The sequence below is a fragment of the Gorilla gorilla genome, chromosome 5 (assembly GCF_029281585.2).
Source record: "Gorilla gorilla gorilla isolate KB3781 chromosome 5, NHGRI_mGorGor1-v2.1_pri, whole genome shotgun sequence".
Taxonomy (NCBI): Eukaryota; Metazoa; Chordata; class Mammalia; order Primates; family Hominidae; genus Gorilla; species Gorilla gorilla.
This window is the reverse complement of record NC_073229.2, coordinates 31784521-31856609: the sequence shown is the minus strand read 5'-3', so window position 1 is coordinate 31856609 and position 72089 is coordinate 31784521. Positions and strand designations below refer to the sequence as shown.

The 72089-nt window shown below is 44.3% G+C and overlaps 1 protein-coding gene and 1 non-coding gene across 5 annotated transcripts; both read right to left on the bottom strand.

The window, feature by feature from the left end:
- Positions 1–9305: 9305 nt before the first annotated feature.
- On the bottom strand, positions 9306–9370 carry LOC115935140 (U7 small nuclear RNA). Its single transcript, XR_004070841.1, has one exon. It is a non-coding gene; the product is annotated as a U7 small nuclear RNA (small nuclear RNA).
- A 20325-nt stretch (positions 9371–29695) lies between these two features.
- On the bottom strand, positions 29696–55772 carry CD83 (CD83 molecule). Of its 4 annotated transcripts, none has more exons than XM_019030030.3 (5): positions 55754–55772; positions 47847–47962; positions 34189–34417; positions 32176–32282; positions 29696–30820 (listed from the first exon to the last, which is right to left on the bottom strand). In XM_019030030.3, the coding sequence occupies exons 3-5, from the start codon at positions 34391–34393 to the stop codon at positions 30692–30694; spliced, it is 441 nt and encodes a 146-aa protein (XP_018885575.1). In that variant the 5' UTR covers positions 34394–34417; positions 47847–47962; positions 55754–55772; the 3' UTR covers positions 29696–30691. The 4 variants fall into 4 exon arrangements, with proteins under 4 accessions (XP_018885575.1, XP_018885576.1, XP_018885573.1 ...); XM_019030031.3 differs by lacking the exon at positions 55754–55772 and adding an exon at positions 48350–48415; XM_019030028.4 differs by lacking the exon at positions 55754–55772 and adding an exon at positions 48054–48285 and having other exon boundaries at positions 29696–30817.
- Between the last annotated feature and the right edge of the window lie 16317 nt (positions 55773–72089).

Genomic DNA, 72089 nt, shown 5'->3' with positions numbered 1-72089 from the left:
GAAAACAGCTGGCTGACCTTCCACCCAGAAACTCCTCCAAGTAGCTGAGCAACACAGACTGCCCGTGAAGGCTGCATTTGGCAGTAAGGGCAGTCAGCAGTCACGGCTGGGGCAACCAGAAGGATTCCAAAAAGGAGCAAATAGAGAATTTGAGCAAGGATGGAAAGTGGAAGGACAGCAAACAGGTGGGGATAACTCCTTAAAGGATGAAGCTGGGTTTATTTTATATGAAAGATGAAGTGTGAAATCCTGGGCAGGCATCTTCCACGAAATGACTTAGGGTAAGCCAGAGAAAAAATGAGGGAAGAAGACAGCCCTGATGATAACTAAAGCCTCTCTCTACCTTGGTTGCTAATGTTTTTACCCTGGGGTCAGGAACAGGGTGGTTATGATGGTGTAGAATATGGTCCTTTCTCCAGTGTTTGGGCCACTCTGGCCCCCTTGCTGTCCATCATCACTATGCCCAGAGATGGGCATGGGAAAATGAGAAGCTACATGGAGGGTTGCTCAGTGGCTTTTTACTAAGCAGGGCCTTGTACAGAGAAAACTGAAGCTTCTGTGCTGGCAGAGATGAGTGTAACCCTTGCTCCCTCCTTTGAGTGATTCACACTCAAATCTCATGCCAAGCCTGTGGTTTCACAGTAACAATGATTTTAGACTCCAGGATCCCTTTATAGACCAGCCACCAGGATTCCTTGTCCCCAAGCTCCACTGCCTTTTCTTTCTGGGCACTAGCTAGCTCACCCACTCATAGCAAAAACCTCCGAAGTTTTCCACCCACTTTCGTCATGACCTCTGAGACACCTCTACTCTCCCTTATTGCCTCACCTCTCTTACTTCCCATCCTTCCTTGAAATTTTGCTTTATTCTTTGGATCGAGACATGAGGTTGCTTCTTCAGAAGCTCCAGAGGTCCCTTTATGAAGTCCTCCCCACTAGTTTCTTCTCTGTGTAGTCTATAAGCATATATGGATCACCTAGACTTTAGCCAGGGGCCAGGCCCTGGTTTCTCCCTTGTGTCATGAATCTCAGTTCATTCGTACGCAGAAAGTCTAATGCCAACAGCCTAAAGTGGAGGTCAAGCCCCTGTAACTCCAACAGAGGCAAGAAAGTCACAAAGGTGGGGTTACCAGTGGTATCAGTCGGTTACAGCTGCCATAACAAAACACCATATACTGAATGGCTTAAAACAGTGAAGCTCATTTCTTCACAGTTCTGGAGGCTGGAAATCCAAGATCAAAGTGCCAATAGGTTTGGTTTCTCCTGATGCCTCTCTCCTTGGCTTGCAAATGACCCCCTTCTCCCTGACCTCACATGACATTTTTTATGTGTGTGCACATCCTTGGGTCTCTTCCTCTTCTTATAAGGACACCACTGCTATTGGATTAGGACCCAGCCTTATGACCGCATTTAATTTTAATTACCTCTTTAAAGGCTTTATCTGCAAATACAGCCACATTGGGAATTAGGACTTCAACCTATGAATTTTGGGGAGAATAATTCAGTACGTCACACCAGTGAAGAAGCTTTTGTCTGCAAGTAGCAGAAACTTGACTCTCGTGTTCAGGTGTCCAGAGGAAGAGAGTATCCACTGTTAGTTCAGGGACCCCACAGGTTTATCAAGAACCAGACTCAAAAGAGACCACTGAAAGCATGTTCAGTTATGTGTATAGATCCAAAGACAATGATTCTCAAGTCTAGAAATTGTTTTAAGATTTTGTACATCTATTCTGCACCTGTCACTTATTTGTGAGAACCACCAGCAAAACATTCAACCAGGCTATATGATTGCAGGATACGCAAGGGTGTTTTCACTTTATCATCACTGGAAATGACACTGACATCACTTTCTTAGTTCATTTATTCAGAACACAGTTAATAAACGGGTCCCCTGCATTTTCAAGTCCTTGAGTTAGGGGCTTTCAAGGCCATTGGTATGAATCAGAAATTAGAGTGCCTCCACCTTGTTTTGTGAACTTCAGAGCAAGATTTAGCCACTTATGCCCACAGTGAGAAGAGAATTCTGAAAGTTCAGATGTTCAAGAAAATACATGTAAGCAATAAATAAATAAACAAATAAATAAATAAACTGTGACACTCCTTAGAATCAGGCAATAATCAACTGCACAATTACTTATAGTGAAGATTCACACTTCAGGGGACACCAGAAAAAGTAGTTTCTGGCCAGGCGTGGTGGTGTCTCACTCCTGTAATCCCAGCACTTTGGGAGGACGAGGAGGGCGGATCATGAGGTCAAGAGATCGAGACCAGCCTGGCCAACATGGTGAAACCCCATCTCTACTAAAAATATAAAAATTAGCCGGGCATGGTGGCTCCTGCCTGTAGTCCCAACTACTTGGGAGGCTGAGGCAGGAGAATCGCTTGAACCTGGGAGGTGAGCAAAGATCGTGCCACTGCACTCCAGCCTGGTGACAGAGTGAGACTCCGTCTCAAAAAAAAAAAAAGTAGTTCCTACTCCTTTTTACTGTTTAGTGCTTTTTTTTTCCCCCTTGGTCTCCCTATTTTGTTGATTTGTACAGCTTCCAGCAGTTCTCTCTCCACTTTTCTCTAAGATTTTCCATCTTGCTTTTAATGGAGCTTGATGTCTCTCTCTCTTTCCCTTTTTTCCCCATTAGTCTTTGCTTTTAGTTCCTGGCTCCTGCATGTAATTCTCCCCCCCTCCCACCATGTCTCCACCTTTCCCCACTAAGGCCTTCAGACACATAGATTTCTTCCAGAGAACCTGAGTGAATGTTTTAAACTTGCCTTAGGAAGTTACTTCTTTCACATATAGCTGCTTCAAGTGAGAACCAAAAGCACTCTTTATAGCCTGGATCTGGGAGGCTGCAGAGCAGAAGGCTGCTCCTGAAAGTGGAGCAGGAGCGCTGGGCATTCTCTTTGAAGAAAGCAGAATTCTTTTATCTCAGAGCAGAGTCCAATTTTATGAGCACATGGAAAGTTAGATTGAAGCAGGTCAAACCTCAGCCAATGCCTTTAATGACTGCATCTTCCCTCACAAGGGCCATATGCTTGGGATGGATCTGATTATGTATATAATATATAAAATAGACAAAGGTACACTCTTGTACTCTCACTTGCCAATTTCATGTTTTTGAACCATGAGATCCCTTGCTGTTGAAGTTGGGTCCCTGTGGGCCCTGTAACACCTTCTACCCATAGGGGCAGAATTCATGGAGTTCCATTGCGGAATTAAATTAACTCTGCCATCCATAAAAGCCAACAATCCAATGCATCCTCAAACCTCTGCGTTTTTTGAAGAGTATAAAATGCGAACACGTGGAGGAAGATTTGAGACCAAATAGACAAGAGATAAGTGGTCAGCCACTTATTTTAAGTTAAAGTTTTTCCCCAGCGATGATTGATTGTTATGCTATTTTGACAAGGAGGTTTTTAATAAATTCTGGCAATTAAAGAAATGTAGCAGTCTTGGAACCAGAAGCCTTTGAGAATGAACATAGTCTTTACATAAGAAGCTCAGTGAACTAAGGGAAATACCAGGCAATATTGCCATCAGCAGAGTGAGGGATTTCTTTAATAGTAAATAACAATGGTTTGTAAAATTTGCGTATCAAGCAAACACACAATCACCTAGCTAAAAAGCTGTGCTTAAGTATGAGGCAGATATAGAGCTGCCTGTGGCTGACAAGCAGTTTCCAGGAATTCTTTAAGAACAAATGTGACCTGGTAAACAAGTGTGGCTAATAGTCCCAATATCACAACTATTTATAGGGCCAGGGTCCAGAACAAATCCATGAAGAGCTATAGTTCAGCCCAACCCAAAACCCAAGGAGTAGGATGTTGAGGAAATTAAGCTGTTTGGGGACATGCAGGGCACACACGTGTTTGCCTTCCTGTGGATTAGTTATGCTATAAATGCAAGCTATTTTGCTAGAGAGAAAAGCACGTGGGGGACAGTCTCCTAAATTCTGGCTGGCTGGAAAGGACAGAGTTCCTAGATGTAATGGCCAAGAAGATTGCAGAAAGCAGCAGGAGGAAAAATAACTCTAAGAAGCTAGAATCACAAAGAATGTCAAGAAACCAGTGAATGGAAAACACAAGGCACAAGGAAAGAAGGCACCCAAGACCTAGCATCATGTCTGGTACATAACACTTACTCGGCCAGGCACAGTGGCTCATGCCTGTAATCCCAGCACTTTGGGAGGCCAAGGTGGGCAGATCACGAAGTTAGGAGTTTAAGACCAGTCTGGCCAACATAGTGAAACCCCGTCTAGTAAAAATACAAAAAATTACCCAGGTATGGTGGTGTGCACCTTTCCCCACTAAGGCCTTGAGTGACATAGATTTCCCAGCTACTTGGGAGGCTGAGACAGGAGAATTGCATGAACCTAGGAGGCAGAGGTTGCAGTGAGCCAAGATAGCAAGATCGTGCCACTGCACTCCAGCCCAGGCAACAGTGTGAGACTGTCTCAAAAAAACAAAAAACAACAACAAAAAACAAACAAACAAACAAAAAGCCATTTACTCCATGCATGTTATTAAAGAAATGAAAGAATAAAACACTAAATGAATAAATGGAAAAGGTTTAATCCACTGTATGTATTAGGAATTGCCTTTTTCCATAGATGGTGGATCTGGAGCTTTGAAACTAGATGGAAGCAAACATTTCATAATCCGTGGGCAACTAAAGCTTCATGCTGTCCCTAGAAGGGAGATCCTCATTGTGGTGACTGATGTCTCCCCTCTGCGGGGGTAGAGGTGGCTGTGAGTATACTTGGCATGGCCAATTGGGAGGTAAAAGAAACATGATGGACACATTTTCAGCGTTTTCCAAACTTGGCTTATGTGATTCAAGTGTAAATAGATGCCATCCACATGAGAAGCAAACTTGAGTTGTGGGCAGAAGTAGTGTTTTCAGCTCTTCTTCCATTGAAACTCATGACTTTGAAAGTCAAGGCACCTTTATGAAGTAGGCAATGGAAGTTAATTTTCTAAAGCATACCCATAGCTTTTCAGTCAAGGTTGGGCACTGCCTTTATTTTGGGAGGGACAATATTTTATTTTGTAGGCCAATAGTACAGCCCTGCCTGCTGCCCACGAAATGCCAGTTAACACACCCCAGTCATTGTGACAACCAAAAAATGCCCCAAAACAGTTCCAGTTGCCCTCTAGGGGAATGTTTTCCAAGTGAGCAACACTGGATGCTTTCAAAGAACTGGATTTAGTCTTCTGAATCACAGTACACTACGCAAAAATAAATGGCTTAGGAAAGGATAGAGTTTGTCTTGTAAATATTGGACTAACATGCTTGGCAGAATGATGATGTGTTCAGGACAACGTTGAATGATATTCAAGTGTGGAACAGAGACAAACTCAAACATGCACTATACCCTTGCCTATCTCAGTGGGCCCCCTTCAAGTGTCTACTCTAGTATAGAACACCTACTGGGTGTTCAGAGTTAAGCAATCTTAACTCCTACTTGCTTATGCTCTGCTCCAGGCCTCAAAGGCCTCATTTTCAACCTTGCCTGCTCATCATTTCACCCTCTGGCTTGCTTTTCTACTTTCATCCGGTGATAGGCTAACTTCCAGCTCCTGGCCATGACTTAGTTTCCTGGATGCTGCTTTTGTGGTGTTCCTGCATCATGGCAACCCAGATAGATGACTTTGTGATGATCATGTCATCCAATCTAGCCCAGGGAGCACCCACCGTTGGGCAGAGTGCCTCCATGCAGCCCTCACCCAATCTTAGTTCAGCTTCAGTGTCACAGCCAAAACAAACACCACATAGCATAAACAAACAACAGTAAGGAAGGTTCCCAGTCCCTCTCAGGAAAGAATAATAGGGAAGAGGGTTAAAAACAATGCTGACATATTCACAACTTCATATGCAAATTCCCAGAGTATAAGTAATAAACCAAGTGAACTTGAAATTCTAAGAATAGAAAATAAATTGGCCTCATGGGTCCAAATGAGAGTTAGGAGCTCATGGAACTAAAAAGTCCAGAGATAGAGCTAGTTTTAAGCATGGGTAGTGTATTAGTCCATTCACCCACTATTATAAAGAAATACTCGACACTGGGTAATTTATCAAGAAAAGAAGTTTCATTGGCTCCTGGTTCTGCAGGCTGTGCAGGAAGCATGGAAGTATCTGTTGCAGGAAGTCAGGGACCCCAAATGGAGGGACCAGCTGAAGCCACAGCAGAAGAACATAAATTGTGAAGATTTCATGGACATTTATCACTTCCCCAATCAATACTCTTATAATTTCCTATGCCTGTCTTTACTTTAATCTCTTAATCCCATCATCTTCATAATCTGAGGATGTATGTAGCCTCAGGATCCTGTGATGATTGCATTATCTGCACAAATTATTTGTAGAGCATGTGTGTTTGAACAATATGAAATCTGGGCATGTAGAAAAGGAACAGGATAACAGCAATTTTCAGGGAACAAGTGAGATAACCATAAAGTCTGACTGCCTGCAGGACCGGGCAGAACAGAGTCCATATTTCTCTTCTCGCAAAAGCGAATAAGAGAAATATACCTGAATTCTTTTTCGCAGTAAGGAACAGCCGTGGGAAAAGAATGCACTCCCAGGGGCAGGCCTCTAAAATGGTCTCTCTGGGAGTGTCTCTCTTATGCACTTGAAGATAAGGGATAAAATACGCCCTGGTCTCCTGCAGCACCCCCAGGCTTGCTAGGATTAGGAAATTCCAGACTGGCGAATTCTAGTCAGACCAGTTCTCTGCCCTTGAACCTTGTTTCCTGTTAAGATGTTTATCAATGACAACATGTGCACAGTGGGACATGGAACCTCATTAGTAATTCTAATTTCACCCTGGCCTTGTGATCTTTCTCTGCCCCCATTTGCCTTGTGATATTTTATTGCCTTTGAAGTATGTGATCTCTGTGACCCACACCCTATTCGTACACTCCCTCCCCTTTGAAAATCGCTAATAAAAACTTGCTGGTTTTGTGACTCAGGGGGCATCATGGAACCTGCCGTCATGTGTTGTCTCCCCTGGACACCCAGCTTTACAGTTTCTCTCCTTTGTACTCTTTCCCTTTATTTCTCAGACTGGCCAACACTTAGGGAAAATAGAAAAGAACCTATGTTGAAATATTAGGGGCTGGTTCCCCTGATAAGTATCTGCCTTTAGGAAGGTCTCAGTAAACAGGAAACAGTCATGGCAGAAGGAGAAGAGGAGCAGGCACATCACATGGCCAGAGCAGGAGCAAGAAGGGCAGCAGGGGCGGGAGGCCACACACTTTTAGACAACCAGATCTCACGAGAACTCTATCACCAGAACAGCATCAAAAAGGGAAATCTGCTCCCATGAGCCAATCACCTCCCACCAGGCCCCACCTCAACATTGGGGATCACAATTTGGCATGAGATTTGGATGAGGACACAAATCCAAACCACATCAGGTAGATTGAGGAGCTCAAATTATGTCAGTAAAATAGAAGTAAAATCTCCTGGTCTTGCTTTCTCTTGTGTTGACTTTATCCTCAATAAACTTTTTACACTTGAACTATGTCTGAGATGGTCACTAGAGAGTATAGTTTACCTTCTATCAGCTTAGTAAACCCAGTGTGAAAAATTCCTTTTCCTAAATTATTCCAGAAAGAGTCCTGGGGTCTCCTTCTGGCTTAACAAAGCACATAATTATTGTCCAATCACAAAGAGCAAGGGTGTGAAGTACTATCATTGAGCCTCCTCATCCCCAGAGGTGGGAAAGATAGTTCCCCAAAGGAAAGTCAGAGGAAGAGGAAAGAATGCTGAGCAGCCAAGAATGACAGATATCTATGATGTTGGCCTGCAGCTCTTGACTTGGTTTTGGCAAAGGAAGAGTACAGCTTTATTTTTAAATACATATACACAAAATATATACACATAAAAATAATATAAATATATACATAACATATATGTGTGCATGCAAATATATATATATACTATATATATATATATTTTATAGCAAATTCTATCAGCTACCTAAAAAGTGAGCTCCACAAAGGCAGAGAATATTTTTTATCTGTTTTGTTCGCTGTTGCATCACCATTACTTATAACAGTGCCTGGCACATAGTGGGTTTCCCCAAAATAGCTGATGAATAAATGAGTATGGAAATCCATACATATGGAGAGGAAAGCCCAGGGGACAGTGTGTGAGTGGAGACTGAGTATATACCATAGGCTGCCCCACCAGACGGAGGGTATTACTGGTGCTCTCCTAACATCTGCCCATTACTAGTGATGGATTTAAAGTCTCCAGGCAGTGATAAAGACTGTGTACCCCAAATACATGGCTTCTTTGACTTATCTTGCTAATAATTTCACCTTCAGGGAGTAATAGGAGTTGTATCCCTTAGAATCGTCTCTCACCAACCAGTGAGAACCATTTAGGATTAAATGTGAAAGAGATAAAAACCTTTGGAAGAAAGTGGCCAGGCCAGTCATGGTGGCTCACACCTGTAATCCCAGCACTTTGGGAGGCTGAGTTGGGAGGACTGCTTGAGCCCAGGAGTTGGAGACAAGCCTGGACAACATCATGACACCCTGTTTCTACAAAAAATTAGCCAGGTATGGTGGCATGCACCTGTGGTTCCAGCTACTTGAGGGGCCGAAGTGGGAGGATCACTTGAGCCCTGGTGACTGAGGGTGCAATGAGCCAAGGTTGCACCACTGCACTCCAGCTTGAGGGACAGAGCAAGACCCTTTCAGAAAGAAGAAAGAAGGAGAGAGAGAGGGAGAGAGAGAGAAGGAAGGAAGGAAGGAAGGAAGGAAGGAAGGAAGGAAGGAGCCACAGGATCCAAGCTTTAAAGGTATTGGTAAACATGTACCTCAGATGTGCATTTCTAAAAATGCAGACGTAGTGATTCAAAATTTCATACTGGCCAATAAACAAGATTTATTTCAGAAAATGTGAATAAGAAGAACAATGAATGGGGAATATATATACCAGATATTAAAATACAGCAGTCCCTCAGTGTCCATGGGGGATTGGTTCCAGGACTCCCATAGATATTAAAATCCACAGATGCTCAGGTCCTGATATAAAATGGTGCCATATTTACATATAACCTATGCACATCCTCCTATATACTTTAAATCATCTCTAGCTTACTTATAATACTAATACAATGTAAATGTTACGTAATTAGTTGTTATATTGTATTGTTTTTTAAATTTGTATATTTTTCATCATTGTATTGTTATTTTTATTGTGTTTTTTTCCTGAATGTTTTCAATGAGGTTGGTTGAATCTGCAGATGCAGAATCTGTGGATACAGAGGGCCCACCATACATACTCTTTTTGAGGGGCAAGGATGGTATACAGTGAATACTGGAAACCCTGTTAGATAAATTCTAAAAGAGCTATCACACTCAACTCTATATTCTACAATGGCAGTAACTAAACAGTATGGTACTGCCTCAGAACAGACAGACACATCTATGGAACAAAATAAAGAATCCAGAAATAAACTGAAACACATCTGGGAATGTAATACATTATATAGATGCCATCCCAATTGAGTAAAGAGAAAGTGGATTATTTGATCGGTGGTGTTGAATCAACACAGAAGAAGCCATCTTGAAAAGATAAAGTTGGATCCATGCCTCACACCTTACACCTGGATAAATTCCAAATGTAAGAAATCAAAACCCCAAAATAGTAGAAGAAAGCATGAGAGGATATTTAATAAGTTGAGATGGGAACAACTTATCCAACATAAGATTCAGACATTATAAAAGAATAGGTTAATAAAATTCTATCATGAAAACATAAAATGAAAATTCTCTGTGCAATAAACATTACAAGCAAAGTCAAAAAGACAAATGACAAATCAGGAAAAAATCTACTTCCTCCATCACAGACAAAGACCTAATTTCCCCACCATACATGTTTTCATGCAAATTAATTTTTTAAGATGGTCAATCCATTTAAAAATGAGTAAAGGATATAAACAGTTCATACAAAAGTAAATATAATAAGGCTCTTTAAAATATGAAAAATGTTCACAGCACTCACAAAAAAATACAAGTTAAAACTACCCTGAAATACAATTATTTGCTGCTGAAATTGGCAAAGATCCAAAACCCCGATAACATACTCAGTTGGTGAGGCTTGGAGTAAAGGGAACTCATTTATCACTGGAGGGGAAATAAATTGGATGGCCGCAAAGGTCAATATGGCAATATCTATTAAAATTACAAATGTGCCTACCCTTTGACCTGGCAATTCATTTCACAGTCTTTATCCTACAGTTGTACCCACACATATGCAAAATGATGTATGTACAAGATTATCTGTTGCAACAACGTAAGAGGGAAAGATTGGAAACTACCTAAATGTCCATTAAAAAGGGACCTGGACAAGGAAATATTATTAAGGTGTAAAAAAGAACAAAAGATCTCCAATATATGCTGCTAGCTGAAAAAAAAAGATATGAAACAATGAGTGAAAAGGAGAGAAAAGAATATATATCTTTTTCAAGTGCATAAAAATCTCTGGATGGATACTCAAGAAACTGGGTCACTAAGAGCAAGCCATATTCAAGGGGAGAGAAATTAGACCCTGTCTTTGATGGGAAGAGGGTCAAAGAATTTGCAGACATATTTAAAACCAGTTTTTATACTCCTAAAATTCTGAACCCCATGAATATACCACCTATTCAATATTTAATCCATCAATTTTTTAAAAACAAGGGAATGAGTACCACTGGGTTTCCAAGTTGTGGCAGTTTACTTCTGTCAAAAGAAAAGAAAACATTCAACTTTCATCAGAATTTTCTGCAAGTTAGACTTGATTTCAGCATTCCAGGAGGTCCTAGGAGAGATTCCTCCTGGTTTCTTGTGGGGATTCAAACCCAACCAGAAAGAGAGGGATAGAGGCAGACAGGGAGGGAGGGAGAGAGAGAGAGAGAGAAAGAGAGAAACATGTTATATGTTATGCCAGTGGTAGTTAGCAATGTGGTAATTGTTATAATCCCCTTTATATTTCTGTGTGATTTCTAAAATTTTTTCATTGAGCAGAAATTATTGTAACCAAAAAAACTGTTATTTAAAAATGTATATATTCTTCAAAGTTCACTTATTAGTTAAAATTCACGTATTATTTCAGATTCACCTTGCCTTCCAACAAAGACACATCCCTGGAGAAATGTTGCTTCTGCTAATGGAGTGCTAAGCTGAAGGATGCTGGTAGAAAAATTCAAAAGAAAACTATACTTTTAAAAAGAAAATCTAGGGTGGACAAAGAAATACAAGAGAAGGGAAAGGCTGGACAGCGTTGCTGACGAGGTTGCAGGGTAAAGGTCACTGGAGTATAAAGGAGCCATGAAGAGACCATCAGACGAACGCTGGGCACCTTAGACAGTGAACACTAGATAAATTCCATAAATTAGGTATCTTCGAAGGGGGTTTTATGCTTGGCCATATGGTCTGTGATGTACAATTCTTCCTCATTTCTTTATGAAAGCATCAGTAACTTTGTATATATGTATATAGCTTTCCAAAACACCCCCACCTCCAAAGGAATTCAGCTGAACAGGAACTTGAAAACTTCCACCTGGAGAAGGATATCCCCAGCAGAGTCTTGGGACAGGAAATAGGATGGTCTGGGCCGGAAATGTGAGAAGGTCAGTTGGCTGGAGCCATAAAGCGTCAGGTAGGGAGAGACAGGAGATGGGGCCTGATGGACAATAAGCAGGAGACAGGTCTTGGAGGTCCCTATGTTTTACAGGACTTGTGGACTGTATCTCATAGATTACTTGGAACTACCAAAGAGCCTTAAATGGGAGTGTCTTAGATTTGTAACTTAAACTGACCATGTGGCTGCAGCTGGAAGACAGATTGGAGTGGTCAAGATTGGAGACAGGGAGACTAATTAGGGTTTTATTTTGCAACAAACCTCATCCAGGTGATGGATGAGGATGGTGGAATAAGGATCGTGGTAGTGGGGAGAAAGAAACACACAGGTATGAGAACTCTCCAAAGGATAGAACAGGCAAAACGGAGTGATTGATTGGACTGAGGTTAGGTGAGGGAAGGGTTTCTGTGATGTTTCTTAGGTTTCTTGGAATGGATACTGTTGACAAAACAAACAAACAAACACACAAAGCATGTATAGAGAAGACCCATTGTGTGAGCCTTTTTAAATTGTTGCTTATTTCTTTTGTTGTCTGTAAGGAAGCTATGAGTTCAGTTTCAAACATGTTGCATTTACGTTATTTATGGGACAGCCAAGTAGAGATGTTCAGCTGGTGGTTGGATACTTGAGTCCAAGGTTTGGGGAGCATTCTGGGCTAGAGGTATAGAAATCATTAGGATACAGGCAAATAAATGATACAGAGGGATGGGTTCACCCCAGAATATCAGCACAGTAAGAAGGGTCATGGGGCAAGCACAGAGCTTTGGAAAGTGATGTCTGGAGTTAGAGATAGGACTCCAGGGTTTAGGACTCCAATGACTGAGTAGATGTTGACCTGATTATTTCAGGCAGGCACCTTTAGCTGCAGTAACTGGGACTCGTTCAATTTATCTCAAGAGAAGAGAGGTTTTGTGGGAGGGTCTGGATCAGACCCGGAGACCTCAGCAAATGAGGCAGGTCTGGGGGTATCCATCTCTCTCCAACCCTATTTATTTCTGTATATCCTCTTCATTTTCACAGTATTGACTTTATTATCTCTTCTCTAGGGCCAATTTCTCCAAAATTTGGAAGGTCTATAAACATCTTAAAACTGTAAGCAAATTGTTCATTTATGCATTTCTCTGCAAGGGGAGTCTGTAGCTTTTGTAAGATTCTCAGGGTAATCTAAGATACAAAAGAAGCCCAAAACCCCTCCTTATCTCTGTCTGTCTCTCTCCAGAAAGAAAGAAGCCTTGGCTTGCCTCAGCCCCACCTTAACCCCACAATATCCATTCACTTCCCGATCACTTGCAAATTACAAAATTCTTTTTATTTTCCTAGTTCAGATTTTAAAATTAGAGGATATGATTGATCCAGTTTTTTTACATTAGGCCAAAGTTAATAGGATTATTGCTGTGGAGTCAGGGTTAGCTAGCAAGGGGGTGTGATGACAGAATATAAACCCAGGCTGCCTGAGAAGGAGGTTAGGTAAAGAAGCTTCTCTTGGAAGGGATGTGGTGCAGACAGGATGGAAGGTAAAGGCTTGGCCTACGCAGCATGCCCATTACCATTAAAGAGGAGTAGATTGTGTATCCCACACATTGTGTGAGATGATCAATAGCTGGCTGGTTGCAATTACCCAAAGAGATTGGATTACAGGATTGATATTAAACTGGAAGATATCTAATGGAATGCTACAGATTTTGTAGAAGATCCCAACCTTATCTTTTCAACATTTATGTTAATTAAAGTTTATCAAACATGAATATCAAATTTGAAGCAGGGGGTGACATAATATATTGGAAGACAGAGGTGAGTCTCAAAACGATCTTGGCACGTTGGAACAAGAGACCAAAACAAACAAGATTAAATTTAGTGGGGCTGAATATAAAATACTGTATTTAGAATTATTAAATTCAAACACACAACTACCACATCAGGAAGAAGTGGCCAATTATATGTTCATATATAGCTTTAAATAATCTCTAACCAATTTGATCCCAAAGAATAAGGCAATTGCTGAAGAAAAAGAAGAAAAAAAAGAAAGAAGACAGAGAGAAGCAGCAGAAGCAGGAGGAAAAGGAGGAGGAATAGGAAGAAGGAAGAGGAAGAAGGAAGAGGAAGAAGGAAGGAGGAGGAAGAAGGAGGAGGAGGAAGAGCAGGAGGAGGAGGAAGAGCAGGAGGAGGAGGAAGAGGAGAAGGGGGGAGGGGAGGAGAGGGGAGGGGAGGAGAGGGAGGGGGGAGGGGAGGAGAGGGAGAGGGGAGGGGCGAAGGGGAGGGGGAATGTCCTGTATTAATAAATGTTTAAATGCCCAGATCCAAGTGTGGTGCTCCATTATTCATTGCTCAGAGGGCATCTGCATTCAGTGTCTAGCTGCTGGGGCCCTATTTGGAAAGATCCAGTAAACACAATATACTCTGCTCCTTAAGAGAGCCTGCCTGGGCTGGGCATGGTGGCTTGTGCCTGTAATCCCAGCACTTTGGTAGGCCAAGGTGGGTAGACCTGAGGTCGGGAGTTCGAGACCAGCCTGACCAACAGGGAGAAACCCCGTCTCTACTAAAAATACAAAACTAGCCAGGCATGGTGGTGCATGCCTGTAATCCTAGCTACTTGGAAGGCTGAGGCAGGAGAATTGCTTGAACCCGCGAGGCGGAGGCTGTGGTGAGCCGAGATCATGCCATTGCACTCCAGCCTGGGCAACAAGAGCAAAACTCCATTTCAAAAAAAAGGAAGGAAGGAAGGAAGGAAGGAAGGAAGGAAGGAAGGAAGGAAGGAAGGAAGGAAGGAAGGAAGGAAGGAAGGAAGGAAGGGAAAGAAAAAGATAGCCTGCCTGGCTTCGACTTGGATTTCCTCCTAAGTTATTTTCTCTTAAATTACTTGCTCATGCTCTATTTGTTCCAGTCCATAGGCACATGATGCCCTTCTCCTGTGCCTGCTAAAGTCCTAGCATCTCCCCTCCAGGGACTGCAGTGAGCTCACACAACCCTGGACTCAAACTCTTGTCATCATGATCTTGCAATGATGCCCACTCCATGCCTTGAAACAGACTCCCAGAAGTGCCAGTGAGCAAACGTGAGGATGGGTTGTTTAGTCTTCATGGTGGCAACAACAGAAGAAACTGAGGTACAGAGTCATATCTCAAAGTAAGTGACCAGCACAGTTAGGATTCAGACTCCACACATTTGACCCCAAAGGCATGGCCACCCCTCATCCGCTTTTTTCAGTTCCCCTTTGAGCTATGGCAACACAAAATCCAAGAAATCGATTTTTGAATAGTCTGTTTTGACTCTTTGGAATCCTCTCTTCTCCTTTCTTATCCTTCAGGCTGTCAGTCCCCATCGGTTCTGCCCCCAAGACCCCAGCATCTCCCCCTACTTCCCCCCTTCCCTCATACAGAGTCAACATTGTGACTGACACTTTTGTTTGCATGAACCCTCGCTTGAGTAGATAACCTCTGCTCAAAGAACACCTTGAGATGCAGATAGTTTTGGTCACAGTTTGGAAAGAGCAGGGGGTTGTGCCCCCAATGGTTTGGCTTACCAAGCAAACTTGCCACATAAATCTGAGTAACCCACACATCATCAGTGATATCAACATGCTCCCAAACCTAGCTGTGGAGGTCCAAAGATTGGCACATTTCTTTCCACATGGGATGAAATTGAGCCACGTCAGAAATTAGGTTAACCTCATGCATGAGAGCTGTGCAACAAATCAGATAAAATCCTCCAGGGTCCCAGGCTTGTGAAGGAGGGCCTCAGATGGAAGAAGAAACCACAGCTGTGTCCATGTTCAATGTCCTGGTGTTGATTGTGTAGGGGTAGTAAGAGTCAGAAGGGAGGCCAAGGTCATGGGCAATGAGGCAGTCAGGTGGAGCTGGCACAGCCATGGGAGGAGCATGAACTGAATAGACCAAGTGTACCATCCAACAGAGCATAATGCTCATGCTGGGCAAATGAGATACCACCAGAGAGGACCAGCCCTTCCCCTGACAGCAAAACGACAGGGCAGGAACACCTGGTCCCAAGCAGAGATTCGGCCAGGCCTGGGCTCTATGGGGCCCATGGGCCAGGAGGCTGGCCTCGTTGGGCAGAGCATGCAAACCCTGCATAGTCCTGTTTCCTTTCCTCCAACCTACCAGCCAGGCCAAGTGTACATTTTCAGGCTAATGATCTATGAGGCTGCCAAACTAAACTTCATTTTCTGTTTGAAAGATTTTTCCAGTTTGGGGCCAGGCGCAAGGCTTGGCAATTTTACCCAGAGTTCTCCTTACACATGCAGTAATAACAATTAACCAAAAGCAACCGTGTGCCTTAGGATATCCAAGCTCCTAGAATGTGCAAATGAGTCCCAAGGCAAGCGGGGAGTCAGGCGGGGGCACATCTGCTCATTTTCCTTTCCAAAATCATTGCAGTGCTAAGATCCCTTCCCCGCTTGCCAAGAAAGCGCTGCCCAGTGACTTGTTGCTGCCAGCAGTGGCCGCACATGGCCTCCTAAGTAGCAATTTAGGGCGATGTCCCATTTGCCAAAGAACAGTTACATACATTGACTAGTAGTACAGTTCAGACTTCCGTGGTTTGTGTGTACTTAAATAAAAATTACAGTCCACTCTTGGAAAGCATAATGAAAACTTGGTCTTTTTTAAGGGTTCTAAGCTATTCAATTGGTCCAAATAATATCTGTCCCTGAACCTTACACCATTACCTACCAAGTCACGGAGGAGATGCAGGTAATGTGGTTACCGCCTCCACCAGAGGGTGACATCACTCACGCCTTGTTAAGTGGGTCCTTCTGTTCTCCAGTGTCAATCCCTGGTTGCTTCCTTTCACAAAGCTTCTTATCCAACACACTATCACTGTCATTAGCCAACTAATTAAAATGCCTATTAACATGGAGAATCATAAAAAAGATTAATACGTACAACCAACATTTGACTTTAACCTAAAAATAAATGTACCTTAATTTGCCAGTTTTTCCTTGTGCCAACAATTCCCAATCCCTCTCTGACCAAAGTCAACTAGAAAAGAGAGAAACTTAACGCAACACTTCCCCAAACCTAAGTTCCTTGACTAATCATAAAATAATCCTGGGCTTAAAAGTCACCTGAGAGATTAGCTCATTCCACTCCTTTAACAGAACTGAAAATAATGTAAAATTTTTTTATCATTTTACAGAAGAGAAAAATGAAGTCAGACCAAGGATGTTAGCAAACCTGAGAGAGTTGTGAGTGCTTGCAGCAAAGGGGTTACCGATGCTAAATAAGCTCATCTGCTCTCTAGAACCCCAGACAGATTCAGGAATTACAGGCCCCGCCAGAGTGTCATTGAAGGTGGGAGGCGGGGCATTGAATCAATCAGGAAGATTGATTAGATGTCACAAAAGAGGCAGTAAGACTTCCCAACTTGTCCAGCGGGGTAACTGGTCCCCATGCCCACTGCCACCAGGATATGCAGGGGTCTTATTTGGGGGATGACATGGACAAGCGTGGCTCCAGGCTCGAGACTACCAGGCAGGTCAGAGGGCAGGGGCTGGTGCCCCGCTGACATCAGGGCAAGGAGTAAAAAGCCCAGATGCTGGACCCTAAGGCCCCACCACCACGCTGCCTGGGCAGAGCTCAGGCAGTCACCCCCAGGCAGGAGACTGGAGCGAGACCGGAGGTATGATGTATGCAAAGCCGCAGAGGCTGAGACCGAACTGCAAACAACCAGGCAGGGAGAGCATGAGCCCTGAGCAGGGAGGTGGGCAGAATTCCAGTGAGGGTGGGAGACCAGAAGGCTCTAAAAAAGTTAAATGGCATGGCCAAACCAGCACTGGAATAGGATCGCTCTGGCAGCAGAGGGGCTCTAAATAATGAAGGAGGTAACACTGGGAATGACTGGTTGGGTCCAGGTGAGGACGACAGCTCCTGAAGAAAGGCATATGGGGGAGGGAGAATAGGTTTGAGAGGAAAAGTTAAAACTAACAGAGTCAGGCCGTCTCTCACTGACCTCTTGGTTCAAAAGGTAGGACCCCAAGCTCCCAATGTTGCCCCTTTAACCTTGCCAGTTAATAGACCCAGAAAGACCTGGGTAAGTGAATGTAAAGAAATATTGCAAGCTGAGCCATGTGGTTGCTGTGAGATTTTAAGCCAGTTGCCCATTTCTTGCCAGGAAATGTAATCTCATTTTGGGTTAGATGGATCTGCCAGGAAATACTCCAGTGTGCAGTGAAGCTGTGGAGTAGAGGTCAATTTCACAATTACGAAATAGCTAGCTTTTCCAGAAACACCAGCAGTCACCCGTCTACATCCTCAAAGGGCAGCTATGAATATCACACCTGTGCAGCCTGTCACTGGGGGACACACTGGGGATGATGATTCACGTATGGTGGGAATGTGGGGGTACGTTGGGTGCACAGCCAAGTGTGTGCTATGAGCTGGACAAGGTGGGAGACGAGGTTGAGGCTCCTCTACAAACCTCGTCAGCTAGGGCTGGGCTTCAAAATTAAACTTGTGCTTCTACCACAGCCCTCATTGTATCTTCTCATGGCCTGGGCAGTTCTTGGACCATCAAGGTCTACAAAATTGGCACTCTCCCCAAGAGAACTAAGCCTCCTTTACTTCTTCTACTTGGCACTGACGATGACTTTAGCTGTGACAGAGCAAAGGCCAAAATATGAATGCCATCTGGGCTTTAACAGTTACTAACTAGAGGAATAGTTCAACAACGCCTTTCGACTAGTGGGAAATAATGGAGCTAGTAGTGTCTTTGGCTAGTCTCAAATCAGTCCTACCCCGACTCAGGCAAGGTTCAAAGGGGGCTGGGACTAGGAAGAGGCAATTCACCTGGGATGCAAACCATGAGGGGATCCCAGAAAACTCAGCGATCAAGATATAAAATATTTCCAATATTTCTAAATATTTAGAATATTTCCATATTGCAAAAATTAAAATGAACATAGAAAAATCCATGATGAATAAAATATCAAAATGTTATATACAAAAACGTGCCCTGCCAAGCCGTATCGGAGCCTGAAGCAAAAGAAAAAAATCAGTAATGCTGGTTGTTTACTTATTTAAAATTTGCAGATTTTGCTCATCATTGCATTCACTTGGATTTTTTAAAAAATACAGCATTAAAACATTTCAAACTTGAGTACTGACTCTTTCGACACCTTCTTAAATCTCGTGCCAGAGACAAACACCCCACTCTTGGACCAGTTTCACGGGAAGGAATTTGAGTAGTTTTACATGTGCTCACTTACAGTTTTGGACACCCCACCTCACCCCAACACATACACACACACACACACACACAAACATGTATGCACATACACACAAAAGGGCTTGGAGAAATTCAAAGCCGGTCTTTGGAGCAGACATCCCGTCCATTCACAGAGGCTATGCAAACAACTTTTCTCATTTCTATCTTCAAGAGTGTTGCTGTTCACCTTTAAATACACACCTGAGATCAGCATTCGTAACAGAGCTGTGCACTTGGGTTGTGCTCACACACAGAAAGGAGGAAAATCAATTTCAATCCCCGAAGGACAGAATTACTGGTGCAGAAGGTCACTAAATGCTAGCACTTGCTCAGTGGGCTTGGAACAAGATCCTTGTTCTCATTGCTTCGCTGCACTTCTAGCAGAGTGTGGGGGAGGGAGGCCTGGAGACTGGCTCTCACCAGGGAAGAGAGCGATGTCGCTTGTACAAGCCACAGGATAAACACTTAAAACAGCAAAGGGGACACGGCAAACACATGCACGAGCAATGTGGAGTCCTAGACTGACGTTCGCACCTAACGCTCTGGAGAAATTGGCCAAGATTGGCCCAACCAACTGAAAATATTATTGCTGTAATTCTTTCAAGGTCACTTGTCAGACTGGGTTATCTACCTCCCAAGGGCTTGCTGCACAAATCGGCCTTTCCAGAGAGACAGAACTCAGGGCTGTGTCTGGGGGAACCTCTCAGGCCTGGTTGCCATTTTGCTCACGCTCTTCCCTGCCAAGAGCATCTGATTCAGGCCATCTGGGGTCTGCAGTGGACAAGGGACGAGCCTGGATCCTGTGCCAGTGGTCACGCAGCCTGAGTCCTCCCAGATGTGGGCACACTGGTGCCATCTCTGCCACCTCAGAGATGACTGCAAATACTTGGTTGGAAAGCACACCAATGGTAACATGATCAGAGGCACGGAGGGGCAGTAGTCAGGAGAAGGTGGCCAGGCTTCTTCTGCACACATGTTCCCAGAAGCACACGCGTTCTTCCCCTAGTGTGAGGAGGAGGGTTTAGCAGCAAAAGCCAGAGCATGGAAATCAAATAGATCTGCAGACGTGAGTCTGGATCCTGGCTCCACACATTAGCCATGGGACCTTGGGACATTATCTGACTTCTCTGAGGTTCAGTTATCTAATCCATAAAGTGGGGAAAAGCTAACGGATGCAAAGTGCCTGGTGAGAAGCTCACACTCCCCACGTGTGTACTGCACCCTTTCCCCAGCAAAGACCTGCCACATAGGACCTCTTCTCTTCTCTTCTCTGCACCAATCCCTTTTCTGTGCCCAGAACCGCCAGGCTGCTCTTGCTTCCTGTTCATTATGGTTGAGGCTTGACCTGGCTTTCTCTTTACTCAGCATCTGGCACTGGGGACAATGGGATTTTTATGAGAATAAAGGAGCCAGGTGAGAGCATCCCACTCCCAGGTTGCATGATTTAGGCAAGGAGGCAGGGAGGAGAAGAGGAAACTAAGGCACACCTCTTCCTCTCCTCTCTCCTCTGCTCCTACCCAGTCCTGAGGACCAGAGCAACTATGAGAGCGGGCCTACCGGGCTGCATCCCAGTCGACCTGCTGCTATTCTGAACTACCTCTTGGGAGGGCCATGAAGGACACGCAGAGACTGAAGCTGAAGGAGGTGGCTGGACACTTGTTCCCACATTCTTGTGGGGAAGGGAGGTTATAAGAGCCCGAGGGAAAGAAAACACTGCCCTAAGCGACGGGCTCATCAGGAACTCTAGTGCACATGAGCAGAAAATAGGCTGACCTTGTTATTTGAACAAAAAGATTCATGCAGTGGGAAGGGAAATTTGAAATTACAGATGCCCCCTTTCACCCCAAATCTAAGCTATATGGCCACCAACCTCCGCAGGCTTCCTAGGGAAGATTACTGGGAGACTGAACCTGGTGGGTCAAGCCTGTTCTGGGATTAAGAGTTACAAAGATGACAGAGAAAGGCTGTACAACCTGTGAAGTCCCATGTGGGCAGGGCATCTTCCTGTAGTGACAACAGTTGTGTCTGGCCCCTGCTGTGGTTTTTGGCTAATGTTGGGGGCAAGATGTTTTTGAATGGGGCACTGGGGTGGTGGAAAATGCCCCAATTCCAGGAACTGAAAGAAACGCAAGAAGTTAGCTTATTATGTAGGGAGGTTTTATTGGCAAGAGAGGCCTTTACGACTCCCAGGGACCCAGCGGCCGCAGCCTTGGGAGCAGCAAGTCAGCCTGAGCAGGAGGGATGGGGGAAGCAGTTGCTTAACCCATCCACCAGGTGGCAGCACAGACAGCAGCAGTGGCCGGACCAACAACACAACACTGACGGGGGCCAAGGGCCAAGGAGAGCCACGGAGGCCCACAAGAATGAGGCCTGTGCGCGGGACACCAGCCCTATTTGGTGGGGAAATGCAGCGCCAAGGATAATTTTATTTTTATCAGGGTTGTTACTCATGTCCTTGGTCATGAAGAGCCTGGAGAAATAAAGTTATACTCAAAACTTGTTAGCATTTGTTTTAAAAAATGAAAATATAATGAGTTATTTGGCAAAGATCATTTCTGTCTGGGTAAATTCGGGTTAAAATATAATGGGGGTTCAGAGGTCACTTCTTCTTTTTGAGACAGGGGTCTCACTCTGCCACCCAGGCTGGAGTGCAGTGGTATGATGCACTCATTATGACTGTTACTTATAGCTCACCGCAGCCCCAACCTCCCAGGCTCAACGGATCCTCCTGCCTCAGCCTCCCAAGTAGCTGGGACAACAGGGGCCCGCCACCATGTCTGGCTATTTTTTTTTATTATTATCTGTAGAGACAGGATCTCGCCATGTTGCCTGGGCTGGTCTTGAACTCCTGGCCTCAAGTGATCCTCCCACCTCGGCCTCCCAAAGTGCTGGGATTACAGGCGTGAGCCACTGTGCCCAGCCCGGAAATCACTTTCAAAGAAAGTAAGGTTGCTGATTTCACCTCCTTTGGGTTCAGCTGATGCCGATGTTTGGCCTAGTCTAAGAGGAGTGACTTCTTGCTTTCTTTATATTGCTTTGCTCTCAGCCTGTGAAGAGGATCCATTCACAACTCGAGCTGCCTCCCTGTTGCTCCACATCTCTGGTTCCCCAGGAGATGAACCCTACCTTAGAGAGAAGAGACAGAGAAGGAAGAAGCCCCACTGCCTACTGTTGGCCCACTGTGGACAGGCTGCTGCTGTTGCTGCTGCCAGGAGCTCTCGGGGGTGACCCTAGACAAGGAGAATCTTCCCAGGGAAATCCTGGGAGGGCTAACTAAAGCCATGTAGAGTAGGCAGCAACTTCTCTCCAAGCCACAGTCCAATGGCAGGCTCAATTATGCAGCCTCCTTCAATGGAGCCATCTCTCCCAGCCTCGCCTTCTGCCCCTACTCCAGCTTGCTGGGCCTATATCATCAGCTTCCATGCTCCAAAAGAAGAAAACTACTTATTGAGCAGGAGCAAATGCTACTGATAATTTAACACATACTGCACACCACACCTTTACACAAATATCAATGCATTTAGTTCTCACAACAAATCTATGAGAATATCATACCCATTTACCAGATGAGTAAATTGAGTCACCTGGATTCTAATTCACATTGACTGACTCCAAAGACTATATTTTTTTCACACCAGTGTGTAAGCCATCATCTTTTTACCTTATTATGTGTTACCCCCTCTGGGGGCTGTTTGCATTTTTTTTAAAGGAGCCTGAAAAGGGTAAGACTAAAGATAAATACCACATATAATCTCTTACCACGAAAGTCTGCAACCTCACCCATGCCAGATGAATGGTATTTCCAGACTTTGGGTCTTAATGTCTAAAGATTTTTTTCCTTTTGCTACACTTGATCTAGCACCACTGGCTTCTGGGTGCATTCTTTGATTTTCTGATTTATTGTGGGGATTAAGAAATGGAATGTGTTAAATGCATTTGCACAAGTGCAATTCAACATGTTAAGACAGGATTGACCTGCCAAAACATCTAAGTGTCTGAGAACCATCAACACCTGCCATGCCAGAGGATCGCTGTGATGTCCCTGTCACCACCATTGCACTCTGACCTCATCTCCAGCTGGAGCACACCACAGTCACAGCCCAGTCCCTCCAGGAAATCTTCCTTCAGTTATCAAGATGGTAGGGTGTGTTTTTAAATGAGTGATCATTTTAACAATCCTGCATTTGAAAGCTTTCCAATATTCAGATTATTATATTAGTTTCTAGGGCTGCCATGACAAAGTACCTGAAACTGGATGGCTTAGAACAACAGGAATGTATTCTCCCTTAGTACTAGAGGCCAGAAGTCTGAAATCAAGGAGTCAGCAAAGGCCATGCTCCCTCTGAATCTGTTCCAGGCCCCTCTCTTAGCTTCTAGTGGTTGCCAGCAATCCTCGACATTTCTTGGCTTGTAGATGTATGATTCCAGTCTCTGCCTCTGTCTTCAGAAGGCCTTCTCTTCTCTGTGTGTCTGTCTCTACATTTCACTTTTGTTATAAGGACACCCATCCTAATCCAGAATGATCTCATCCTAACTTGCCTACATTTGCAAAGACGCTGTTTCCAAATAAGCTCACATTCACAGGGACCAGGGATTAGGACTTCCACGTATCTTTTCTTGAGACACAATTTAATCTACAACAACTACCTTTTCCAGATATCAATAATCAATCATGGCCTATTCTACTGGGCACACCAGATACAGCGATCCTCCTGGCAGCCGGCCTGGCTGTACCTACCAGCAATCAGAGCTGACACCTGCGGTGAAGCCGATTTGCCATCACAATTCTCACTAAAGGAATGAGTCTGAAATGACGGCAATCTAATATGTGGTGATGAGCCTGTTGGGGAGATCGTACCAGCGTCCTTCAAGCCTGGGTGTGGGTGGCCAGTTCACTGTATGCATAAGGTGGGTCCTGCTGGGGAGGGAGTCATCACACTGTCTCTTTGGCCTGGCAGGGACTATGTACACCTGACCAGAGCCCTGGATTCACAAGGGAGACATTCCCGGTGCCTTTTCTGAGTTCGCAATCCACATGCATTGTAGTATGGCCTGGTTCCAACTTCACTCCATGCATACATTTCTCCTTCCTATACCCCCTGCAAATTGGAAATAGTGATACACAGCCATCTCACAGGGCTGTTGGGCAATTTAATTAATGTTTATAAAGCACTCTGAGGTCTTCAGATGAAAACTGCTGTGTAAGTGCAAAATTATTATTAGTTCTCAGCCTCCTGTCCCTTGACTTCTGACATAGGCTTTTGTTGTTCCTGAATGGGAGCCGTTTATGGGCTGTCCAGCTGGCTCTTTTGGGTACATACACATTTACAGATTGTTTTCCCTTTGAAAAAAGCATTCCAACTCTGTGGGATGTCTCAAAGCTTTTCAATGTCTGAATTTCTCTCTACTTGTCTTTACTAAGTACTGTAATCTACAAGAGTAGATTGTAAACAGGCTACTTTTGCAAAGAGTTGGGGCGGGGGGCAGGAAATGGTCAATTTGAAGAAATAGCTCCTCTTATAATGAAGAATAAAACAATATCTCCTTCTCATGCAGAATCTAAATGAACCAGTAAGTGAGGTCTCTCTCCCTCGCCCAGAGGGATACTGTACGTGTTTATGCATTGAAAGAAGAAAAGAATAGAAGATTTGCTTCCACTGCCCACATTTTGCCTCCTTCCTTCACCCTAACTTCTCAGGAACCATGGAAACAAATACACCCCACCTAGATGATGTTTTCCTGATAGTCCTTTGTTACCTCACTGTGCGCCGCCTGGGATCCCACGGGGAGAATGAAATAAAAAAGTGGAAAAGAAGAAAGATATGTCTGCAAGTGAAATGTCTTGTCTCTGAAGGACAGAGCGGGGCTCGTGTGTGATTTATCAAGCTCTGGGGGCAATAAACAATGTTATATTCCTTTTCCTTTTCCCTAAGACGTATTCACACCCGTCCCACATCACTCAGGCACAACCCATCACATTCCCTTGAAGGTATCTTTTGGTTGATCATTATGCTTTGTTAGCAGTGTTTGTTAGTCGGCCAACTGCTGGAAGATTTTATTTTTAAAAATTGCTCAGGAGCAATTATATAACATGTAATCCGTTGGACAAAAGTATAAAGGCACAAAATCAATGAAAGGATCAAATGTTAGTTACAGGGTTATAAACACAGGAAGAAATAAACCAGAAGAGCTCAGATGGTGCACACCGTGTTTCCTAAGTCAACCAATCACCGATTAAATAGAATATCAAATTATATAAGAGAAAAATAGGAATATTCTTCCGGGACAGGAATGCAAATTACATAAGGGAAAAACCAGGACTATTCTTCCGGGAGAGGAATGTTGAGGCTGAAGTGGGAGGAAAGAAGGATAAAACTAGCGTTAAACACGTGAAGTCTATGGCTGCAGCAGCGGTAGTGTTTTATTAGCTACGGGGATGACTGTGAAACAGGGAGAACATTTTCCATGGTCTCCAATGATTGAGCTCTGTCTTTTAGGTAGAGATAAGGATGGGAGAGATAGGTTCTTTTCTTTTGCATTCTGTTAATTTTTTTTTTTTTTTTTTTTTTTGAGACAGTCTCTCTCTGTCGTCCAGGCTGGAGTGCAGTGGCGCAATCTCGGCTCACTGCAAGCTCCGCCTCCCGGGTTCATGCCATTCTCCTGCCTCAGCCTCCCGAGTAGCTGGGACTACAGGCACCCACCACCATGCCCAGCTAATTTTTTTTTTTTTTGTATTTTCAGTAGAGACGGGGTTTCACCGTGTTAGCCAGGATGGTCTCGATCTCCTGACCTCGTGATCCTCCCGCCTCGGCCTCCCAAAGTGCTGGGGTTACAGGCGTGAGCCACGGCGCCTGGCTGCATTCTGTTATTTTTTAAAAGGAAAAGATGGCTGAGTTTTTAAAAAATAATAACAAAAACATATAAGCAGCAGCTAGGATCATAAGAAAACCCAAGGCTGGCAATTGAAAAGACACGTGCAGGAGCCGGCTGGAGTCCAGCCCTCCTCTTCTCTTCTGTTGATGCGGTGCTTCTTCAGGCTTCCCTTCAGTCTCCTACGTGGTCCTCCTGCCTCCCATCTCTTCCAGCTCTTTCATCCTTTACTTTGTTTTCCTGGTTATTATCCTAAAATTGGATCTGACAGTGTGGCTCCCCAACTCAGAATCCTTTGACACTACCACTGTACAAACTCTACAATAACTTACCCATCTTCCATTACTGCCTCCTCCCTCCTCCACCTGGGCGGAAGCCACCCCATGCCCACCTAAACTCCCATACGACCCTATCTTCAGCCTGCTCTCTCCTTTCTTGCCTTAGAGACTGTGCCCTCACCATTCTCACTGCTCTTCCCATGGCTACCATTCAAAATCAAGTCCAAGCTCACACAGAATCAGCTCTGCAAGGCCTCCTAAGGTGCTCCCAGAAGAATCCGGACATTGCCACAGTTATTTTTCTGTGTTCCCAGTAATCTTCATATTTCATATATTGCTCTCATATTTAGTAAAACAAGCAACCATGTATACGGCTCTGAGCTCACTTCTCCTTCAGTTGATTGTAAGCTCCTTGAAAGAATGTGTCCCACTAGGTTAAGTATTGCACGGTGTCTGCAACAGTATTGTATCTGGAGTACATACTCGGCCAACATAACTTATGTTTAATTTCACCCATTCAACGCATGCACACACGCACACACGCACCACAGAATGGCAGGTGGTAGAATCTTAATTTCGTACGTACTTTAAATGTACTTTAAAGGTGAAAAATAAAAACTATGCACATCTAGTCTTGAGAAGACAATAAATAACAATAGTAGACCATGACCAAATAACTGACTGACTACATTTAACCAACCAATTGGTCCCATCTGCCTCTGCAGACAATCAGTTACAAAATTATGGGGGACAATAGCTGGTGAATTAAGCACATAGCAAGTATCCTAAGATTTTTAGGTCTTCAGCTATTTTTACATAGGAAAGATGAGGTATTAAACAATGACCCAGTTAATGCTACCAAATAAAGTTGCTAGTGAGGAAAGAGCTGGGAACCAGACTGAGTTATTCCAAGACTCTCGACTCTCACTGTGCTGTTAGGTTGAACACATGGCCTCGCTCTGCTGTCTCTATGTCCAGAAGTCGCTGTTATTATCTCTTCCCTTGCAACCCCAGCAAATAATCGGGCTCTGCTGGATTCCATGAGTGTGGCTCAGTATTTTCTATGAGGAAACCTCCTAAGTATTATTATAAATACGAAAAAACCACAGTCTTTCTTTTGGAAGAATGTGGAGCTGATAGTCACATCTGTATTTGTGCCCTGGGACATCCCAAGGCAAAATTACTATAACTGTAGAACTAATTTCATAGACAAGGGACAGCCTTGAATACAAAGCTTTCCCTGGCAATGGAGATGAAGAATAAATATGGTCCATGATCATCTGCCTTCCTCTGAAACATCTTCATAGGCCTCAATCGAGGCAGTTGAGACCAGTTCACTCTCCTTGACAAATTCTGCCCTCCATTCTCTTCTACACCCCCTTCTCTCTCTCTCTCTCTGCCTCATACACACACTTTTTTTTTTTTTTTAAGATGGAGTCTCACTCTGTCGCCCAGGCTGGAGTGCAGTGGTGCGATCTCGGCTCACTGCAACCTCTGCCTCCCGGGTTCAAGCGATTCTCCTGCCTCAGCCTCCCAAGTAGCTGGGACTACAGGCATACGCCACCACGCCTGGCCAATTTTTGTGTTTTTAGTAGAGACAGGTTTCACTATACTGGCGAGGCTACTCTCAAACTCCTGACCTCATGATCCGCCTGCCTTGGCCTCCCAAAGTGCTGGGATTACAGATGTGAGCCACCGTGCCCCGCCACACACAAACTTTTTCTTATACCAAAGACTAGGTCTGAAACATTGAGTCCACCTGCTCTCAAATTTCCATCATATTTCCAGCTTAATTCAGTCCAAACTGACAAAGGGCAACCCTTCTTCCTGGTGTGTCCTATACTGTAATTCTAATGGCCACGAAGAATTTTAGTACACTGAGTATTAATCCTCTGAAAGCAGCATGACTCCTTCACCAAGCCAATTCATTCCTTTTAACAAAACCACTTTGTCAAAGATTTATGGTTACTGATACTTTCTCTGCTACCTTTTTCTCCTTTCTTGTTCTAATATCAATCGAAGGCTTACCTTTTGCTAGACACTAGGCTTACTGCTTCTATATATTATCTTATTTAATCCTCACAATAAACCTATTAGGCAGATACTATTCTTATTTTAAAGATTGGCCAGCTAAGGCTTAGAGGGGTAAGTCCTCTGCCCAAGGAAATATAACTTCCAAATCTTGAAGCTGGGCTACACACTCAGGTGACTAGGAGCTCTGTGAACTCTCAACTACCATGCCCTGGCACTTTTGGTAAAGCATTTGAGAACAGACTTGATTCCATTGAAAGTGAATCCACAGCTTTTAGAGACATTTTATGTGTATTCATCTTTATAAAGAGACTTCCACTTATGATGCTTTTTTTTTTTTTTTTTTGAGATGGAGTCTTGCTCTGTCGCCCAGGCTGCAGTGCAGTGGCACAATCACAGCTCACTGCAAGCTCTGCCTCCAGGGTTCACGCCATTCTCCTGTCTCAGCCTCCTGAGTAGCTGGGACTACAGGCACCCGCCACCGCGCCCGGCTAATTTTTTGTATTTTTAGTAGACACGGGGTTTCACCGTATCAGCCAGGATGGTCTCGATCTCCTGACCTCGTGATCCGCCTGCCTCGGCCTCCCAAAGTGCTGGGATTACAGGCATGAGCCACCGTGCCTGGCCTGATGCTTTTATAACTATTACAACTACTTAGACCACATCGTTCTTAACATTTTGGGGGGAAGGGACCTATTTGAGAATCTTGAGTGAAACCCATGAATCCAGGCACAAAGCCCCTGATGTTACACATCTTTCTGAAGCAGAAACCCTCCCTCCATCCCTCCCACCCATGACCGTGCATGTTAGTATGAGCTGCTCATGTACTGGGTAGCAACGTGGCCCCAGGATGGAAGCAGAAGCATCTCTGGGAAGGAGAGTGCTGTTTACAAAGCTCTGTCTGCCAGCATGCCCTCCCTCCGAGAAAGACTCAGCCAATCTTTCAGCTCTCATTTTGGATTCTGATTCTCAAACTGGTTTACAACATCCTAGCACTCATCCCAAAGTCGGGATTTTTTTATTTGTATATGTTTTTTATTTTTAACTTTCATTCTAAGTTCATGGGTATAAGTGCAGGTTTGTTACGTAGGTAAACTTACATCATGGGGGTTCGTTGGACAGATTATGTCATCACCCAGGTACTAAGCCTAGTAACCATTACTCATTTTTCCTATCCCAAAGTCTTATGAGTTGAATATAAAACAGAAAAACACCCTTTCTTCACATGCATACGTTTAATAACATGAAAGCCACGACAGAGGTAAAAACACTAAATCAACTTGGTATCCATTTTACTCCCTAATATTAGGGGGACAGTGAACATATAACTCAAGCAATAAAATGCCTTTGGAAACCAAGAAGGGAAGGGCCCAGGTTTGATAAGGGAAAGCCAACAATGGCTAAAACATGCATGCAACATTTCGTGAAGTCCCTTCTGCCAGCGGCTCCCGTGTGTCCATATCTTGGAGTGTGTTAGGCTACTGCTTCAAGAACAGACCATGGACCTGGCTTCCTCACTTCCCCAAAAGAATTCCTACAGAAGGCTACAGGAAGGGCTTCTTGGTAACCTTCTTTGTTTCAAACAATGGAAAACATGAGAAATGGATAGCACCCTCTCATCCCCAAAACACCACCATCATAGCAAGGATAATGACTCAATGGAGTTTCGAATTTGTATAGTGCTTTATATGTTTTCAAAGAATTTTCACATATATGATCTTCATCAGCCCATGCAACAGCCTTGTGGTTTACAATGGAGAAAGCAGACACCAGAAGGAACTTGCTCAAGATCATGCACCCAGATAGTGGGACAAGTGGGCGAGCACCCAGACTGCACCGTCAGCCCAGCATTTCCAGCTGGCCATTAAATAGCTCTCTATCTTGTCACCCTCTCTGACTTCTTCTCCCTCTCTATATCCAGGCTGCCTGTCAGTTCACAATGCTATCTCACTACAGATACAGATTTCAAAAGCAGAAAAACACAAACCTTCTTTGACAAGTACATATAGATATAAAAATAAATGTGGCACTCTTCTTTATTGCTTCTTTATGGATGTCTTTCCCAGATGAAAAGACCCTGCTGGGGAATAGTTCATCGACTTGTTATTTCTTTGTACACAGATTACTCCTTAGTAATAGCAGGACCTTCACACCAGGAAATTATTTGCTAAATATTTCCCACTGTCTCACAGCTTGATCTGTCAATTTCTCCCAGACGTAAAACATCTGGGCTGGTACAGCAAAACACAGAAAATTCAAAGAGATGTCCCCAAGATGCAGAAGAGGACAGCTGTCCTCAGGAGTCTGTCACGGGCCAGCTGGGGGCATTCATATTTCCCAAGACCCTTTTCCAGCTGCATCTCACCATAGCTTTTATATGACTGAAAAAGTGTCCAGGAGGTTGACCAGATAGCTGCATACATCGCTGAAAAGGTGGCCATGGAGAAGCAGCAGTGGCCCCATGCTATGTGGTCATGTGATGGTTTTCAAGGCCTGCCCACAGAAAATGGGGTGGGATCCACTTCCAGATGTTTTCAGTGAGGTGAAGGACTTCACAGGATGCCATCTTCAGCGTAGGCTCATTCTTCTCTCCTCCAGTGTGACAGACAGGCACACCCCTGAGCCTCAGCTTCAGGAAGAAGAACCTGCAGAAATCCTGCTCATACCAGTTCTGTCTTGTGAGGAGTCACTGGCTCTAAATGCTTATTTGGGGAGGTAACTGGGAGAAAAGCTCGTTCCATGCCAGCTTTAGAAAAATCTGGGAAGATACTCTGTAGCCGTGCAAACTTCTAAAAAGAAATGAAAGAAATGTGAAGTGAATAACTGGAAAAATTCAGCAGTTGTCACCTCCTTTTAAACTCTATTCACTAAGAGCTGGCTAGACAACCCATTCTGGAAGCTCTCATACTCACTGCCTCACTCGCTCCACAAGGGATTTGTACCAACCATTTCACTGGCGTCTCCAAACTTGGACCAGGAGATTCACTGATTGTGGCCATTTCGACCCCCTACTGTTAGGTCTCTGTATGGAAAGTCAATGCCCACAGAAGCAGGCATTTTCCAACAAGAAGCTAAAGTCATTCATGTTTAAAACATACTGCCTGGTAACTCTAATTATCTTCTTATACGCAAATAACCCTAACATCCTAACTGTAAGCTCCTTGAGGGCAGGAACAATGTCTTACACCTTTTTATGCCCTGTACAGTGCCTAGCATAATGCCTTGAACATAGTAGGTGCTCACTGGAGTCTCTGATTGACTGGTATCTAAAATAGAAACCAGAGAGATGAGTGCACAGCCAGAGAGGCAAGTAAGTGAACAGGGGGACACAGTGAGTGGCAAGAACCAGTCCTGGGGTAGCTCCTGGGTGAAGTCTGTCCTGGCCCCTAGGTAGCCAGCCCTGCCTGGTGGATGGAGACAAAGGGGGCAGATCACTTCCTAGAGGGGTCAGACACACATGTGGCCCTACTCTCCCACAACCATGGTCAACACAGGTGAGCAGCCATGCAGAAAGAATCTCTGAGGGCTTTGAGCCGGAACCTGCAAGCAACAGCTCATGGGCATGTCTAGGGTGCCCGAGCACCGGCCAGCCATCCTGCACCCCGGAAGCCTCCCACTGTGCCTCACTGCTCTGGCTTCTTGGGATTAATTCTTAAGGCATGGGCAGAAATACCAAAAATAGAAGGGGAGAACCCCCATGAGAAAATAGTTTGAAGGCAGCCAAAGGAGGCTGATCTATCCCCTGGCATCCCTGGGGCAGTGGGGCCCACTCCCTCACCCACAGGAAGAGCGGGGCCTCTGCTCTGGGATGGGGGACCCTCAGCGCTGCAACTTCTGGCACTGTGCCTACAGGGCCTCTGCTCTTGCATAGAACCCCTTGTAATTTCCCAAACGTCCTTCCTATATCTTACTTTGTTTTTTTTTTTTCCACAATGCTCTAAATGTAGCCACTAGACAAAAGCTGGAAATATTTCAGGGAGCTTCCTGTAATGATTCTCCCAGTCTAGGGGCCTCAAAAAGTCCAGGGTTCAAAGAATAATCTCTCTCGCCATTATTAAATGATTCGCACTATCTGCAAGAGATACCTGGATTGGTGCCCTGGGTAATCTTTTAATAAGAGAAGATGTTTTAAGAAGATACTTACACAAGTGAAAATGATGAGTGTTAAGTAGAAAATAACCAGAGCCAGCAGCAGGACAATCTCCGCTCTGTATTTCTTAAAAGTCTCTTCTTTACGCTGTGCAGGGCATCCTTTAAAAAAGTAAGTGACATGTGAAGCCATTTTAACAGGATTTTTCTACCATGAAAAAAAGCTAAGAATGCTTTGTTCCTTGGTCCTGGAGTCCTGCTTGTCTCCTCTTCCCACCATCAGGATGAACGACAGTAACAGTGACAGTGAAGGTGACAGCAGCAGCCGGTGCGCACTGTCGCTCTGTGTCTGGCTGCATGCGACTCTCACATGGCATCTTTCCAAATCTTCAGAGCAGGCCTGAGTAGTCCCATTTTACAGATGAAAGAGCCGAGGCTCAGAGAGGGTCAAGGACCAAGCAAGGACCAAGGCGGCTGAGCCAGGCATCTGGTCTAGGCTTATCCTGCGGCCTGTCTGCCTGCACTTCGGATGTCAAGCCTTTCCTGGCTTATTTTGTCCTCCTACCAGATGAACCACCACTTGTTAATCCAGAAATTATCTTAACTTCATCACTGTTGGGTAGACTGTGGTGTGTCCTCACCTCAGGAGGTTTCAGGGACTATGACAGGAAGCAGGGGAGCTGCCCTGATATTGCCAAATACGTCAACAGATTTTTCTAGAATCAATCAAGCTCTTTCCGCAAGGCTGCCAGCATGGTTGGGTGGAAGAACAACTCCCTCAGGGCTGTTAAAGGGTGTGGTGCAGCATGAAGGTAGGGTAAGAGCAGCGAGGCCTTTAGCCCAGGGACAGACATGAAGGGAGGTGCCTCTCCCCACTCAGGTGCAACACCCAATGTGCTGTTTGGGGAAGCAAGTTGAGCTTTGGCTATAGTGTGCTTCCAAACAGAATCTGCTTGATGCCCCAGGCAGAAGCAGGTGGAGTGCAAATGAGCGGAGGGGGTTCTGCCATTGGAGCCAATGGCTAGATCTCCAGAGAGATGTCAGCCCCTGAAAATGGATTCAACATTTTGTGCAGCAGTCGAGGGATGGATTCTCACAGCCGTGGGTAATGAGAGCCATTGTCCTCATGGCCCCTAATATGTATTGATCATTCAGTCTATCCCGGGCACTCCACTCAGCATTTTAACGCAACTTCTCATTTAACCTTCACAACAAGCCTATGTTGTAGACGTTACTTCCATTTTAGAGATTAGAGAACTGAGGCTTAGCGTCAATCCGTGATTTGCTTAAGGTCACACACTAACAAAAGGCAGAGTTAATATTTGAGCCAGATCTAAGTGACTGTGGACTCTGACCGCTTAAGTTGTAGGCAATATCGCCTTGGAAGAGGAAAAGGAGAGAAAATCAGCTATTCTCTTCATTTTCTCTCCACTCCCCGCAGGACATGCCTGCCCCCTCCACTCTCCTCTGCAAGGTTCCTCTCATTCAGGTGAATATTCATTGAGGGCCTACTATGTGCCCAGATACATCAGAGAAGAAAACACAGAGGTTCTTGTTCTCTTGGGGAGACAGACAGTAAATCAATCCATACATAACATGCCAGTTGTACTAAGTACCAGGAAACAAAGAAACCAGGATGAAGGGCTGGAGATCCAGGAGGGCCTAAGGGAGGTGTGTGCATACAACACTAAGCAAAAAGCACACACTGCCCCCTTAAACAGGGACTGTACTCTTGCAGGTGTAATAATATCACCCGAAGTCCGATTCCTTTCAGATCCCTGACAGAAGGAGAAATCAACCGTTGTATGGAATCAGGGGCTCTGTGACCACATATTTATCATTTCCAGCCTCAGCCCCTAACAAGTGTTGGGCAAAAGTCAAACAAAAGGCATCATTTAAGCCACAGAAAGAGAAAATGGTGACATGCTTGCAGCGGATTTCCACTTTCAGCCACAGATGTGATCCAAAGCTCTAGAGCTACACTCCAAAAGACAGGATCGATTTTAGGACCTAAAGGAAGTACACATGCATTGTTCAAGAAGAAAACAAGTGCAGCAGGTCACCTCACCTGTCACTCTCAAGATCACCTTGCCACTTAGGTTTCTCTGCCCATCCGGGTCCTGCAGAGTGCACCTGTATGTCCCCGAGTTGCAGCTGGTAGTGTTTCGGATCTTCAGGGAATACGGCCTTTCATTGGGGGCGTCGAAAGAACCATTTTGCCCCTTCTGATGATAGTGCTGTCCCCTGAGGTGGTCTTCCTGGGGTGTCTCCATCCTCTCTTCACCGCCCTCCAATAACTGTGAAGAAGGAATCAGAGCACATCACGGTCTACTGCAAGCACTCCAACTCGACACCAATGTTTCCATTTTGTTTTCAGAAGATCCAGCCTCAACTTATGTTTGTAAAACAAGACATGATGCTTTTGTGTGTGTGTGACCTCTGGGGGAGGAGAGATCTATGAAAATTCCCAAGGCTACATCTTCGGAATATATCAGGACTACATCTCATGATTCTATCATAAGTATCCCAATTTCCACCCTATATTAGGGAGAGAGAGTCACTGTTGATGACAGTGATATGCTGTGTGTGAATCTTGCTGGATTATATTTTGTGTCTATGTATACATGTATAGATAGGATTGTTCTGTATTAAATGTTCTCTTGTTTTCTTCAGATACCAACTCACCCACTGAATGATTCCTATTTTTGTATCCCAGCCTTTTATTTGGAAAAATTCCTAAATCTGTTATGATCCTTGCCAGACAATTCAACTAAAATCAGATAAGCAGATGAGCGACGCCTCCTGTGAACAGTCACCTTGTTCCTCAAGGGCTGTGTCTCTGTGTGGTCATGCCTGACGTCGTCGAATGTGCCACACCTTTTCTCTGTACTAGGGCAGCGAGACAGCTGAGAAGCACGCTTTATAGAGAGTGTATGTGTCAGATCATTTGCTGCTCATATCAAACTCCACATGGAAGGGCAGTAACAGCTGACTTCACTGTACTCAGGACAGACCGGCCAGACTTGGGGAGATGCCCAATTTAGCCAGACATTTTATCTGGCTGGCTTTCTTTTTTTCTTTTTTGAGACAGGGTCTCGCTCTATCACCCAGGCTGGAGAGAATTGGCTTGATCATGGCTCACTGCACCCTTGGCCTCCTGAGTCAACCTTCTGGTACTCCCACCTCAGCCTCTCCAGTAGCTAGGACTATAAGCATGTGCCACCATACCTGGCTAATTTTTATTTGTTTTTTTAGAGACAGTGTCTTGCTCTGTTGCCCAAGCTGGTCTTGAACTCCCAGACTCAAGCGATCCGCCCGCCTCGGCCTCCCAAAGTTCTGGGATTACAGGCGTGAGCCACCGTGCACGGCTTGCTTTCTGTGAATTCTTTGTGATCAAACTGGTGGAGTGTCTTCAGCATCTCCCACTGCATAGATTAGGCTCATACCACATTCACCATTAATTCTCTCTTTCCTAGACATATTTTTAATTTGCCTAATTAACTTGCTAAGTTGCTCCTCCATTGAAATACTTTAAAGCTTCTAAAATGAATGTACACATGCAGTAAAGCAAATCCTTGTTTTCAGCCTTCCTGGGCAGCCCTTCAACAATGACATCGCCTAGCAGCACCTCAGTTTCCCTTTGCTGGTTGGCTGGGGACCAGCAGGGAGCCCAGGATTAAGTGACATTCCTTACCTGTCCCTAGCATGATAACTGCACCCAAGAGCCACCTTAGGGAAGGAGACAGAGATTATCAGGGCCCACTGCCACTATCTTTGCTTGCACCTATCAATGATGAATCTCCCGTTCTGGGAGCACCCTACAACTCTTCTCTGACTTTTAGGAAGGAACTCAGTGTAGGGAAAGAGATAACCAAGGAGTTAGGGGAATACTCCGAGAAGCAACTCAGGAAAGAAAATACATACACATGGGCACGTGTGCACTCGTATACACACACACACACACACACACACACACACAGAGTCATTTCTGCTTCATTTATTAATTCAGGGCATATACCACAAGGTCACCGGAAAGCTCAGGCTCCAGCCCTGGTGTTTGTTAGCATTCCTGTAGAGTGGGCTACAGAGACATCTGGTGGCAGATTGATCGCTCCTGCAAGAAAACCTGCTCAGCTCCCTCCCAGCCCTGAGCTGAGATGAACGGCTCTTCTCAGGCCGAGTCTGCGGACATAAATCCCATTTCTTGATGGTCCTTTTTGTGTGGAAAGATTCCTTCCTAAATAATCAAGAATCTATGGGAGGAAGCTAAAAGACTGGGGCCCATGGGTGTGCAAAAATAAAGCACAAAAAGGAGGTGGGGCCAAGGAAATTTAGAGGAAACTAACAGTGTCCATGTGATTCCAGAACACATCTAATTTAGCACCATTTTTCCCTTTTCAAGCCTAAGTAAACCATAAACTGCAGCCTCGTCATGGGCTCACACTGCTTGCCTCTCCCTTCCGCTGCCTGGCAGAGCGGCTTCTTCCTACCAGGCAGCGCTTTCAACAGACCAGAGACCGAGGCCCATCCAGGGCCAATCTGTGTCTAGGATGGCCTGAAAGGCCAGTTTGAAATAATTAGCTTGGCCCAGTCCCTGCAGTCCCCATTCCGATGTCCCATCTTGCTTTTCTTTTTCTAAATTAACCTCCAAATGCGAGTGTAGCTGCAACAACCATTTTGAGATTATTCACCCATGGTTTTCTCCTGGGAAGCTCCTCTCCCATCCAGCAACCCCTCCCTCAGCTCAGAAAGGCCCATCTGAAAGTCAAGATCAAACTGTGAACCCCTCTGGAGCTGGTAGAAACATAAACTATTGTGTCTATTTACATAAAGATGGCCCCATTATTGTGTTAGCTGCTGGGAACTGTTGAAGCAAAAAGGTGCTGGTGATCAAAACTGGCTGGCAGTAACTTCTGCCTATTTGCAGGGAATTCATTTTAAAAATCAGCAGCAACACCAATAAAGTTTATTTGATGGTTAGATTTCCAAGGGCCTCTGGCAAAACCGTCAGTGGGCCGCTAGTTATTTTTAAATGGCAAAACAAAGGCAGGGTGAGCCATAAGAACAGAAGGAAGAATCAAGGGAGAAGGCAAAACAAAGAACCTCAAAGCGACCTGCAGAATTCTGATGTGCTGCCACCAGTGGGATAATGGCAAAATATGTCAACTCTCACAGGGTCATCTTCCAAACACCCCTTTTCCTAAATGACCCAGAGAACTATCCGCAAAACCTAGGAACTCTTGCCAAACTAATGAACAGCGCTGTTTGCATAATAACTAACTACAGCAGAAAGAATTCCCTGTAAATTCATACACTGCACCTGGAAATATTTCATAACCCTCCCTCTAACTTCCAGTTTTAGGTATACACATTTTCAGCTAAACTTTCTCTTGTGACCCCCAGCTGTGGAATTTGAGGGTTATCCACAGCTGCAAAAGTCGTGGTAGTTTTTATCTTAATGTTGCATGCTCAGAATGGGGGTGGGGCCCTAGCAGGATCAAGGGACCATATGCAAAAGCTCAAATCATTATCATCAGATACGTGGCCAGCCAGCTATCACCCTGCTTTATCAGACGAGCTAACTGTGGCAGAGGCACCACCAAAAACTGAAGGGAAATTTCAGTGGGAGGAAAACGGAGTAACAGCAAATGGGCCATCCCCACTTTGCTTTGTTTTATGAGTTCTCATAAACATTGGAGCTGGCTCAAAATCAACCACTGGCAAGAACAGCTCTTTAAACATTCCAAATCTAAAAGTGTTCCATCGCTTCTCTGCAAAAGCATTTTAGGAAATAGTAATTTATAACAAAAGGAACCCTCCGATTCATTCACAGCCAACCATAATTGACAGGAACTATTTAATGCACCCTTGACAATGCTAATATTGTAGTACAGTGCGCTAAAGCACAACACAATTTCAGCAAATTAATTACTCAAAACACTCATCCCAATCATGTTTTAAAAATCCACATGTTGTACATTAACTTTTATGCTGACAACTCTATCATTTTTGGTTGAGCTGGAAAAGTGCAAACGTGGGACATCTCATTTTCAGAAAGCCTGGGGACTCTGACTTGTCTCAAGGCCTCCAATTTGACTGAATTATTTAAATACCATATTCTTTCTCTCAAATGGAGATTTGACCTTAAGGAAAGCACAGGCCCTAAATTAAAACAAACTCTCTTTCATTTGCAGAATGCTAAATCAAGCAAACACAAGTACTAATTATATGGGCACGTGAATGGAGTCAGTTTTTTTTTTTTTTAATGATGAACTAATTTGAACTAAAACAAAAGACATAAAATAAATCATTAATTATGGCTGAAACTGAACCAATATTAAAACATCCTATTGTGGAAAGTGTTTTTTTTTTTTAAGTTTACATAATTTTATCCAAATATATGCCAACCTCCTACATTACCATATTTGAAGCTAAGAGGGCAATAGTTTCATTTTATAGCAAAAAAAGAGTTTTGATCACAAAATTGAAATCTAAATTTATCATATAGCAGATTTGTTAAGAATGCAGGGCCAGGCACGGTGGCTCATGCCTGTAATCCCAGCACTTTGGGAGGCTGAGGCAGGTGGATCACATGAGGTAAGGAGTTCAAGACCAGCCTTGCCAACATGGTGAAACCACATCTCCACCACAAATACAAAATATTAGCTGGGCGTGGTAGTGGACATCTGTAATTCCAGCTACTTGGGAGGCTGAGGCAGGAGAATCGCTTGAACCCAGGAGCCGAAGGTTGCAGTGAGCCAAGATTGTGCCATTGCGCTCCAGCCTGGGTGACAGAGCATGACTCCGTCTTTAAAAAAAAAAAAAAAGCGGGGTTGGGGGGAATGTGCAATAGGTGCCTACCTAAAAGAAAAAAAAACAGTATAAAAATTTCATCTAATAATTTGATAAAACATATTTAAGGGTATAGATTGTAAGGATTGAACGTTGGTATTAAATTAATCTGATGTATTCCAACCACATTGAGCAGCTTTTTTTATCGCATTTCTTGTGCACTAACATTCATGTACCTTGGTTTCTAACTCAATTAAAGTGCCAATATAATTCCCATTCATCATAAAAACAGCTCTTTATAATGTGCAAAATAGTTTGGCTCAGGGGTTGATGTCATAATGAGGGTAGAATGTATGAGCATTAATATCTTTTTTTCTATGCGTAGTTTTATTAGAAAAATGATTTTCTACTTTGAAATTTACTGGGTCTAACAGACAGAGCTGGATTTATGGCTGTTAACAGAGTTATGAGTATAGCAGAGGCAACATAATTAAGAGCACAGGCATTGGCATTGGACTGAGCTGGAACCAAACCCCAGCCCTCCCACGGTTACCTCTGCTCTTGGCCAACTGACTGAACCACTCTCAGGCTTGGATAGCTCCACTGGAATCTGGGGGTGATCACATCTCACTGAGCTGGCGTGAAGATACTTATGATGATGTATACAGACCCTAAGCATCATATCGATCACACAGAAAGCCCTGAAGATGTTACTACTCTCTCTCTCTCCTTTTTTTTATAACCAAGGTTTCATTCTGCATACTAAATAGTTCCCTGAATATAAGACGTATTGAAAAAGTATTTACTGAATGAATGCGTGAATTTTAGAAAGAGTGAGAAAGTTACAAGAGCACTAGCTTTGGAATCAAAGGTCTGAAGTCAATCCCAGTTTCTCCATGTGTTAGCTGGGTCATCTTCCATATGTCACTTCACCTCTGAGCCCCATTTCGTGATCTGGAGCTCCCTTACTTGCTCATGGGGTTATTATAAGAATCAAGTGAGAAAACAAGAAAAGTGCTGTATAATTGGTAATGCTGGTAACAGAAATTATTCTTGTCTGTGATAGCTTTCCACACCATCCACCCACTCTGTCATTTCCTTACCACTGACACTTCCCGTCTCCTCTGGGAAAGTTGTCCTAGAAGTCCCAATCTCTGCTCTAAGGAGAAACTGTTTTTTCCACATACGATGTCTTCAAAATATCCACAACATTCTGTGTTTTTTAAAGCACCATCATAATAATGTAGCAAAACCCCTTTGGAACTGAGATTTGAAGGCGATGTTGGACCCTTCATTGTTCATGCCAATCATCTCTCTTCTATTAGCATCCCGTGGGGCCTGCTGGACCTGGAAGAGGTACCATTACAAGCTCTGAGTTCACGTCCTCTGAAGAACTCCACACCTAGGTTCTAGAGGAGGCAACTTAACTCAGGCCTGGTACCCCACGATCGTGGAGACTGGCTCTGATAGGCACGTGACCCAGTCAAAGTCCCTTGAGAATAATCAGAAATAAGTTGAGATATTTGAAGAGAAACACAACCTTCTCCTTTGCACTTGCTTCTGGAGGGATATACAGGTTGAGCATCCCTAATCCAAAAATCTGAAACACTTCTGCTCCCAGGCATTTCAGATAAAGGATGTGCAACTTGTCCAACTCTGTAGTTATTGGCTGTGATCTGGCTGCTATGTAGAGGTTGGACACAGAACCAATGTAAACGAAGGCAGAGTTGACAGATGGAAAGTCACCAAGTCCTGGGGATATTCATGAACCTCTAAGCCTAGCTATATTCATTTGCCAGGGCTGCAGAGCACCACAAACTGGGTGGCTGAAACAATAGAAATGTATTCTCTCACAGTTCAGGAGGCCAGAAGTCCAAAATCAAGGTGTTGCCAGGGCCAAGCTCTCTGAAGGCTTTAGGGGAGAATCTGTTCTGTGCCTTTCTCTTAGCTTCTAGTGGTTGCCGGCAGTCCTCGGCGTTGCTTGGCTTGTAGACACATCACTCCAATCCCTGTGTCTGTCTTCAAATAGCTTTCTCCCTGTTGTCTGTGTCAGTGTGTGCTTTCTCTTATCAGGACATCATTCATACTGAAGTAGGGCCCACCCTAGTCAGGGAGCACCTCATCTCAATTTGATTACATTTGCAAAGACTCTATTTCAAAATAAAGTCACAATCACAAGCATCAGAAATTAGAACTTCTGATCTTTTGGGGGGGCACAATTCAAGCCACAACGCCATCCATAACTGAAATGTGAACTGTATTTTGATTTTTCAATTTTTTCCCATTCCAATTATATATAAGCCAATATATTTCCTTCTCTTTAGGCTAGCTTTGATTGGATTTACAATCCCTCACAACTGAAAGACTCCTAATGATAAGGCACCCCGCACCACCACGTAAATAAGGGTGGTACGTAGGGGGCTATCGGCACATGGCTCCAGCCTCGAGGCCAGTCCTGCTTTGTCCCCTGGGCTCACATGCCTCCCACTCCTTGGGGAATGAGACCTCAAGGCCTGATTTGAATCAGAACCTCTGTTCTCCAGAACTGCTGGTCCAAGGTGATTATGAACTGTTTATGGAAACCAGCATCCTTCTTTTCCTAAAGGTTTTCCCTATGTGGACCCATAATCCTAGGCAGCTACCAGCTCTTCTAGAATTGGTAACCTCAATTCTATCAGTAATACCGATTCTAATCGGTAACCCCGAGGACTGCTGGCAACCACTGGAAGCTAAGAACTGGAACACTTCTCCAAATTGTCCCAATTTGGGATACGCAGTAGACTGGTCCTCCAAGAAAGCATCAAGTGATATTAACAAGCCTTGGGCTCCCAAGTCTGTACTAGTCCCACATGACACACACGGAAATTTTACCCAAATACACCTCAGTGCAAAACAAAACAAAATGAAAAACGAAAACATGCTTATGAGTATAAAGGAATCTTAGGGAAGTATTTTCTGTCCAGCTCTATTTTGAGCTAATGATTGTTGATACAAAATTTAGGGTTATTCCAGGAGTAGCAAGGAAGGGATTACGGAAACATCTTTAAAGGGAGGAAACTTTTTTTAGGTAATCAATCTGCTTTTAGTCTTGCCCTACATAAAACTTCCCTTATGTCACTGAGACCTTCTCCAAACTTCCTCTTCTTTGTGTAGTGACATTGCCAAGTACATAGCTAAGACAATCCAGTCCTCATGTGACTCAGGTTCCCCCTTTTATTAATGGAAAACAAGTTGGTTTTTTTGTTTAGCTTTTTTTTTTTTTTTTTCAATTTAACTCTCAGCTGCTTTCTTCCTCCCTCCCCATTGTCAAGCTAAAAGATTTTGGCAACTTGTGCTCTGTTCCACTACTGTCCAAAAATCTCAGTGATCCACCATTCTCATCTAGATGAGACTTCTTCTATAGCCACTCAGAGACGGCCTCATTCTTCCTTGCCCACTCCTCCGCAGAACTACATGGACAGGACTAGTGACCAAGAGGAAAAGAAGGAAAAGAATGAAGTCTCCCCCTGAGACTCATCTTCTAAGATGAATCATATTCTATCCAACACCAGGAGAAACATGCTTTACTTTAGGCATATTTTGCATTATGCCATTGTCTTTGCTTAAAATCCTTCAGTGAGGCCGGGCGTGGTGGCTTATGCCTGTAATCCCAGCACTTTGGGAGGCTGAGGCAGGTGGATCACCTGGCCAACATGGTGAAACCCTGTCTCTACTAAAAATACAAAAAAGTAGCCGGGCATGGTGGTGGGCACCTGTAATCCCAGCTACTCAGGAGGCTAAGGCAGGGGAATCGCTTGAACCTTGGAAGAGGGGGTTGCAGTGAGCTGAGATCACACCACAGTACTCCAGCCTGGGCGACAAGAGCAAAACTCTGTCTCAAAAACAAACAAACAAACACACAAACAAACAAAAAATCCTTCAATGGCTCCTTACTGCCAAAAGGATAAAGTTCAAGTCATTGTTGTTGGGCATTCAAGGCCCCTCACAATCTGTCTCTAGCCTACTTTCTAATGTTATCTCTCAGCCATATCTGCTGTTTAAGTCTCCCTTCTACATCACTGGTTACCTCAATGGTTCCCAAAAAGTCTTAGTGGATTCCCAGGCCTTTGCTCAAGACGGTCCTCTGGCAAAAGTTCTACATTGATCCTGAGATGGCCAATGCCAGGCCCAGGATGGGGCACACATTTGGGACTTAGAAGTATTTACTAAACAATGAAAGTATAAATATGAGAGACATCTGAAAAGCAACTTTACATCTTTCATGGTTTGATCTAGGGAGGAGCCCATAAAAGTGATTCAACCAGGTCAAGTACTATAGGTGCCAATGGGGACAGTACAATTTTTTTTTTTAATTCTAACATACATTGTTTTCATAATTCAATGGTTCTACATTTAATGTAGAAATGTTTCCTTTTTGTCCTAAAACATGTTCTTAAATCCACCTTACAACAGAATCATTCTGGAATCAAGGAAGCACAGTAAGTGTTCAGTACTGGCTCCTTCCATGGGCTATGAGGGTCTGTGGCTGTATAGATTACATCTGCCCCAACCGCTTGTCAACTCTAGGCCCTCCTAAGGCACTCTGCTCTCCTCAGTATCCCTGGTTTTGTAGCTCATTATCACACAAGATGGTAGAGACAGAAAACATAACTCCACCAAAAAGAAGTTTAGCAACATACACGGAAGACAGCCTTGAACTTTTGAAGTGGCCTCACGCAAGCCATTAACCTGCTCTCCAACAGTTTCCTGAGTGTTAATGTCAGAAGCAGAACACTCCATGGATGGCCCATGATCTGCCCCAGCTGGGGCTCTTCTCAATATTATAAAGTCTATTTATAGTAGACTTTTATATGAAGTCACACTCTTACTTCCCTTTTCTCCCTTCCTTTGGAAATCATCTGAAAAGGGCACTTGTCTTGTGATGCTTCACTGTCCTCACCCCCGCAGCATCACCCAGAGACGACACCATATATCCTCTTTCGTTCTGCATCACCCATAGGCTGTCAGGGCTCCTAGCATGATACAAGAAGGCATTGCATCTCTGGGATAAATGACCACTCATTACTATCTTTAGTGAGTATCAACCAGGCCCAAAGTACTCCATCCAAAGTCGTCCTCTCTCTCCAAACCTACATTAAAGAGACTGTAGACACAGCGATGCTGTTCATGAAGTCCAGATGCAGCCCTTTAATGCATGGCTTTACTCCTCACAGACATGATATTGTGCTATGCCCTTTTATGCTGGAATTTAATCACAGGTCCTGGCCAGTGGAAGAGAAGTCATGGATCAAAGTCTATTTGCATATTTTCTCAAAATACCTCCTCAAAGAACCACATCTATTACAACTTTTTTTTTTTTTTTTTTTGGTAGAGACAGGTCTCACTACATTGCCCAGGCTGGCCTCAAACTCCTGGGCTCAAGCGATCCTCCCATCTTGGCCTCCCAAAATGCTGGGATTACAGGCATGAGCCTCAGCCACCACACCCAGTCTATTACAACTTTAAAAGATAAATTGATTGGCTCATGCCTGTAATCCTAGCACTTTGGGAGGCTGAAGTGGGAGGATGGCTTGAGCTCAGGAGTTGGAGACCAGCCTGGGCAATGTATTGAAATCTTGTCCCTACAAAAAATTAAAAACATAAAAATTAGCCAGGTGTAGTGGTATGCCCTTGTAGTCTCAGCTACTTGGGAGGGTGAGGTGGGAGGATTACTCGAGCCCAGGAAGTCGAGGCTGCAATGAGCCATCTTCATGCCACTGTACTCCAGCTTGGGAAACAGGGTGAGACTCTGTCTCAAAAAATAAAAATAAAGCTAAATTGAGCTACTATCCTAATGAATATAATGTATTAACTTTTCTATTTCTTCTCAATCACCCATTATGCCTTAAAAAGCATAAGGGAGGAAGGGATGAGAAGAGGACCCTTTCTTGGATCCCAGTTAAGAGGACATGGTCCATAGAAGAGAAGAGCTGGGCCAACAGGAATTGGGATATCTCTGTCCACTTTTGGCTTCACCTTTAGCCTCCTGCACATGTGTCTATTAAGTCCCCTCTAGCCCATCTCACTGCGTCTTTGAAACAGAGAGAACAGAATGAACACTCTTCCTTCCCAACCCTAATGTTGCAAACAGATTGGATGCTGTCTGTTTTGAGTTTTCTGGTCAAAGGCATATGATAAAAAACACATGGTTTACATGGGTCCTTTTGTTAATTACAAGTATCAGTGCCAAATGGACAAAGGCAAGATGCTACATGGTGCCGGAGGATTGAGTGGTGAATGGAATTTTAAATTGTGAGTCATTATAACCATACTTATGATATGCAGACAGCCTGCAGAATGTGCTTCAATCTGGTGGATGGTGAAAACCCACTGCAAGGGACTCTGCTTTCCTTGCCCAGTATGAAGCCCCCTCCTAAGCTGGCAAAACAGGTTTTACAAAGCCAGGGTAGTGATGATGAAGTGAGTAGGACGGGATAAGCTGGTTCTGGTTACCAAAATGAAATTCCTCCCTTTGTGGCTACCCCTTCACTTTGATGAAACATTTTACAAGAAACTTATAGAAAAATGACCAGATGCTTAATCTTCTGTAGAATGAAGTATTTTAGCATTTCTCCACTGGCCTTATGTCCAGAACACTCTATCCATTTTTGTTATATAAGCATAATCAATGAAAAAGTATAATTATTGGGCTGGAAAATAATAAGTATCTATAGAACATGCTGAGAGCTGTTTAAAAAAAATGCTTTAAGGAACAATATATGTCACTTTCGAGGCACCTGATTCCTTTATTGGTATAGCATAACTCTCCTACCCACGAATCTCAATCACCATTTACTTCTCAAAAAATAACTACGGTATGAGTTTTCATTGGCACTATTCCATGGATCAACAGGAAAAAAAGAACGCCTAGAGACTGCTGTCCCTTTTTTTCTTGACAGAGCTTTGAAAGACCTTGGGGGTAAATCTCGCAAGAATTCTGTCCAATAAACAAGCTCATGCGTTACCGAGTTACATCACCAGCTGACATCCAAGGAGAAGTCCAAGGTTAATTGCTATGGTTTAGTGGACCATTCCAAATGACCCTGTGCAAGAAGCTTTCACTCCAGAACTGTTTGAACTTTACAGTCTGAAATTTCATCTACTTGTTTCATGAGTACTTTTTAATTACTCCCCTGGGGGTATTAATGTTTTCTTTCTTTATTAAATAGTTACTCTCTGGAAGGGATAGTGGTTTCATGTTTTTCCCCGTTCTTTGAGATAACTAAGTCCCTGCCTGGTTAGCCCAGGGGCACTTTGATTTTCTTTACCGTAAGTTATTAAGGGAGAAAACAGAGATCAAGGTAGACCTCTAACAACTCAGGATTTGGAATCAGACTGCTTGGTTCAAATCCCAACTCCACCATTTAGCCAGCTGTGCAAAAGTGGACAGGTTATTTCCCTCCCTAAGGCTCAGTTTCCTCACCTGTAAAGTAGGAATAGTAACAGTACTAATCCCTAAGTCCATTCTTCCGATGGATGGAAATGGATAATGTATGTAAATATTTACCTTGGAGCTTGGCACGTGGTGAGCATTCAAAAATTGTTTTTACAATATTTTTTAAAATACTATTGTTTTGACTATGAGAACAATTTCGGAATTGTTGTGTTCTCTGATCCCACAGTAAGTAAGGTACCAATGAAGTAGGAATATTTAACACCTTACTTTTATACACAATACAATGCTCTGAGGCAGCAGCACCATCCCCGTCATGCATAACTCATGAAGTGCTGGGCTGAATTCACAGAGCACCTTTGCAATTTATAGGGCAAAAATTAGGTGCCGTGAAGAATACACAGAAGTATGGATACAGCCACTGCCCCCCAGGGAACTGACAATCCAGTTAGGAGACACACACACAAAGAGATCACCGCAATGATGCCTTGTACTGTTAAGTGGCCAAAGACATGTACAGTTTCTTATAGTATCTTTTATGGTGGGCAGAAGAACGCCCTGCATTTTGGGGAAAGCGACAAGTGCACAGATTTGCCCCCATGGTAAGACAGCAAATCAGTGAGAGCTACAGAGTAAGGTTGTAATATCATATTCATTTGGGTTAAAACGGAGGTGCTGTGGTAGCAGTGGCCTGACTTAAAGAAGGACCAGTGATATCAAACAGTAGCTGCTTGGCTTTGGAATGACACCATCATTGCCATCTTAGAATCTGAGAATGTTTCAGTCAAGAGGAAACCTTGAAAAAGCCTCCTTGTCACTCAGTCCTCTTACAGTAGGAACAGCAAGGCCTGTTCTTACACATGCGGGCTCCGGCTCATGCATCCACCTGATGCCCTCAGGGCTGCCTCTCAAGGCTGCCAGAGGAAGGAGGAGGAGGGCTAGGGGAGGAAGCCAAGGGTATCCCACAAAGGAGATGACCACTGATAACTACCATGGATGAAACGGCCTAAGTCACTTCTGTGTCTTAGCCTTTCCTTTCAAATTGCCCCCTCCCCCTCCCATGTATCATGGGCATCACAGTCACAAAACACAAGAAATCAGAAGTCTGGAGACATTCCCCCTGTCCAATGCCCAAATCTAGGTCCCTGTTGCTTTCTTCCTGACCTGCTGGCCCACAACCACAGGTGGCCTCCAGAATTAATCCAAATGAGAGAGTCTCTGCCCTTCCAAAACGTCTTAAGTGGATCATTCATCTCAGGCCACCTTCAGTGGCAGGAAGGGGATTGAGGTCTGCGGAGAGCAAAACCTAATTCGGCCCCGTACCTGGATGCGGATAGTGTGGGGGAGGCGCGACGGGAGACTGGGTACTCCAAGTTCAGCTGCGGGAGACGCCCCTCGCCCCCACCTGGCAGCCACAGAGGGTCGCCAGCCTAGGGGAGATGGTTCCTGCTGTCTTCAAATGAGCCCACCAAACCCCAGCCCGCGGGTATCGCAGCACCTACCTTGACCCAGGAGACCGTGTAGGGAACCTGCGGATCCCAGGGGGCGGTGCAGGGCAAGTCCACATCTTCGGAGCAAGCCACCTTCACCTCCGGCGTCGCGGGAGCCAGGCTGTAGGCTACAAGAAAGAGAGAGCGCGTCGTGAGCAAGCGACCGACGGGAGGGGGTGTCGTGGAGGGGCGGGGGCGACAGGCGCTCGCGAGCCCTACCGCAGCTCAGGAGCAGAAGCTGGAGGCCGCGCGACATGGCTGGAGCGCTGCGCCGCTGCCACGAGCTGCAGGCAGAGCTGTGGCGCGCTGGCGCCGGCTGCCCTTTTATGCCCGCGCGTTCGGGAACTTCCCTGCGCGCCAGCCCGGGGGATTCCCCGGCGGGCAGCGGAAGCGGGTGGCGCGCCCTCCTAGTCCCGCTTAGGCCGGGGCGCCCCCGTCCCCGCCCCCTTCGCCCCCGTCCCCGCCCCCGTCGCACCCGCCGCCCTCGCCGCGTGCGCGTCCCCGCCCCCGCGCACCCGGGCCGGGTGCCCCGAGTTCGCGTCGCTGCTGCGGCTGGCAGCGGCGACAGCAATCCCCGCGTGACGCCCAGCGCTGGGGGGCTTCGCAGACCGCGCTCGCGCGCGTGACGCTGCCGTTGACCCGCAAAAGGAAGCCGGGAACCGGGCCATCCGAGCGGGATCTGCCCATTTTACGGAGGCCAAACCAGATTCCGAGAGGGTGGGCAACTTCCTCAGAAGCCCAGCCTGTCCTTGGGAACGCACTGGCGAACCCAAGTCCTCACTCTTCTCCAGAATCTGTGATAATCAAAGGCGCGTTAGATTTCCACAGAAACATACAAGTCTGTAGTACTTGGCTCCCTGCCTTCCCCGGGAGGTTATCAGTCAGTACCGTCCTGTTTAAATTATATCACCAAAGAAGAGTGTCTCCTATTAAAATAATAATTACACACACACACATACACAACATTTTTGGAAAAGAAAATTCTAGAAGACAATGAAATCACCTGTAATTCATCCAGGAAGTAACTTCAGTTAACATTTTTTTATATTATAAAATGTTTATAACATAACAAAATATTTATAACATTTATGTCAGTGCACAGATTGGTATTTTTAATGGTTTATTCTTCCTGCTATCTGGTAACCTACTTTCTTTTAGCTTAATAATTTGCAAGCAGTTCCACATCATTAAAAACTTCCAACAGCATCATTTTGGTCCATTGTTCAGTTGCACCATAAATTAGAATCGATTAGTGTTAGACATGCAGGTTGTTTCTTTTTGTATTACTAATATTAGAAACAATGCTGTGATTGCTATGGGAAACTTCAGTGTAGATAAATCTTTGCTCTGAAATTGCTTATTTTCTTAGAATAAATACCTCAAGGAAATTGTGCTAGGTGAAGGGGAGTTTCCAATGTTGTTAAATATTGCCAAAAAATTACCTGCAAGGAGGTGTCTTCAATCTATATTCCCATCTGCAAAGAGAGTGCCTGTTTGCCAACACAAACTGTTATCCAACCTTTCTATCTTTGTCCATCCAGGAGGTTAAAAAGAGTGGCATCACTATACCACCAGTTTTAATCTGCTCTTGGAAGTAGTTATATCAATTGACAGTCCCGCCAGCTTGTGTGAGTACCTTTTCTCCAGCAGCCTCACCAAATTAATTTTTTAATTGTGAAAATGTTAAGCATACAAAATAAGTATAGAAAATATGGAATTGAACACATCTGTATACAATTTATTCTTGAGAAATAAAACTACTAACATTTTCGAGACCCTCTTTTTTTTTTTTTTTTTGAGACGCAGTCTCGATCTGTCGCCCAGGCTGGAGTGCAGTGGCCGTGATCTCAGCTTACTGCAAGCTCCGCCTCCCGGGTTCACGCCATTCTCCTGCCTCAGCCTCCCGAGTAGCTGGGACTACAGGCGCCCGCCACCGCGCCCGCCACCACGCCCGACTAATTTTTGTGTGTGTGTGTTTTTAGACGGGGTTTCACCGTGTTAGCCAGGATGGTCTTTTGAGACCCACTATGTGTCCTCTGCCAGATCTCATACCTAGGCATTTATGCTTCTTTCCAGTTTTTCCTGATTATAAACAATGTTGCAGGGGAGCTGAAAGTCTTCCAACACTCTAGCTCAGTAATTACACTGCATTGTTAAATATTACCGTCTTATTATCCAAAATGCACATGCCCATTTACACTCCCCTCAGCAGGTCTTAGCATGATCAGATTTTTTTCTTTAAAGATAGGGTCTCACTATGTTGCTCAGGCTGGTCTCAAATTCCTGGGCTCAAGAGATCCTCCTACCTTGGCCTCCCAAGGTACTGGGATTACAGGTGTGAGCCACGTGCCCAGCCAGATCTTTTTAAATTTCTGCCTATCTAATGAGCGTGAAATATTAGATCCTTTTTGCTTAATTTATGTTACATTGATAACATATGTTTCAAGAACATTGGATATTTCTGAGGATTGTCATTCATATGCTTTGGCCTTTTCCATGAGTGCTGTTTATAAAATCTGGGCCAAATCCTTTCTTGGTTATATCCATGCCAAATCTCTTCTCCAAGTTTAAGATTTGTATTTTCCATTTTGTTTATGATATCTTTAATTTACCAAAGAGTTTTTAAAAAATATTTTAATGTGGTCAAATTTACTGATCTTTTTGTTTATGATTTGTGCTTCTGGTATTGTGTTTAAGAAATCTTTTCCTGACCTGAGATCATAAAAACATTCTCCTTCATTTTCTTCCAAAACTTTTAAAGTCATGCTTTTTCATATATTGGTCTTTAATCCATTTAAATATGGTTTGATGTCATGATCTAACTTATTTTTTCCATATGGATAACCATTTTTTCCAATGCTGCTTGCTAAAAGTCCTTCTTTCCCTACTGATGTAAAATGACATCTGTGCTTTATACAAATTTCTACATATGAGTGGGCCTGTTTCTAGACTCTATTCTGCCTCTCTTTGTGCTAATATCACACTTTCTTATTACTATAATTTAATTAAGTCTTGCTGTGGTGGAAGTGAGTGAGTCCTCACATGTTGAACTTCGTCTTCAAAATTGTTCTGGTGGCTGGGTGCAGTGGCTCACGCCTGTAATCCCAGCACTTTGGAAGGCCCAGGTGGACAGATCACTTGAGATTAGGAGTTCAAGACTGGCCTGGGCAACATGGTGAAACCTGGTCTTTACTAAAAATGCAAAAAAATAACAAATACAGAAAATAGCCGGGCATGGTGGCTTGCACCTGTGGTCCCAGCTACTCAGCAGGCTGAGGCAGGAGGATCGCTTAAGCCCAGGAGGTCCATGCTGCAGTGAGCCGAGATTGTGCCACTGCACTCCAGACTGGGTGACAGAGCAAGACTGTGTATCCAAAAAAAAAAAAATGTTCTGGCATTCTTGGTTCTTTGTTCTACCTTATACATATTATATCAATTTGTGAACCTCAAAAAACTTGATTTGAATTTTAGTAGGAATATATTCAATTTATAAATTGCCTAAAATCAACATCTTTAGAAGTCAGTTCTACAAATTCATCCCATATTGTGTATCTTTCCATTTATTTAGGTCTTCAAGAATTTTTAAAATTATATATATATAGGTTTTTCACATCTTTTATAGATTTCTTCCTGGATACCTTCACATTGTGTTGCTACTTTCACATATATATTTTTTAAACTATATTTTTCTAGGTGTCCATAGCCAGTGAGTAGAAATTTCCTTTCTTATTAATGTTAACAATGTGTTCTTAGACTCTCCATTAAGTCACTTGTTGAATTATGAATTATTTAGAGGGTTTTAAAAAAAAATTTCCCAATGTATGGCTTGGTTTTCACTTTGCTACTGGTGTCTAACAGTTGAGGTTGCTCAAGAACAGTCTGTATGATTCTTTGTTGCATATCAAGGATTGCTTTGTAGCCTCATATGTGATCTTTTGGTAAGAGTGGCATGTACTCGGAAAAAAAGATCTTTTTGATCAAGTTTGCTCATGGTGTTGCTCAGATCCTCTATATCCCTTCTGTAATCATAAACTATCAATTACTGAAAGAGATGTGTTAAATTCTCTCCCGTGACTACAGAATTGTCTGTTTATCTCTGAAATTTTATCATTTTTTTGGCTTGGTATAATTTGATGCTATGTTTTAGTGTCTGGAAGTTATGTTTTTCCAATGAATTGTTCCTTTTTCTCTTCATTTATTTGACTTTTTTTCTAACACTCCTTTTTGCTTGAAATATAACTTTGTCTACTTTTTTTTTTTTTTTTTGAGATGGAGTCTTGCTCTGTCACCCAAGCGGGAGTGCAGTGGCACAATCTTGGTTCACTGCAACCTCCACCTCCCAGGTTCAAGCAATTCTCTGCCTCAGCTTCCCAAGTAGCTGGAATTACAGGCACCCATCACCATGCCTGGCTAATTCTTGTATTTTTAGTAGAGATGGGATTTCACCACGTTGGTCAGGCTGGTCTCGAACTCCTAACCTCATGATCCGCCCGCCTCAGCCTCCCAAAGTGCTGGGATTACGGGCGTGAACCATCACGCCCAGCCTGTTTACTCTTAATATTACCATCCTCTGCCTCTTCCTTTCTCTGGGTTAATTTTTTGCTGGCGTTTTCAATACTTTTACATTCAACATTTCTTTTTCCTTACATTCTATTGTGTCCTTTTTAAAGTATACTGTTAGATTTTCTTCTATCCAGTATGACTGACAATCTATCTTGCTAATTGAGGGTTTAATTTTACTTACTTTGTGAATTCTGCTACATTAGGATTTATTTTGGTCATTTTGTTTTACGCTTTATGCTTAACCAGATTTTTCGCTGCCTCTTCCTTTCTTGCATCTTTTTATTGACCATTAATAAAAATATTTTAGCCCGGGCATGGTGGCTTACGCCTGTAATCCCAGCACTTTGGGAGGCCGAGGCGGGTGGGTCACATGAGGTCAGGAGTTTGAAACTAGCCTGAACAACATAGTAAAACCCATCTCTACTATAAATAAATAAAATAAATAAATAAATAAATAAATAAATAAATAAATAAATAAAATTAGCAGGGCGTGGTGGCGCATGCCTGTAATCCCAGCTACTCGGGAGGCTGAGGCATGAGAATCACTTGAACCCAGGAGGTGGAGGTTGCAGTGAGCCGAGATTGTACCACTGCACTCCAGCCTGGGCGACAGAGCCAGACTTGGTCTCAAAAAATAAAATAAAAATAAAAATATATATTCTGTGGTGTTCTCTCTACTGGTTTGGAAGTCATGCATACTATTTCTCTTCTTATGTGATTACCTTTTTATAATTTTTAATAACCATACTCGATTTAATAAATTCTAGAGTTAATTAATATTGCCACCCTTTGCCCTAAAATGCCCAAATGCCCAAACTCTGCCCATCTCATCTACTATTATGACCAGTACCCTCGTTCCACTATGTTTTTGTACTCCCCAAGTAGTCTTTTTTTACATGTTAGATATTTGTTGAAATTTGTCTCATATTGTACATCTCACTGCTTCTTTCTTGGTTCAATTCCTTCTGAAGTATATTGTTAATTCTTTTAGCAAAGGTCTTCAAGTGGAAAATGCTCTCTGTTTTTGTGTGAAAGTGTTTATTTTGCCCATATCCTTGAATTATAGTGTAGTTGTAAGTTGACAGTTATTTCTTCTCAGCACTTGAACATATTATTCCATTGGTCTTCTGGCTTCTGTTGTTGCTGTTGCAAAGTTCCAGACAACCTGATAACTCACTCCTTTGTAGGCAATGCTTTTGTCTTTGAGAACTTCTAAGATCTTGGCCTTTCTACTTGGTCTTTTTTTTTTTTTTTTTTTTTTTTTTTGAGATGGAATCTTGCTCTGTTGCCTAGGCTGGAGTGTAGTGGTGTGATCTCAGCTCACTGCAACCTCTGCCTCCCGGGTTCAAGCGATTCTGGTGCCTCAGCCTCCTGAGTAGCTGGGACTACAGGCACGTGCCACCATGCCCAGCTAATTTTTTTGTGTGTTTTTAGTAGAGATGAGGTTTCGCCATGTTGGCCAGGCTGTTCTCGAACTCCTGACTTCAGGTGATCCGCCCGCCTCAGCCTCCCAAAGTGCTGGATTACAGCCGTGAGTCACCGCACCCGGCTGGTCTTCTTTTAGTTATACTGTGTTGTGTCCAGTAGAGGATTTCATGTTACTTAACCTGCTGTGGTTCATAACTTTCATTAGTCCTCATTTATCGTGTCTTGAACATCTAATAGATGTGGTTGGTCCTTCACAGTCCACATTCCTTGTCAGTAAGCCCTTCCTCTGCATGTTCTGTCTCTTCATCTCTCTGCACAGGCTTCTGAAGATTCCTCAGATCTTTCTTTCCATTCATTAGTTATTTATTTGGTAATATATAATCTTTGGTTTAACATAGTAAGCTTTAAATGATAATTTTTAAATTTCTGAGTTATATTTGATTTTCTATGTAGCTCAGTCTAATCTTTTTGATGTCTTATTCTGTTATGTTATTATTATTATTATTATACTTCTTTTATGACTTCTCATTTTAAACATGCTTATTTTTAATCTACCTGATAATTATATTTTATCTGAAGTTGTTGGCTGTTTCATATTGTTTTTTGTTTTGTTCACTAACTATTGGTTTTAGGGGATTTTTTTTCATGTGTATAGTAGCTGGGTTTTTTTTTTTTTTGGTTTTGCCTCCCAGACTGGAGTGTGGCAGCACGATCTCAGCTCACTGCAACCTCTGCCTCCCAGATTCAAGCAATTCTCCTGTCTCAGCCTCCCAAGTAGCTGGGCACCACCACGCCCGGCTAAGTTTTGTATTTTTAATAGAGATGGGATTTCACCACGTTGGCAAGGCTGGTCTCGAACTCCTGACCTCAGGTGATTCACCCACCTCAGCCTCCCAAAGTGCTGGGATTACAGGTATGAGCCACCACGCCGGGACTGTATGGTAGTTTTTAATTATAAGTTAATCTTTAGTTGGGACTTCATATGAGGATATGCTAGGAGGCCTAGGATGGATGTATGGCCTCCCAGAAAGGTTTTATTTTTGTTTCAGCCAGGTTCCCAAGGATATTATTGGCATTTGACAGCACTTTATATTAATTTCTTGGTGGGACATGTCTTAGACCACTCTAGTAATATAAATTTAAATATCATATCCATGAGAGGGCACATTAATTATTATAAATTAATTTTAAGGGGAGCTTTTTTCTTTTTCTCAAGCAAGCTTCCCTGTCATCTCCCTGTGTAAGCAGGCAATGGTTTTCAGTTCATCCTTACACCAGGGTCTCAGTTCCAACTCCCTACTCTTCTGGGGCCCAAGCCCCTTCTTGTGTGCCTGCTGGTCATGAAAGCCTAAGCTCCTTGATTTAATAAATTCTAAAGTGAATTAATATTCCCAAATTGGATTCCCAGCCTGGCCAACTGTCCTTCCCAACCTTACCTCCAGCAGCCCCAGGGGCAACCCAGACTGGTCATAGTTCTTCCTCCATTTTTGACCCTTCAGCATTCCCTTACTTTCTAGCAGGTGCAGCTAGGCATTTATTAGACTGGATTCAGCACTTCTAGAAATTTGCAACAGCTGTTTTTCATATTACATGGAAACCTATGTTGTTGAAAAACAGAAGTATCCAATCTGCTGCTTAATAACCTAAAAGCTTGCCGTCACAGGAACCCCTTCTTAACCCACAGAGTTGAACGCCAAGGTGTATTTTCACACGTAGCATATTCTTCCTCATGTCCTCATACTGAGTATGAAGAGATTTCTGATGAAGGCCATTCCTGAGGAAGCATTTTCAGGCTAACTACAGGCTACCTTACCATAAAAAACCAGACAGTATTTTGCAGCGTGTGTCTGGAGTGGGAGTGGGAGTGGAAATTCAGTAGCTCTGAGTCCTGACTTGTGTTCTTCCTCGAATGTATGAGAGGGGCTTACCCGTATGTTGATCTTCGCTTTCAGTGAAAAGGGAAAAGAAAGGTGAATGCAGAGGAAGAGCTTCTTGCCTTTCTGAAACCACTGGCTGTCACCTTCATGTTTTCTCTGCTGTGACTATAAAAGAGAAAAACCAAAAATCATTAGAAAACATTGTGGTTATGCATTCTCACTGCCAAGGCAAGCATTTGGTAACCTTGGGCAAGGAACAAAGCTAGCCAGGGCCCTCTCCCTTTCTTCTGACCCTCAAACCTTCCTGTCTGATTGCAATTTGCATCACGGCCAGGGCTTCATCATTTAATTTATCTCAGAGAGCGTCCTGACAGAGCATGGCAGAACATTGTGAACCTAGACATTTGAGAAGCTGGTCAGAGTTTGGGAGCCAGGGGAGAAAGCTCTAGAATGTTTTATTAGTTCTCTCACCTGCCCCTCCCAAGGCAGGGACTCATGGGGAACGGGTGTGGAGAGAGGGAAGTTTTAATTCACTATTAAACATTCACTAAGCAGCTGGTAAGTGGTGCATAAGAAAAGACCATTCTCAAGAAGTTTACACAGTAGAATACAGTTTCCTTTTTTTTCTGGAGTTGCTGGGGGAGTGTCTCACTATGTTGCCCAGGCTGGTTTCGAACTCCTGAGCTCAAGTGATCCTCCCACCTCAGCCTCCCAAAGTGCTGGGATTACAGGCATGAGCCGCCGTGCCTGGCCATTGAATACCATTTCTCACAGTGGACCTTGCTTGCCTCTCTGGAGTTCTACACAGTTTCTCGCTGAGGGTCTGGGGGGACTGGGATGCAGGGGCAGAAGGTGGTTCTACAAGGAGGGAGAGAACTAGTGACGGGAGAATTCAGGGGAGGAGAGAGGATTAGGAGAAAAAGGAAATGAGAGTAAGGCATGCCCTTTAAGAAAAAGTCCCGAGGGAGGGGGGCCAGTGAACACGTTTCTGCTGTCTGCCTTAGACACCTGTCAGATGCTGAATGGATCATAAATAGGCAGAAAGAAGTTTGTGATAGGCTGGAAATAGCTCACCTGATGACTGCTGCCAGCAATGGGGGCAAAACCCATGGTACTCCCCAGGCACCCAGCTCTCTACCCAGCCTGACTTCCTGGCTGGACTGATCTGCAGGATGAGGAAGTTCTGTAAAAGGGGAAGGCGGGGGTTCCCCTCTGCCCCAAGTGTGCCTTCTGAGCCTCCTTTCCAGAGAAGGGCTTTTGAGTGAAAATAACGCACTTAACCTAGGCCTGCCCACCGACTACCCCAGCAGCTGTTGAGCTCTGGCTGAGAGTCAAGCCTTCTGTGCTCAGCCCCTTCTGACTCTCTGCTCCCCAGCAACCCCAGCGGAGAGCTCTTATCTGCTGGCCTCCAGGTCTCGGGTTCCCATTACCACAGCCCTTCCCTCAAGCCAGTAGAAGCTTCGCGAACACCTCCACTGCTGGCGGCACTCCCCAGCGTTAAGGCCTGAACACCCACGGGCCATGAGAACCACAGAAGGGCTGGAAGGAAAGCCCAAAGTGTGGCTATGTAAATTGTGTTTTTAAATAAAATTTCCCATCAGGTTTTTCCCTGAGGGCTACTTCTCAGTCACCCTGTACTTTCCAGTTATGGGCTTGTTTGTTCACCGAATGAACCAAATAAATAGAAATAACTCTTATTTCTCGTGCTTTGTCTTTGCTTTCTTTTTTTCTCTTAGAAACTAAAAGCCTGTAGAGAGAGTGTCCATCCTCTGCCAAGGAGGAAAGAGGGAGGTGAAACAATTCCTTTGTTGAACATGAGGAAGAAACCACATAATCCAGCAAGTGACACAAAAACAAAACACAGAGATATTGGTCTCGGCTTGATTTGAGGCACTTAGTGGAAAGTCTTTCCACAGGCACAACACAGTCCTTCAAGGACCATGTAAAGCAAGCCTTTTCTCTTCTCTTCTCTTTTCTTCTTTTCTTTTTTGAGATGAAGTCTCGCTCTGTTGCCCAGGCTGGAGTTTAATGGTGTGATCTCAGCTCTCTGCAAACTCCACCTCCCAGGTTCAAGCAATTCTCCTGTCTCAGCCTCCTGAGTAGCTGGGATTACAGACACCCGCCATCATGCCCGGCTAATTTTTGTAGAGACAGGGTTTCACTGTGTTGACCAGGCTGGTCTTGAACTCCTGACCTCAGGTGATCTACCCGCCTTGGCCTCCCAGAGTGCTGGGATTACAGGCATGAGCCACCACGCCAGGCTGCCTTTTTTTTTTTTTTTTTTAAAAGCAGGAACTTCTATGCTGAAATCTCCTGCTTGTATGCTTCTTGCTGCACCTTTGAGCTTGCTTGTCCCTCTCTCTAGAAACTTCTTGCCCAGAATCACAGCCCAACTTCCTCACTCTTTTCACCCAAGTGTGTTCAAATGTTACTCTTCCAGAAGAGTCTCTCTTGACCATCTATCTAAAAGATCTAAGCCCTGCACCATCCCTGTATCTTGTCTTAATTTTCCCCCACAGCACTTCTCTCAATCTGACATTATCGCACATATTTGTATGCCTATTTATATTTTTTCTCCTCCATTAGAATGTGGAGGCCATGTCTTATTCACTTCCTTTAGTCTCAGGTCCAAGAATAGCATTGGGCATGTAGTAGGTGCTCAATAAATGTTTGCTGAATTAATGTATTAATGAAGACAGATGTACTTGAGAGAAATATTGTGGCAATTTGCATTATCAGCTTTCATTTTCACACCTCCTTGTTTTCATGCTGTGAGAGTTGAGGCCAAACGTTAAGTCAGGGGACCCTCACTTCCAACATCAATTCAAGTTTGAGGGGTTCCCAAAGCCACCCTTGAGTGTGATAACACACTGAAGGGACTCATGAAGTGGCTGAAAGCTGTTATACTCATGGTTACCATTTATTACAGAGAAAGAATACAGATTAAAACCAGCTGAGGAAGAGAAGCCTAGGGCAGAGTCCAAGAGAGGTCCAATGTGGAGGTTCCAGGCATCTTCTTTTCATGGAGTCATGGACGGTGGTACCTCCTCCCAGCCATGATGTGTGACAATATGCATGGAATATTGCCAAGCAGGGATGCTCACCTGAGCCTCAGTGGCCAGAGTTTTTATTGCAGCTCAATCACTACTGCTCATGTGGCTGACATGATTCTCTAGTTCCTCCAAAGGCAGAGGTCACATCACCTCCGCCAAATGCCTCCATTGCAAATCATATTTTTAGACTGTCAAGTGGCCAATGCCCCTAGACAAACAAAGTCATTTCTATCAGTCTCGATATTCCAGGAGCCTAGGGGTTACCTCCCAGTAGTGAAGGGCAAAGGTCAGACCTCTCTTTGGGTAGAGTTAATTCTTTACTCACACATGCCTTATAAATTTGCTGTGCCCTTGAGCTGTGGGTGGGAATAACTCCCCCACCTCTTGACCTTGGGTTTGTCTGAGTGGTGCAAGATCAGAGGTAACCAGGTCCATGCACATTTGTGTCTTTTCACATTGACAGACTTTTATTGATGCTATTTCAATCACAAAAGCCACTAGCTACATCAAGTCCCCAAGGAGGCAATTCTCGTTAGCACTTCCTGTTCACTGGGCAGTCAGAGTCACAGGCACACAGGCTGAAGCCACTCCACAAGTCACTCTATATTGCAAATTATACATAATAGTACACCTAATCAATATATAAATGTTATGGGTTAAACATCTACAACAAACAAAATAACATTTAACATCAAGAGAAAAGAAATGGGAAAAAAAGGTTAATGAACCAGTCCATGAAGAGCAACAGAGACAAAAAGAATCTCCTGGTCTGGGCCAGGCAGTCCAGTGGTCTTGCAAGGAACACCTTTGATGTGGGTAGAGCCTTTCGTGGCAGATGCCAGAGCCTTTCATGGCAGATGCCAAGGAGCTTATCTTGAGTGACAGCAAGACAGGCAAGACAGTGTTGATTAAGACAGCTGTTTCAGCCGGGTATGGTGGCTCACACCTGTAATCCCAGCACTTTGGGAGGCCGAGGCGGGTGGATCACCAGAGGTCAGGAGTTCGGGACCAGTCTGGCCAACATGGTGAAACCCCATCTCTACTAAAAATACAAAAATTAGCTGGACATGGTGGCACGTGCTTTTAATCCCAGCTACTCAGGACACTGAGGCAGGAGAATTGCTTGAACCCGGGGGGCAGAGGTTGCAGTGAGCTGAGATCGCACCACTATACTCCAGCCTGGGCAATAAGAGCAAAACTCCATCTCAAAACAAAACAAAACAAACAAACAAAAAAACCACTGTTTCAAGTGCTGAAGTCCTGCTCCTGCCCTTTTTATGGCTGCAGTGTCCTCTGGTGAAGAATGATAGTGGAAGATTGTGCTTATTTATGTCCTTATCTGGTTGGATGCAGTCTTTATTTATTAATTTATTTATTAAGCAAAATATCTTGTCCCTATTGGCAAGTGCCCTGTGAAATGTAAGATGGAGTTTTTTTCTAAGATGGAGTCACTTATGTCAAGGGTGCTTTATACAGTTTGTAGTGTGACTTCTTGCCCATGGAACGAAGCAGAAATCAAGGTGTATTAATTCCACTTTCTCTCCTTCATCTCTACCATCATCATGAGAAGAACATGTCCAGGCTAGCCCATTTGTGCCAGGAAGAATATGAGAAACATATGATGCAAAGCCAACCCACCCTCAATCTGAACCCAACCTAGAGCCAGCCTTCATCTCATGGGCCGACTATCTGAACTCCATAAATGCCTTCTGCTATATGCTGCTGAGATTTTGTGATTGGTTTTTAAGCAGCATTATCATGGGTATAATTAACTGATAAAGATATCAAACCCTTAAGGACCATTTATATTTTTCCATAAGTTTGCTGACCCTATTAGAGCTCCTTTGGCTGTCAAAAACAGGGTAGCTTGAGAAAATGGGCACAAGTTGACGAAGTTTGGATGAAAGCAGGTGATGAGGGAGGAGGCTTGCAAGATCTAAAGCAGTGATTGCAAATCCAGTTACCTACAGGGCCAGGAGGGTTATGTGAGGGAACAAAGAAAGCCAGTTACCTGACAATAAATGTGACCCATGTGAGAAGAAAAGCAATAGAGAGTAGTGAGGACTACGGCAAACTGGACAGTAATCACCCAACTAAGAGAAGCCACCACTTAGCTCCCACCAATTGTTGCTAATGGGAAAATGTCAACCAACGTCAAATCTTTCAAGTTTTTTTTTTTCAGAGGATTGGATATAGATATTATATGAAATCTCTTAAATGCTGCGAATGGTTGATTTTTGTTCAAAACACTTTTGCAAGACAAACCAAACACACCTATGGCTGTCTGTATGCAACCTCTCATTTATGTCATGATATACAACATCTGGTGGCAGCAGGCTTGTCTGGGACCTTAAGGAGGGGACCCTTGATGGCCAGGGTCAGCATGAGGTGACCAGTTCCTGGTGTGCGGCTGGGTGATGGGTTTTAGCTCAGAGAGGAAAAATCACACAAAGAGGAGAGCAGGCATAACAAGTGGATACCAAAGACAAACTTCTTCACCGTTATTTGGCCCGTGGCTGTTCCTATCACAGCTTAATGGGGTCACTTGAGGGTTCTGAAATGATTTGTTAACAGTTTTCAATGGTGGGGGTGTAACACCCATAATAATCAGGCAAGGATCAAAGTAATTTACATGTATAACTCTCTGTAGGGTGCTGCAGAATGTTTCAGGAATTCAAGCAACATCAGCGGCAGCACATGAGTAGCCTCTGCCTGGGGCTCAGGAGCAAGGTGGGAGGTGCTAACATAGCCCTCCATACGCTCGCCCCTCACTAGGCATTGCCCCGAACACTGACCCTCAACTGTGTTTGCAGAATTTTGCTCTTTGAAACAGAAAAGCGAGAGGTGGGCTTCTTTTCTGTTTGTGACTAAAAGCTATGGACATCAGCACCTAGTCTTTTTTCTAAGGTGGACGTCAGCTGTGGACACAGTAGAGCTGTCAGTAAGTCCTATGACTGCCTTTCAGGGTGTTTATTCTCCAGTCACTGGTCCTGATATGGGCCGTCTGCTCTACAGGTGCAAGAATTATTCCTGAGACAAGTCATTTGTAAGCTGACATTTGTTTAGCACCAGGTTGTTGCTTGCTCTTCCTCACTTCCTCGCTGTCTTGTAGCCCTGGGGATGCTGCAAACATGATGGTTCTGAGGAAGGCCAGGGAAGGTCTCCCCCACATGCACAGACCTGAGCGCAGCTGCCGGCAGGAACAGCAGAAATGACAGAGCGTTTATCTCTACCTGCAATGGGAGCAAGCCCACTTCATATGAAAAAGCACCTAAGCTTGCCTAAGGGTTTTATTTTTAAGAATGTATATCAACAATGCCACTGAAAGCACATTCTACTGGTACCAGTAAGACAAAAGAAACAAACATCCACTGAGTGATACTAACCAGACATACACATCACACCATTTAATCCTTATGATGATTCTGACAGGTGATATTAAAATGTCCACTAGTACACATGAGGAAATTGATGCCCAGATATGTCTGACCCAAGAGACTACTGTTAGATATGGTAGGCATATGTCTTGAACGTTCCAGATTTTGAATACTGTGTTCCACAATTACACCTTCTCCCTTTGTGGGATATCACTATGTCATGAGGCCAGTGAGGAGCCCCCATCCCCATCCTCTTTTAATATCCTACAGAATTTTTATAGGATATTCTATAAATGCCCTCTAGGTACCACAGGTGAGCATCAAGCCAAAAGGGAAGAGCGAGTTCAACTTTGTCTCTGGTCACTTCCATGATAGGGAAGAAAACAAGTGAAAGCTCCTTGACAACGGTATTTTCAGTAACTTACATGAGAAGATTATGATGTCGCAAAGGTAAAGGCAGCCTTTCTCATGTCTCATGGCTAGCCGAATAGACCTTCCCTGAAGATTCAAACATGATAGCGCAGTCAACTCTCTACCATTCCAAAGGCAGGCTTGTGTGGGTACATGAGTCCAGAAAGTAGATCTGTACAAGGAGGCCAGCCTGCCAGGAAAGAGAGGGGTCGGATGTCTGGTAGCAAAAGCCAAGATCTCATCAGGCTCTGAGTGTGGTCATTTGGTCCAAGCAGGAATGGGGCAGGCAGTGAGGGTGTGAGGAGGGCCCAGGAAGGTGGGAGACCAGCATCAAGGATGTGAGAGTGTGTGCCAGGGGCTAAGACTGGGCACAGGAAAGTCAGGCTGGGGAGCAAGGTCTGACTCCTGACCTTGAGGACTCGGGGCAACTAGGCCAGAGTCAGGCAGGACCAAGACCACCCAGCTGAGCCAGAGGACTTCCCACGGGGTCTCTGCCTGGGTCAGACTCAGTCCCCAAGACCTCAAGCTGATTTTGATAGCCTTTATTTATCAAAGGACTGATATTTAAATAAAATACTTAATTTATCCATTGACTGTTGGTGTTTGGGTTCAAAACATGTTATCTAAGTGATGAGGCTCCTTTATCCCACCCATGACCTCAGGTTACTGAGCAATCAGAGGGTCCTGGGCTGCTGCCTGTGTCTAGATGAGAAGAGCTGCAACTCCAGATTTGTGCATTTGAGGACATGCCTATATGAGAGTGGGTATCTATGTGGTTGTGAACATATGGATATGTGTGTCTCTCTGTCTCTGCGTGTTTGTGTATGCGTGTTTCCTCAAGATCTGAGGCATCTCTTGCAGATGGGGATTCAGGGCTGGTAATCCCCAAGCATCACTTCTCTCTCTGTGAGCAGAGGAACTTGGAGGAATGGGTGAATGTCTCCAGCCTCAGCTCTGTCACCACTACCCTCTTCCCTATTGTCCAGACCCTGTCCATCAACCTTGGAACCCAGTCCTGAGAGTAAGAGCTGGTGGTGGGACCTTGCCTCTCCTTCACAAGGACCTCCTGAGATATGGCATGGAAACAGAGGTGGCCTTTCTCACCTGTTCTCCTCTCCTTCCTGTGTGAGCTGGGTCAGGGGATCCCAAGTCCAGGGTGCACTTTTCTTCTACCCCAAAAAGACAGATGTCAACTTCCAAATTATTATTATACAGCTATGACTAAAAAAATGAATCTAGCCAAGTGCAGTGGCTCACGCCTGTAATCCCAGCACTTTGGGAGGCCGAGGCAGGAGGATCATCTGAGGTCAGGAGTTCGAGACCAGCCTGGTCAACATGGCAAAATCCCGTCTCCACTAAAAATACAAAAAGAAAAATATTAGCTGGGCATGGTGGCACATGACTGTAATCCCAGCTACTTGGGAGGCTGAGGCAGGAGAATTGCTTGAACCCGGGAGGCAGAGGTTGCAGTGAGCCAAGACCATGCCACTGCACTTCAGATTGGGCAACAAGAGTGAAACTGTCTCAAAAAAAAAAAAAGAATCTGAACTTTATTTCTAACATCTTAACTAGTCATAGACCATCACCTTTAATTCTTAGTAAATACCCAGCTCTTACATCCCATACACACCATTTGTCACCTCATACATGGACCTCATCCTAAGTTCATTAATTATTTCTGCTCCCTGAAAGACTGATTTCCTTAACAGTATCTATTTTCCCTTCAGAAAGACTGGGGACCCTTCCTTCCTAGGGTCCCCACGTAAGATCACCCTCAGTGGCATAGCCAAAGCAACACTGGAGTCACTGATTAAACAGGGCTGGTTAGGAAAGTGTTGCCTTCCAAGGGTGCCCAGGTTAAGTTCACCTGGCAGGGACACTTATAGTCTTCAGAATCTGGCTTCAAATGTTTTGGGATTCTCAAGAAGTCTGCATGGGAAAGGAAGCTTGAAGCAGGAGGGTGTTTTTCAACTCTTGGGAGCTCTTGGAGAAAAGAGCTGAGGCTTTAATTTGGGACCCAGGGCAGGCTGCTCAGGTAGGCAGGGATCCCTGTGGTTTGATCCAGGTTTTGTCTATTTGACTCTTTCAGGGTCTAGGCTCTGAGTTCCATTATGACACTGAATGTACTGTTCATTCATCTGGTCTACACTGCAGAGGAATCCCAGTCATGACAGCCCTTCATAAAGGGCTGTCTATGGTCTCTGCCTCTGGGTTTTAAGAAATGGTAAGCTCTACAGACAAATCTCTTAGACAATCCTCTTAGACTCAGACTTCACAATTAAATCCAACCCTGGAAAGTTACCAGGGAAACAGACTGAAACAGGGTGTGGGGAGATATCTGGGAGTAACAGACTAGGACTTCCTGGTGGTGCAATTCTGCACGTCCTTGAAGAATGATTGATTCAGATGCCACTGGCTACCCGCTCTCATCTACATGATGATGATGCTACGGCAGTCATCTCTAGCCTCCCAGCCACTGCCCCTGTTCATCAGGAGTTCAGGATCTGGCTCACTGTCTCTCTGCCACCACCACTGTCATCACAACTACAAAGACAACCCACCCTACATTCTGGCCCTTCTGTTCCTTATCTCCTTGTTGACAGCTTTTCTTCTATCCCACTTTATCCACCCACTCCCAAGATCATTTCCTAGATCAATATCCAGGGTCATTGCTTCCCCTTGCATAGACTCCAGCATTTCTTGGGATCTCTGATCCATTGGCACTATCATCTTTTTCACATCTGTCCCTCTTACCCAGCTTGGATCCAGGGCCCATCATTCTGCTCCCTTGCATCCATGTCCTTCCACACTTAACCCCTTGTTCCATCTGTCATGCTTGTGAGGCTAACACCCCAAGTCTGCTTACACTTACCTCCTTGCCTAGTCAGCTCCCAAACCTAAGCCATGCACAAGGCTGGTGGAAAACACATAACTATGCCTACTTCTTCCTTTATATGTATGGCCATAAAATTCAAGTGGGCCCCAGCACCATCTGGGTAGTTCCTCAGTCAACTCACTCTGCAATCCCCCTGCGCAAGACGACTATTTCTCATCTTCTTTCCTCTCCCCACTCAGCTGTTGACCTTGGTTTTTATTTCACCAGAAAACAAAATCAGAAGAGAATCCTTCTCATCAACAAATCTACCAACTTCCTGAATCTGTGTTATCTGGCTCCTTTCCAAGACCTCTTCACTTGTGCCTACCAAAGGACTTTGCAACCATCTCCTCTCTCTCTTGACCCAACTCGCTACTTGCTTATACTCATCAGCCTACATATATTCTACAATAATTCCTATGTTTAAAAAAATTCTATCTGGGCCAAATGCAGTGCCTGTAATCCCAGCACTTTGGGAGGCTGAGGGGGGCAGAACACTTGAGCCCAGGAGTTCGAGACCAGCCTGGGCAACATAGTGAGACCCCATCTCTACAAAAAAAATCAGCCAGGCGTGGTGGTGCATGCCTGTAGTCCCAGCAACTCTGGGGACTGAGGTGGGCAAATCACTTGAGCCCAGGAGGTTGAGGCTGCAGTAAACTGAGATCCCACCATTGCATTCCAGCCTGGATGACAGAGTGAGACCCTGTCTCAAAAAAAAAAAAATTATATCTGAACAAGGAGTGGTTCTACATTATATTAGTACACACTGTGAAGCCCCTATAATGAAAATAGTGTGGTACTAACCCATAATAATTCAGAAAGATCAATTAAATAAAATAAAAAGTCAAGAAGTAGACCCAAATGCTTATAGAAATCCAAGTTATGTAAAGGTGCTATGCCCAAATATCCCCAAATCACTGAGGCAAAGATAGTCTTCTTAACGCGGGTACTCAAACAACTGAATAGTCATTTGAAAAAATAAAATAAAATAATATCTATTTCTCACTCTATCACAAGAATAATTGCCAAATGAATCAGAGACCTAGATGCAAAATGAAACTATAGAAGTACTAGAATAGAACATGGGTGAACTCCTGTATAACCTGGATAGGAAAAGATTTTTTAATATGACCAAAATCCAGAGGCTACAAAGGAAAGACCGGTAAATATCACTACAAAAAAAAAAAAAGTTTTTTTTTTTTTTAAAAAGGCATAAACATAGTCAAAACACGATGAAAACTGACCAGAAAAATATTTGCAGATGCGGATCATAAGGTTTTAAAATTCTAAAACTTCTAAAAATTGAGAAAAAGGACCAAAAATCCTAAAGAAAAATAGACAAAATACATGAACAGATAATTCATTAAAAGAGAAATAACACTGGCCCTTAAACATACGAAAATGTGTTCAAATTTACTTATAGTAGGGCTAGGTACGGTGACTCACGCCTGTAATCCCAGCACTCTGGGAAGCCGAGGGAGGCAGATCACCTGAGGTCAGCAGTTGAAGAACAGCCTGGTCAACATGACGAAACCCCGTCTCTACTAAAAATAAAAAAATTAGCCGGGTGTGATGGCAGGCGCCTGTAATCCCAGCTACTCAAGAGGCTGAGGCAGGAGAATCACTTGAACCCGGGAGGCGGAGGTTGGTTGCAGTCAGCCGAGATTGCACCACTGCACTCCAGCCTGGGAAACAGGGTGAGACTCTGTCTCAAAAAAAAAACAAAACTTATAGTAAAATGTAAATTAAATGCACATTTTAAACTCATTGAATTGGCCAAAAAAAAAAAGTTCAAAAGCTTAACAATACGCACTGTTGGTGAGGCTAAGGAAAAAGGCTCTCTGGTACATTGCAGGTGGGACTGTGATACGGCGCAACCCCTGTGGAGATGAACTCAGCAACATCTAACAAAACCACGTATGCATGTACCCTTCCACCCAGCAATTCCACTTCTGTAAATTTGCCCCAAATATATCCCTTCCACTACGTAAAAATACAAATGCCCAAGGTTATTCATTGCAGCAATTTTTTATAATTGCAAAATATTGGAAGCTACCTAAATGCCTAAGTATAGAGTACTTGAATAAAATATGGTACACACATGCAATGAGGTACTAAGCAGATATAAAAAGTATGCGGAAGATCCCTGTGAAATGATATGGAATGATTTCTAGGAGACGCTGTTAAGTGAAAAGGCAAGGTACAAAAGAGTATATAGAGTGGGATATCTTTTGTGAAGAAAGAAGGGAAATAATGAGACTTGAGTATTCTTTTTTTTTTTTTTTTTTGGAGACGGAGTCTCGCTCTGTCGCCCAGGCTGGAGTGCAGTGGCGCGATCTCGGCTCACTGCAAGTTCCGCTTCCCGGGTTCACACCATTCTCCTGCCTCAGCCTCCCGAGTAGCTGGGACTACAGGCACCCACCACCATGCCCAGCTGATTTTTTGTTTTTTTATTTTTAGTAGAGACAGGGTTTCACCGTGTTAGTTAGGATGGTCTCAATCTCCTGACCTCGTGATCCACCCACCTTGTCTCTACAAAGACAAGCTTCTTGAGCTTCTCTCTACAAAAAGAAACACGGGAAGAAAAATCCAAAAAATCTTGTAGTTGTTTTCCTCTAAGGAGTATGAGGGAATAGGATGGAAAAAGCACGCTTTTCTTTTTAATTCTCCTTCCTTCCTTCCTTCCTTCCTTCCTTCCTTCCTTCCTTCCTCTTTCCTTCTTTCTTTCTTTCTTTCTTTCTTTCTTTTTTCTTAAGACAGAGTTTCACTTTTATTGCCCAGACTGGAGTGCAGTGGTAGATCTTGGCTCACTGCAACCTCTGCCTCCCAGGCTCAAGCAATTCTCCTGCCTCAGCCTCCTGAGTAGCCGGGATTACAGGCACTGGCCACCACACCCAGCTAATTTTTGTACTTTTAGTAGAGACGAGGTTTCACCATGTTGGCCAGGCTAGTCTCGAACTCCTGACCTCAGGTGATCTGCCTGCCTCGGCCTCCCAAAGTGCTGGGATTACAGGCATGAGCCACTGGGCTTGGCCTAGGGGTGGGCGCTTACCACAACTGAGTCAGTGATTTTTCATAGCCTTTAGCTGCCACTGTTAGAGGCCACCTTCCTCTTTTTCCTTGCACTAGCCTCTGGGAGGTAGTAGACCTGGAGTAACAAGCAGCCCTCTTGGCATCATGTGGAGCCTTGAAATGAAGCCGAAATGGAAGGAAGAGAGCAATGCTAAGAGGGGAACAGACCACTTCCTGAAATATTGTTCAAGCCCCTGGATCAAGCCCCTGCCCTTTTTAATGAATTGCATGAACTAATTATTTCAAGTTCTTGCCTATGCCTGCTTGAGTTAGGTTTTCTGTAACATGCATTCAAACCATCTCAATGGATACATTAGTTCAAATCTCTCTATTATTGGTGTGGAATCTGAGTCTCAGTAGAGTGAAAGCACAAGCCCAAAAATCATGCTGGAAGATAATAGCAAGGGCGGCGCTAAGACTCAGAACCTCTGGCTCCAAGTTCAGATTACACAGTCAGTGCGGCAGACAGCCTTCACCTAGGGGACAACTTATGTCCCAGGTGGAAGAGAAACAGAGAGAAAGCAAGCTAAGCCCCCTCCTATGGCCTAATATGTCCCAGACCTCCAGACTCAGGGTTTATGAGAGTTGAACGAAGTTTCTGTTATTACAGGTATCAGCCATCAAGATGTGCACAGAGAAAACTCAGCAACTGGGAAATCAGCTGCATGGTAGCAAGATACACGGACTTGGAGTCAGAAGATGTGGGCCCAGACCCTGATATCCACCCACTCTTGTGGGTAGGTGCCTTCTGCATGTGAAGGGAGGCTAATAGTGCTCCTGGGAGTCAAAGGACTGATGCTTTGGAGAGGCCTCTGTAAGCCAGCATCCTCCTCCAGCAGTGCTCAGGCCTGCAAACAATCCACAGGCTGTTTTAATGGCCATAACAGAGGTTTTTTTCAAGGCAGAATTCTGCCTTCTCTTGACAACAAACAAGCAAGACTTGAGAACACCTGGGGAGAACTGTGACCTACATGCCTCTTTGTCCAGGCAGGAGAGGCTGACGTGCTCTCAGTTCTCCTTCACCCACCCCTACCCAGTGCAGCTAGAAACCTGGGGGTATGTCCCAGTGGCCATTTAGGGTCCCACACTGCCATGGGCCTCACACAAGAGAACTCTTGCTCTGCAGCCAGCTGTCTTCCAAAGCAGGGAAGCAAAGGATTCACCCGGAGGCCCATGCGAACTTCCCGCCCTGGCTTCCAAGCTGGTCACCCGCCTCACTCAGCACATGACCGCCTGGCCCAGGGGGGCCTCTGAATTCACAGGCATAACTGCAAATGCAAATTCCCATGTAAAGCTCATGGATGAAAGGAAGGAAATGAGAATTAAGACTCAAGTTCTGTTGGGTGAAATGTAAAACCTGGGGTATCTACTCCGATAAGATTAAAGTGAGTAATTGGCAGGTGGACCAGTGGTGAGCTTCAGGGATCAAGAACACAGGGAAGCAAGTTTAGAGGCCAAAAAGGCAGCCACTGGGTGCTAAGCAGGGGAGAACTAGTGATGTTGACTGCCTGTGGCCGGGTGAGGGCCGAGGCCGAGCCTCCCAATGCTGGGCACAGGTACAGCTGCTGACGTTGACCACTAGGTGCAGGAAACCAGGCAGACCTTTACAAAGGCTGGGCGACATCCTGGTGAGCTCCCATGTGGAACCCACAAGAAGCCACGTTTAGTCTCACAACATTTATGGGGAAATTCCCCTGAATTGACGTTTAAGCTTTAATAGAGGAAATCAACATTCTCAGTAAATCTGGTAAAAGGTCTATGGAAACTTAGTTAAATTTCAGCCAGAGACACCCCCAATGGCTGGTCCAGCCAGTGCTGTCCATTATGCAGCTCATTCCACACAAAGCCCTTGTTCTCAAACTTGGCTAAGGCCTCCCATGAGAGAACACCTTCTACACCAGAAGGTATAATTAGATGCCCTATGGTAGCTTTTAGCCCACGTTTTGAAAATCAGCGAGGTGCCTGAGCTGAGGTGGATGGCAGATGTGCATTGAGGAGATAGGCTGACATGGGGTGTGTTCATTAAGTTATTCAACAAGCATTCATTTACTGGGTATATAGAGTTTCCAAGCCATTATGCTTAACACCGTGGAGCCCAGAGCAATGGATAAAATGGAGCAAGTCCATTTTGCTCCCCATGGAGCATGTCAGAGGCCAGTTGGGGCCAAGTGTGTGTCTGGGAGCAGGAGGGCAATGGCAATCGGGATGCCTGTGAGATTTCCTGCTGTACTTCCTTGGTGGGGCCAGACCAGAGAATGTTGCCTATTGAAAAACATTTCTTTGTAAGGACTTTGTAAGCAGACATCTCCAGCTGGGAGCAACTGAGGAATTTTTTAATCAGAGCCTTGATCTGCTCTTGCGGCACTGCCTGAGGCTAGCAGTGTCCCTATAACACCAAACTGAATTCTAAAAAGAAAAAAAATCAACTGATTGCTTCCAAATACTGGGATGCTTATGGGTGTGTGTGTGTGTGTGTGTGTGTGTGTGTGTGTGTGCATGTGTGTGTGTGTGCCACCATGCCCGGCAAATTTTTTTTGTATTTTCAGTAGAGACAGGGTTTTGTCACGTGGACCAGGCTGGTCTCAAACTCCTGACCTCAGGTGATCCGCCTGCCTCAGCCTCCCAAAGTGCTGGGATTACAGGCGTGAGCCACCGGACTCAGCCAGGGCTCTGTTGTTATCCCCACATCATGCCCTTCAAGTATGCCATGCTGCCGGATGTCAGGAACCAGGCTCCAAGGGGTGGTGTCTTGGCATGAATTAGACAACCAGAGACAACAACCCCAAAACAGACCTCTGGCCTTTCTCTCCTCCTCCATCTGCCTCCTGCCAGAGAAACCAAAAGAAGAACTTACTTATAAAGGCAGTCATGGGTCTTTTCACTTGCGGCACTGTGATGCCTGGCCACTGTGGGGTTTTGGAAAGGGAAGTAGCACTGACATCATAGAAACCTAGAACTGAAAAAGACTTGAAATGTTCATCTTGTCCAGGCACCTCAGTGAGACAAGACACAGCTCCCTCTCCTTGCAGCTCTCCCTGAAGACGCAGAAATAGTACTCTACCTCCTTCAGTTATTGCTGCCAGGGCTTTATCTCCCAAAGACGGAAGATTTTTCTCGCAACTTGAGTTCTCATTTAACTCTGGTCTACTGTCTTTTTTTTTCAGCCAGGAGGGTCCACTAGTCAGCATTAGGCCCCTCACAAACTTCCAAACTCAAAGATAGTGGTGGAAGTGACTATTAGTCTTTTCATTTCAGGCCAGCTAAACACAATTATCTCCACCTACATTCTTCACTTGGTTCCTGTACTGTGCAGGATTTGTTGTTGTTGTTTTTTTTAATCTATACTGTTTGCAATTTTTCCACTATTTTTTTCAAAACTGTGACTGGGGTACATTGAATTTTTGTTTCCCATTCTTCACTCTCTCTCTGTTACAGAATTCTACACCCATGACCTTTGCCATGTGACTTTGCAGTGGCTCTCACTAGAATGAGTGCAGTGTTTTTCCTCACCCCATGGAAGCTTGGCTCAGCCACAGGCTTTGCCTTGAATAACAGATGCTAGTGGAAATGATGTAAAAGAGGCTTTAAATGTGCTTGCA

Excerpts from the sequence above, each read along its gene's own strand:
- CD83 (XM_004043302.5), bottom strand. The coding sequence starts at position 48,090 with ATGTCGCGCGGCCTCCAGCTTCTGCTCCTGAGCTGCG. Across the intron at positions 47,963-48,053 it reads GCTTCTGCTCCTGAGCTGCG|CCTACAGCCTGGCTCCCGCG; the intron begins GTAGGGCTCGCG and ends TCTTTCTTGTAG. Across the intron at positions 30,821-32,175 it reads CACTCATCATTTTCACTTGT|AAGTTTGCACGGCTACAGAG; the intron begins GTAAGTATCTTC and ends ATTTCTTTTTAG.